The 67,796-nt window shown below is 34.4% G+C and overlaps 3 protein-coding genes and 1 non-coding gene across 10 annotated transcripts; all 4 read left to right on the forward strand.

The window, feature by feature from the left end:
• The first annotated feature begins 8,240 nt into the window (after positions 1-8,240).
• LOC148575143 (small nucleolar RNA R71) lies at positions 8,241-8,348 on the forward strand. Its single transcript, XR_015906047.1, has one exon. It is a non-coding gene; the product is annotated as a small nucleolar RNA R71 (small nucleolar RNA).
• A 13,950-nt stretch (positions 8,349-22,298) lies between these two features.
• On the forward strand, positions 22,299-40,986 carry LOC107625704 (disease resistance protein RPP2A). 7 transcript variants are annotated; one of them, XM_088503707.1, is made up of 11 exons: positions 22,299-22,837; positions 33,272-34,448; positions 34,604-35,058; positions 35,395-36,502; positions 36,734-37,009; positions 37,370-38,176; positions 38,323-38,464; positions 39,461-39,669; positions 39,899-39,997; positions 40,100-40,243; positions 40,350-40,516. In XM_088503707.1, exons 1-11 carry the CDS (start codon positions 22,389-22,391, stop codon positions 40,383-40,385), a joined length of 4,902 nt encoding a protein of 1,633 aa, XP_088359833.1. In that variant the 5' UTR covers positions 22,299-22,388; the 3' UTR covers positions 40,386-40,516. The 7 variants fall into 7 exon arrangements, 5 of the variants coding, with proteins under 5 accessions (XP_088359833.1, XP_016183884.1, XP_088359835.1 ...); XR_015904835.1 differs by lacking the exon at positions 40,350-40,516 and having other exon boundaries at positions 39,877-39,997; positions 40,100-40,236; XR_015904836.1 differs by lacking the exon at positions 40,350-40,516 and having other exon boundaries at positions 39,877-40,010; positions 40,100-40,226.
• Positions 40,987-46,370: 5,384 nt separating this feature from the next.
• LOC148575144 (uncharacterized) lies at positions 46,371-47,345 on the forward strand (the record flags this gene model as incomplete). The annotated part of the gene is made up of 2 exons (XM_088506077.1): positions 46,371-46,442; positions 46,821-47,345. Coding segments are annotated over exons 1-2 (597 nt in total), but the record flags the coding sequence as incomplete, so codon positions are not given.
• A 2-nt stretch (positions 47,346-47,347) lies between these two features.
• Positions 47,348-49,381, forward strand: LOC107627628 (protein FAR1-RELATED SEQUENCE 5-like). The gene is made up of 2 exons (XM_016330454.3): positions 47,348-49,174; positions 49,274-49,381. The coding sequence occupies exons 1-2, from the start codon at positions 47,348-47,350 to the stop codon at positions 49,379-49,381; spliced, it is 1,935 nt and encodes a 644-aa protein (XP_016185940.2).
• Positions 49,382-67,796: the final 18,415 nt, after the last annotated feature.

The following is a 67,796-nucleotide window of genomic DNA, read 5'->3' on the forward strand; positions in this document are numbered from 1 at the left end:
TATTTAATGTCTAAAGGATGAGATTCAATCCTCCAATTCCAGAAGGCTTCTGGCCACCATATGACGGTCCAACAGTCATCCCGGATCCCAGTAAGAGACGTACATCTGAAGATCATCCGAAGAGAACTAGAATTCGAACTAGTATGGACGAGGTCAATCCAAATCGACCAAAGTGGTGTGGGCTATGTAAACATCCTGGTCACACTAGGTGGAGTTGTCCTCAGAGAGGAGGTGCTGGGGTATCTGGCAGAGCCAGTGGAGTTTAGTGTTTTCGTTGTTGTGTTGCTTGTTTGGATGTAGTTTACTGTGTTTTCTTTATTTGTGTTTCTTTATTGAATTATGTTTATGGAGCTTAGTGTTTCTTTTGTATTGTCGTAGTTGTTGTATTGTTGAATGGATTGTTGTTATTAACATTATCTTATTGTCTTTTTCATAATGTTGTTAAGGTCACTTTTTCCCTTGAAATTTTAACATTCATAAAAAATTCATAATAATCTAATAACATACCATGGTAACCTAATAACATGATTAAAAAAAACCAGATAACATAATGCTTAACACAACAACACAAAATAGAGGGGTAGATAACATAATAACCTAATAACATAGCATGGTAACCTAATAACATGATAAAGAAACGGGATAACATAATGCTTAATACAACAACACAAAGTAGAAGATGTAACCCTGTGAACCAGCGGTGTGGTCGCCTAATCCTCTGTTCTCTTTGAGCGAGAGGGACCTCATCCTTGTTGCGGGTGGTTTGGAGTAGGGCTAGCAATACATACCCTACCGCGGGTACCCAACCTGTTGGGGTAGGGTAGGCTACCCGACCTGCTACAGGTAGGGTAAAGTGCGGTCCGGGTAGGCCTACGGGTAGGGTGTACCCTACCCTACCCGTACCCCCCATATATAACATGTTTAATAAAAATTATGTGCATAGTGAAGGAGGTGAGAGTTGAACCCTCAACCTCCTTCATGTGTAGCAAGTAAGCAACCACTAAGCTAGCTAATTGCTTTGCTAATATATTGCATTTGTATATTTATGAAGTTACCATAAAATAAAAATTAAACAAAAATAAAAAACATATATAATTCATGATTTAGAAATCAGAAATCCTAAGACTAAGTGGGAGGTTGGGAGCGCCGTTTCTTCCCAAAGCCATAAGCCTCAGTGTCTCACCGCAAGCCCCAACTCTCCTTGGGTACTTCCTCGTTCCTCCATTGCCGCAACTCTTTTTCCTCCTCTGTGCTCTCCTCGCAACGCCGCTGATTCGTGACCTTCTCTCCTCTCTACGCTGCTGCTCTGTGCTCTTCTTGGTATTTTTCAGCATGCTTATTCATTCTTCATGTAATATTTAGTTCTTGTAAATTTCGTGTTCATCATGTTGATTCGTTTAGTTGGTTGGACATGAAAATTGGGGCTTTACTTTGCATTTGAATCTGTGATTTTGTTTTCCTACTGATTTATCCTTTTTAGCACATTTTTGGTCTTGACTGAAAATCTTCTCAAAGTGATCTTTGACTTGTAATATTTTGGATTCTTTTTATAATTTATTTATTTATTAGGTATTTTGCTCCTTCTCTGTATTCAAAATATTAAAGTTCTAGTTCTAGGGTTCATGTTTTTTCTGTTTCTGTTGATATTTTTTTTTGGCTAGTTTGCTCCTTCAACTCTGTACGGGAAATAAAAATCTGGTTTTAATTTAAACTCTTGCATTATTATGGTCTCCTACTAACTTAGTTTAGTCATCACTCATAAGCAACAAAGGCCTTTTGCAATTGCTTTCTGTTCACATAATTTTGAAAAGATCCGAAAACAAACGTGTATAATATTAATAGATATATAGCATCTGTGCATATTAGTGTAAAAATAACAATAATTCTGATTCTTCTCTGATTTTGCTATTGAGACATTTTGGATACTGCTGAATTATTTGCTATTTGAAGAACCGTAGGCAATATCTAACTGTTGTTTTTAGTTTTTTAATCCTTTTTTAATATATTGGGGAGAAATATTGTACATATACACTTGGCAGAAGCGGAAAGCCTAGATACTTATTGATGTGATCAATGTTTTATAGGTAGGATATGCATTGCCTAGTTAAAATGGGGAAGCACGGTGTGTTTAATTTGAGTTAGGTTTAATTTAAAACCATGTTAGGTCCTTTACACAACTTGATGAAATGAGCTTTAGAGAGATGAATTTGTGTGTACTCTCATAGAATTGAAAAAGAAATTGAATGAAAAAACCATGTGATTTAGATGAAGTGATTTTGTTCTAACAGTGGATCACATACACATTTACAGTTTTACACTATACATATACGGTGACTTCTATGGTGACTTTTCTGAATGTTAATGATTTTTCAGCATGCTTGAATTTTTAATGTTAATTATTTATTTTACTGTTGTGTAGGCAATAATGGATAGTACCAACATGAAAGTAGTGGCTCAAGAACAACAAGAAGAAACTCCTGTTGAAGAAACTGCTAATTTTGTTCCAGATGAGTCTGCCTCGGGTGAAAATAGCAACAAATCTTTATTGAAAAATATTTATTGGCAATACTTTAGTAGATATAAAGAGGGAGAAGAGTGGAAGGCAAAGTGCAACCATTGTAAGTCTATTCTTGGTGCCAATCCAAGGAATGGGACTGTGAAGAAACATGTGCTCCATTATTGTAAGAGAATAAAATTAGCGAATTCAAGACAATCAATAATTGCCGAATCTCTTCAAAGACATGGAAAGAATAGTTCAGATGCTTTTATATTTGACGCATCTCACACAAGAAACTTGGAAAACCTAATTATCAAACTGCAAATGAAGATGATGATACATTTTCTGAACTAATGGAAGAATAATGTTGCAAGAACTTGGAATTAAAAGAAATATTTGAAGACATTTATCTTTGTTTATGTTATTTTAATTTTATTAATAACTTGATAATTATGTTATTTATAATTTTATGTTGGATTTGTTTAGGACTGGTGCACGAAATTGTGATCTCTGGTAATGGCTCCAAAAACTTGGTGCTCTAATCTCAATTCATAATTTGTCACAACTTCGATACAACTAACCAGCAAGTGCACTGGGTCGTCCAAGTAATACCTTACGTGAGTAAGGGTCGAATCCCACGGAGATTGTTGGTATGAAGCAAGCTATGGTCACCTTGTAAATCTCAGTCAGGCAGATAATAATTGATTATGGAGTTTTCGAAAATAATACTAATTAAACAGAAAATAGGGATAGAAACACTTATGTAATTCATTGGTGAGAATTTCAGATAAGCATGTAGAGATGCTTTCGTTTCTCTGAATCTCTGCTTTCCCGCTGCCTTCATCCAATCAATCCTACTCCTTTCCATGGCTGGCTTTTTGCAAGGGCATCACCGTTGTCAGTGGCTACATCCCCTCCTCTTGTGAAAATGGTCCAAGATGCCCTGTCACGGCACGGCTAGTCATCTGAGGTTCCTGATCATGCTGGAATAGGATTCACCCTCCTTTTGCGTCTGTCACTACGCCCAGCAATCGCGAGTTTGAAGCTCGTCACAGTCATTCAATCCCAGAGTCTTACTCGGAATACCACAGACAAGGTTTAGACTTTCCGGACTCTCATGAATACCGCCATCAATCTAGCTTATACCACGAAGATTCTGATTAAGAGATCTAAGAGATACTCATTCAATCTAAGGTAGAACGGAAGTGGTTGTCAGGCACGCGTTCATAGGGAATGATGATGATTGTCACGTTCATCACATTCAGGTTGAAGTGCGAATGAATATCTTAGAAGCGGAACAAGTTGAATTGAATAGAAAAACAGTAGTACTTTGCATTGATCTTTAAGGAACAGCAGAGCTCCACACCTTAATCTATGGAGTGCAGAAACTCTACCGTTGAAAATACATAAGTGAAGAAGGTTCAGGCATGGCCGAGAGGCCAGCCTTCAAACGTGATCTAAGATAGCATATAACTGATCAAAGATATCTAATACAATAGTAAAAAGGTCCTATTTATAATAAACTAGCTACTAGGGTTTACAGAAGTAAGTAATTGATGCATAAATCCACTTCCGGGGCCCACTTGGTGTGTGCTTGGGCTGAGCTTGAAGTCTGCACGTGGAGAGGTCATTCTTGGAGTTGAACGCCAGCTTTTGTGCCATTTTGGGCGTTGAACTCCACTTTGCAACTTGTTTCTGGCGCTGGACGCCAGAATTGGGCAGAGAGCTGGCGTTGAACACCAGTTTGCATTGTCTAAACTTGGGCAAAGTATGGACTATTATATATTTCTAGAAAGCCCTGGATGTCTAATTTCCAACTCAATTGGAAGCGCGCCATTTTGAGTTTTGTAGCTCCAGAAAATCGATTTTGAGTGCAGGGAGGTCAGAATCCAACAGCATCAGCAGTCCTTCTTCAACCTCTGAATCTGATTTTTGCTCAAGTCCCTCAATTTCAGCCAGAAAATACCTGAAATTACAGAAAAACACACAAACTCATAGTAAAGTCTAGAAATGTGAATTTAACATGAAAACTAATGAAAACATCCCTAAAAGTAACTAGATTCTACTAAAAACATACTAAAAACAATGCCAAAAAGCGTATAAATTATCCGCTCATCACAACACCAAACTTAAATTGTTGCTTGTCCCCAAGCAATTGAAAATCAAATAGGGTAAAAAGAAGAGAATATACTATGAATTCCAAACTACCAATGAAACATAGCTCCAATCAGATGAGCGGGACTTGTAGCTTTTTGCCTCTTGAATAGTTTTGGCATCTCACTTTATCCATTGAGGTTAAGAATGATTGGCATCTATAGGAACTCAGAGTTCAGATAGTGTTATTGACTCTCCTAGTTCAGTATGATGATTCTTGAACACAGCTTCTTTATGAGTCTTGGACGTGGCCCTAAGCACTTTGTTTTCCAGTATTACCACCGGATACATAAATGCCACAGACACATAATTGGGTGAACCTTTTCAGATTGTGACTCAGCTTTGCTAAAGTCCCCAATTAGAGGTGTCCAGGGTTCTTAAGCACACTCTTCTTTTGCTTTGGACCTTGACTTTAACCGCTCAGTCTCAAGTTTTCACTTGACACCTACACGCCACAAGCACATGGTTAGGGACAGCTTGGTTTAGCCGCTTAGGCCAGGATTTTATTCCTTTAGGCCCTCCTATCCACTGATGCTCAAAGCCTTGGGATCCTTTTTATTTGCCCTTGCCTTTTGGTTTTAAGGGTTATTGGCTTTTTGCTCTTGCCTCTTGGTTTTAAGAGCTTTTGGCTTTTTCTGCTTGCTTTTTCTTTCTATTTTTTTTCGCCTATTTTTTTTTCTGCAAGCTTTGTTCTTTGCTGCTTTTTCTTGCTTCAAGAATCATTTTTATGATTTTTCAGATCATCAAATAACATGTCTCCTTGTCATCATTCTTTCAAGATCCAACATATTTAACATTCTTAAACAACAACTTCAAAAGACATATGCACTGTTCAAGCATTCATTCAGAAAACAAGAAGCATTGTCACCACATTAATATAATTAAGCTAAGTTCAAGGATAAATTTGAAACTCATGTACTTCTTGTTCTTTTGAATTAAAACATTTTTCATTTAAGAGAGGTGATGGATTCATAGGACATTCATAACTTTAAGACATAGTTACTAACTACTAATGATCATGTAATGAAGACACAAACATAGATAAGCACTTTAACATAGAGAAAACGAAAAACAGAGAATGTAAGAACAAGGAATGAGTCCACCTTAGTGATGGTGGCGTTTCCTCCTTGAGGAACCAATGATGTTCTTGAGCTCTTCTATGTCTCTTCCTTGCCTTTGTGGCTTGATTCCTAGTGATTTTTGGTATTTCTATCCTCAGTTGCTTCCAATAACTATGTGGAGGGAAGTGCATCCCCTGAGGTATCTCAGGGATCTCTTGATTTGCAGCCACATGTTCTACCACTGAGCTATAGATCCTTTACATAATTGTTTTACCACACCAAACTTAGAATGTTGCTTGCCCTCGAGCAAAAGAAGAAGGAATAAATAAAGAAGAAGATGTGGAAAAAAACTAGGATTATGAGGAAAGAAGGTGGGGATCCTGTGGGGTCCACAGATCCTGAGGTGTCAAGGCATTTACATCCCTGCACCAATTTAGGCATGCAAAATGCCCTTGCACACAACTCTGGGCGTTCAGCGCCAGGTTGGTGCCCATTTTGGGCGTTCAACGCCCATTTGTTGCCTATTTTTGGCGTTGAACGCCAGAACCATGCTTGTTCTGGGCGTTCAGCGCCCAGATACTGCCCATTTTGGGCGTTCAGCGCCAGAACCATGCTCTGTTCTGGCGTTGAACGCTAGACAGATGCTTCCTCCAGGGTGTGATTTTTCTTCTGCTGTTTTTGATTCTGTTTCTAAATTTTTTGTTTATTTTGTGACTCCACATGATCATGAACCTAAGAAAACATGAAAAATAGAAATATAATTAGATAAATAAACATTGGGTTGCCTCCCAACAAGCACTTCTTTAATGTCAATAGCTTGACAGTGGGCTCTCATGGAGCCTCACAGATGTGCAGAGCTTTGTTGAGACCTCCCAACACCAAACTTAGAGTTTGGATATGGGGGGTTTGACACCAAACTTAGAGTTTGGTTGTGGCCTCCCAACACCAAACTTAGAGTTTGACTGTGGGGGCTTTGGTTGACTCTGCTTTGAGAGAAGCTTTTTCTGCTTCCTCTCCATGGATGCAGAGAGAGATCCTTGAGTTGTAAACACAAGTTTGTCCTTATTTAATTGAAGGATCAATTCTCCTCTGTCCACATCAATCACAGCTCTTGCTGTGGCTAGGAAAGGTCTTCCTAGGATGATGGATTCATCCTCTTCCTTTCCAGTATCCAGGACTATGAAATCAGCAGGGATGTAAAGGCCTTCAACCTTTACTAACACGTCCTCTACTTGTCCATAAGCCTGTTTTCTTGAATTGTCTGCCATCTCTAATGAGATTTTAGCAGCTTGCACCCCATAGATTCCCAGTTTCTCTATTACAGAGAGGGGCATGAGGTTTATTCCTGAACCAAGGTCACACAGAGCCTTAAAGATCATGGTGCCTATGGTACAAGGTATTATGAACCTTCCAGGATCCTGTCTCTTCTGAGGCAATGTCAGTTGATCCAGATCACTTAGTTCATTGGTGAACAAGGGAGGTTCATCTTCCCAAGTTTCAATACCAAATAATTTGGCATTTAGCTTCATGATTGCACCAAGGAACTTGGCAGCTTGCTCTTCAGTAACATCCTCATTCTCTTCAGAAGAGGAATACTCATCAGAGCTCATGAATGGCATAAGGAGGTTCAATGAAATCTCTATGGTCTCTAGATGAGTCTCAGATTCTTTAGGTTCCTCAGAGGGAAGCTCCTTATTGATCACTGGACGTCCCAGGAGGTCTACCTCCTTGGGATTCACGTCCTTCTTCTCTCTTGTGGGTTCGGCCATGGTAATTAATTCAATGGCCTTGCACTCTCCTTTTGGATTCTCTTCTGTATTGCTTGGGAGAGTACTAGGAGGGATTTCAGTGATCCTTTTACTCAGTTGGCCCACTTGTGCTTTCAAATTTCTAATGGAAGACCTTGTTTCATTCATGAAACTCACAGTGGCCTTAGATAGATCAGAGACTAAATTTGCTAAGCTAGATGGATTCTGCTCAGAATTCTCTGTCTGTTGCTGAGTGGATGATGGAAAAGGCTTGCTATTGCTAAACCTGTTTCTTCCACCATTATTAAAGCCTTGTTGAGGCTTTTGATCCTTCCATGAGAGATTTGGGTGATTTCTCCATGATGGATTGTAGGTGTTTCCATATGGTTCACCCATGTATTTTAACTCTGCTATTGCAGGGTTCTCAGGATCATAAGCTTCTTCTTCAGAAGATGCCTCTTGAGTACTGTTGGATGCAGCTTGCATTCCATTCAGACTCTGAGAAATCATATTGACTTGCTGAGTCAATATTTTGTTCTGAGCCAATATGGCATTCAGAGTCTCAATTTCAAGAACTCCCTTCTTCATAGGCGTCCCATTACTCACAGGATTCCTCTCAGAAGTGTACATGAACTGTTTATTAGCAACCATGTCAATGAGTTCTTGAGCCTCTGCAGGCGTTTTCTTTAGGTGAATGGATCTACCTGCAGAAGTATCCAATGACATCTTTGATAGCTCAGATAAACCATCATAGAATATATCCAGGATGGTCCATTTTGAAAGCATGTCAGAAGGACACTTTTTAGTCAGCTGCTTGTATCTTTCCCAAGCTTCATAGAGGGATTCACCTTCTTTCTGTCTGAAGGTTTGAACATCAGCTCTAAGCTTGCTCAGCTTTTGAGGAGGAAAGAACTTGGCTAAGAAAGCCGTCCAGCTTATCCCAAGAGTTCAGGCTGTCTTTGGGTTGAGAGTCCAACCATATTCTAGCTCTGTCTCTTACAGCAAAAGGGAAAAGCATGAGCCTGTAGACTTCAGGATCTACTCCATTAGTCTTAACAGTATCACAGATCTGCAAGAATTCAGTTAAGAACTGAAAAGGATCTTCAGATGGAAGTCCATGAAACTTGCAGTTCTGCTGCATCAGAGAAACTAGCTGAGGTTTTAGCTCAAAATTGTTTGCTCCAATGGTAGGAATGGAGATGCTTCTTCCATGTAAATTGGAATTAGGTACAGTAAAGTCACCAAGCATTCTCCTTGCATTATTGTTGTTGGGTTCGGCTGCCATCTCCTTTACTTGTTCGAAATTTTCAATAAGGTTGGCTCTGGATTGTTGTAATTTAGCTTCTCTTAGTTTTCTCTTCAGAGTCCTTTCAGGTTCTGGATCAGCTTCAATAAGAATGCCTTTTTCTTTGTCCCTGCTCATAAGAAAGAGAAGAGAAAAAGAAAAGAAGAGGAATCCTCTATGTCACAGTAAAGAGGTTCCTTATTGTTAGTAGAAGAAGAAAAGGAATAGGGGTGAAGAAGAATGAAGAATCCAAACACAAAGGTGATGATAGGAGCAGAGATGTGAGATGAAGAGAAGTGTTAGTAGATGAATAAATAAATAGAAGGGGATGAGAGGAGGAGAGAATTTTCGAAAATAATTTTTGAAAAAGGTTAGTAGTTTTTCGAAAATTCAAATAAAAAATAAAATAATTAGTCTAATTAAAAAGAAATTTTGAAAAAGAGGGAAGATTTTTTCGAAAATTAGAGAGAGAGAGTTAGTTAGGTAGTTTTGAAAAAGGTAAGAAACAAACAAAAAGTTAGTTAGTTAGTTGAAACAAATTTTGAAAAGATAAGAAGTTAGGAAGTTAGAAAAGATATTTTGCAATCACTTTTTTGAAAAAGGTAAGATAAGAAGATATTTTTGAAAAGATATGATAGAAATTAGTTTTTGAAAAAGATTTGATTTTTAAAATCTCAATTAATGACTTGATTCACAAGAAATCACAAGATATGATTCTAGAACTTAAAGTTTGAATCTTTCTTAACAAGTAAGTAACAATCTTGAAATTTTTGAATCAAAACATTAATTGATGATGTTATTTTCGAAAATATGATGTAAAATTAAGAAAAATATTTTTGAAAAATATTTTTTTTTGAAATTTTCGAAAATAACTAAAAAAATTGAAAAAAAAAGATTTGATTTTTGAAAAAGATTTTGAAAAAAGATAAGATTTTTTTTTTTAAATTGAAAATTTGATTTGACTCATAAAAACAACTATATTTTAAAAATTTTTGAAAAAGTCAAATCTAATTTTCGAAATTTTAAGAGAGAAAAATGGAAAGATATTTTTTTGATTTTTGAATTTTTATGATGAGAGAGAAAAACAAGAAAAATGATGCAATGCATGAAAGTTATGGATCAAAATAATGAATGTATGCAAAAATGCTATGAATGTCAAGATGAACACCAAGAACACTATGAAGATCATGATGAACATCAAGAACACATTTTTGAAAAATTTTTAATGCAAGAAAAACATACAAGACACCAAACTTAGAATTCTTTAATGCTTAGACACTAAAAATTCAAGAATGCATATGAAAAACAAGAAAAGACACAAAATATGCAAATGCAAAGATCAAACAAGAAGACTTACCAAGAACAACTTGAAGATCATGAAGAACACTATGAATGCATGAATTTTTTTCGAAAAATACAAGATGAACATACAATTGACACCAAACTTATAACATGACTCAAGACTCAAACAAGAAACACAAAAAATATTTTTTTGATTTTTATGATTTTCTAATTTTTTTTTTCTTTTAATTTTTTTCGAAAATTATTTTGAAAAAAAAAATAAGGATTCCAAAATTTTTAATATGAATTCCAGGAATCTTATGCTCTTTAGTCCAAAGCTCCAATCAAAGGGTCAGGCATGGCTTAATAGCCAGGTAAGCTCTAGCATGTAAATCAGATATGACACGCCTAACATGCCCTACAGTCGTGGCTTTACAGCCAACCAGGCTTCAACATGCTTTATGAAACACTAGAATTCATTCTTAAAAATTCTGAAGAAAAATATATTTTTGAAAATATTTTTATTTTTATTTATTTTTTTTTCGAAAACAAAGGAGAAATTTTTGAAAGATTTTTTTGAAAATTTTTTTTTCTTTTGAAAACTTTTTGAAAAGAAAATGAAAAGAAAGTTACCCAATCTGAGCAACAAGATGAACCGTCAGTTGTCCAAACTCGAACAATCCCCGGCAACGGCGCCAAAAACTTGGTGCACGAAATTGTGATCTCTGGTAATGGCTCCAAAAACTTGATGCTCTAATCTCAATTCATAATTTGTCACAACTTCGATACAACTAATCAGCAAGTGCACTAGGTCGTCCAAGTAATACCTTACGTGAGTAAGGGTCGAATCCCACGGAGATTGTTGGTATGAAGCAAGCTATGGTCACCTTGTAAATCTCAGTCAGGCAGATAATAATTGATTATGGAGTTTTCGAAAATAATACTAATTAAACAGAAAATAGGGATAGAAACACTTATGTAATTCATTGGTGAGAATTTCAGATAAGCATGTAGAGATGCTTTCGTTCCTCTGAATCTCTGCTTTCCCGCTGCCTTCATCCAATCAATCCTACTCCTTTTCATGGCTGGCATTTTGCAAGGGCATCACTGTTGTCAGTGGCTACATCCCCTCCTCTTGTGAAAATGGTCCAAGATGCCCTGTCACGGCACGGCTAGTCATCTGAGGTTCCCGATCATGCTGGAATAGGATTCACCCTCCTTTTGCGTCTGTCACTACGCCCAGCAATTGCGAGTTTGAAGCTCGTCACAGTCATTCAATCCCAGAGTCCTAGTCGGAATACCACAGACAAGGTTTAGACTTTCTGGATTCTCATGAATGCTGCCATCAATCTAGCTTATACCACGAAGATTCTGATTAAGAGATCTAAGAGATACTCATTCAATCTAAGGTAGAATGGAAGTGGTTGTCAGGCACGCGTTCATAGGGAATGATGATGATTGTCACGTTCATCACATTCAGGTTGAAGTACGAATGAATATCTTAGAAGCGGAACAAGTTGAATTGAATAGAAAAACAGTAGTACTTTGCATTGATCTTTGAGGAACAGCAGAGCTCCACACCTTAATCTATGGAGTGCAGAAACTCTACTGTTGAAAATACATAAGTGAAGAAGGTTCAGGCATGGCCGAGAGGCCAGCCCTCAAACGTGATCTAAGATAGCATATAACTGATCAAAGATATCTAATACAATAGTAAAAAGGTCCTATTTATAATAAACTAGCTACTAGGGTTTACAGAAGTAAGTAATTGATGCATAAATCCACTTCCGGAGCCCACTTGGTGTGTGCTTGGGCTGAGCTTGAAGTCTACACGTGGAGAGGTCATTCTTGGAGTTGAACGCCAGCTTTTGTGCCATTTTGGGCGTTGAACTCCACTTTGCAACTTGTTTCTGGCGCTGGACGCCAGAATTGGGTAGAGAGCTGGCGTTGAACGCCAGTTTGCATCGTCTAAACTTGAGCAAAGTATGGACTATTATATATTGCTGGAAAGCCCTAGATGTCTACTTGCCAACGCAATTAGAAGTGCGCCATATTGAGTTCTGTAGCTCCAGAAAATCCATTTTGAGTGCAGGGAGGTCAGAATCCAACAGCATCAGCAGTCTTTCTTCAACCTCTGAATCTGATTTTTGCTCAAGTCCCTCAATTTCAGCCAGAAAATACCTGAAATCACAGAAAAACACACAAACTCATAGTAAAGTCAAGAAATATGAATTTAACATGAAAACTAATGAAAACATCCCTAAAAGTAACTAGATTCTACTAAAAACATACTAAAAACAATGCCAAATAGCGTATAAATTATCCGCTCATCAAGGACTTTATTATTTTTAATTTTAATTTAAACTTAGTTTTTTATTTTATTAATATAACAATACGTATTTTTGTAATTTTATGTTGAATTTCTTTAAGATTTTATTATTTTTTATTTTAATTTGAATTTAGTTGTTTATTTTTTTATTTTATTAATATGTATGAAATTTGGAATGATTGAGTTTTATATTTATTTTAAAAAAATTGATATTTCTGCAGGTAGAGTAGGATAGGGTAGGGTTTAGAACTTTAGAATGTGGGTAGGGTATGGGTTGAGAGATTCTCAACCCGCGGGTAGAGTAGGGTAGAGTTTTATTGAGATTTTCAACCTGCGGGTAGAGTTAGGGTAGGGTCCAAACCCTACCCTACCCATTGCCAGCCTTAGTCTGGAGGGAGCTGGACGATTGCGCAGGGGGAGGGGGGAGCTGCAACTGCCGACGGAGGAGTGCCACCCAATGCAAATGTCACATCCATAGGACCTAGTAGAGGCTCGTCTAGGTCTATTGCAAGGGGTGTATGGTGTCTGGGGACATGGACTCCACGTCGGGCTATCTCATCCTCTTGGATAATGACGCTAATCTCCTTTAGGAAGCGAGATCCACCAAAATCGCTATCCAGGCCTGACCTACCTAGCAAGTCCGATAGGAGCTCACCTGGGCTCATGAATGTATGACTCTTATGAAAGCCGTCACCACTGCTCGGAACACCAACAAAAAAGTCGCCTAAAGCCCATAAAGTACCACACTAGACACCACCCTCATCCCTAGCACCTCCACCACCACCTCTATCTCGACCACCACCTCCACCACTATTTCGACCTCGACCTCTCCTGCCACCTCCACCATTTCGCAACCCCTATCACCTCTGTCAACATCGGATCCACCCCTGAAACCGCTACCACCACATCGACCTCCCTCTCCATCTTCCCACCCACCATCCTCCACCACCACTGCCTCCATCTCCCCTCCTAATACGTCGACTTCTACCTCAACGTCCACCCTTCCTCTCTCTGGACCGTGCCCGATACCTCATCGACAACCTCGACCCCTCCCCTCCATGGAATCAATCGCATCATCGAGCCACCTTCACTCACGATACGAGGCTCATGTACCAACACACCGTCTCCGCTTGACTCGACGTCGGTCAGGAGCATCTGGCACCTGATCCATCTCAGGAACCTGGCCTGGACCTCTCTGGGTCGCCTCAGTTGGGATAGGATCTTCCCTAGGGTCTCCGAGGAAGAGCTCTGGCAATAGGAACCTCCTCCTATACTCATGCCACCACTCCAAGTAAGCCTGTGATGGGCTTGGGTCTACCACCATATCAAATCGTAGCACATAGTCGGCCCGCCTGCTCCAATGTACGTGCCAACTCTGTAGAGTGTCCAAAAACCATCAGTCCATGCCTCTGCCATCCTTCAACATCAGAAAATCAATGTCGAGTGCGAGCCGTGGGTGATGCTGTATGTAGCGCTCTACCACACAGAGTCTTATACTATAGTCAGAAGACTGAGGTGGCGAGGTATTACGACCTCTAACTATAAAATCATATATATAATATAGGTGAAATGAATATATATTCGAGGAGCCTTGAAGGAAAGCTTAAACAATAAGTCGCAAAAATAAAAGCGCATCGCTCGCGTGAACGTAAACCGAGTGAAATGGAAAAGGATAAAACAAAAGTATAAAGAGTAGAATGTCAAGAGTTACAAAATACCAAATCTCTGACTCAACCTGTAAAGGTAAGGCTGGCCGGAATATAAATACATAGATATACATAGCCCAAAATATCCCAAAACAAGATAAACAACAACCTGTTTCTCCACTTCGACCTCTAAGAGGAACAAAATAAAGTTATACATACAGAAGATAATCTATCTACAGAATATAAAGCATAAGCTCAAAATACAGAGTCCCAAATATAACACTTCACTTGCAGAATGAACTCTAGACACTTACCGAGGTGTCTCTCGACCTGTATCTGAAAACAACAATATATATATGGTATGAGAACCGGAGGTTCTCAGCATGGTAACAGTGCCCACATAAATAAGATATAAGGTCCCGGGAATGCCAAAGGCAATCCTAGAACTCCGACACTCAAATTATAAAACTTAAAGATTAAGACGACAACCATAAATATGGGTAGTTATCTAAGGTTCTTAAGGTTCTAACTCAATCCTAACTTAATCCCTCAAATTACAATCCACTCACTGTCTCATAAAACTCTAGCTCTACAATTCACCTTCTACCACCTCCAGCCCTCCAAATTCACCAGTGCACAGACAAACAATACAAACAAAGGCAAACACAATTAGAGTACAAGTAATGCAAGTAGCAAGTATAATAATTAGGCATACTAATTCACATAGGCACTCAATTAATGCACAAACAAGCAAATCAAACATATGCACATGATGCATGCCTGTCCTACGGCTGATGAGTCTCATCTGTCGGTTATAAAGCCAAACTCGACATGTTTGGTAGCTAACCCTGGACAGAACACTGAACATGAAGCAAGTGGGACAACATCGCAAGCCCTTGTATCTTACCCCCGTACCTAGAGCAGGGGACAACTTCACCCTGTCTCTTACCCAGGTGGTGTTACAGTTCTCAATCCGGAGCAAGCGGTTTCACAATCCAACCCTTGCATCTTACCCGAAGTTTTGAACTCTTAATCGAAGCAAGTGGATAACACCACTGCATCTTACCCGGCAATCTTGCCTCTTACCCGGAGCAAGTGATTAATATCACTGCGTCTTACCCGGAGGCATATAACAATCAATTTCGAGTTCACTTTCATTATTATACCAATTCATTCATGGTCATTAATTCATTTTTCATACATTCTCAACATCTCTACACTTATTTAACATATACCCGGAGCGAGTGGTCATTGCCACCGCCTCTTACCCGGGCACCTCTATCTCATTCAATTCAATTCATTCAAATGCAATCACCACTTCACAATCATAGATCATTACCCCCCAACTTGCTTCATTTCCAAGTTCCTATCCCTTCCTAATTTCATCTCATCACTAAGCATCCAACTAAGGTTTAGGGGCTAAAAGAGTAAAAACAGTGATTTAGAAGTTTGAAATTAAGCTTTGAAACACAAAAATCCATGTTTGCTGCTACAGGGGCCACACGTACGCGTGCGTCACACGTACGTGTGGGCCATGCGTACGCGTGGGAGTGCGTTTGGCCCATCATGCGTACGCATACATATGCCCGCGTGCGCATAAATGCCAGGCAGAGACGACTCTTCGCGTATGGAGGGATTCGTGTACGCATACAGTGCAGATCAGGAAAAAAATGGCTAAGTCTACAGAATTTCAGTCTTACATACCAAACTTCCGATGCACATAACTTCCTCGTTTTAAAACATTTTTCATCCGTTTCAAACAGCGTAAACTTCACGGACCCAATTTTCATATGAAATAAGTTTAAAATAATTTGGGAGTCCGGAAGCCGAGTTATGGCTCGCCGAAGATCGGCCAAAAATCAACTTTTCACAAAATTTTTACAAGATTTCAAAACCTCAATTTTCACAACACTTCAATTCCATCCCTTTTTAAACTTACCAAACCACATCAACCCAAGCCCCAAAATTACTCAATACACCAATTTTTCAAGTATGGCCACTTCCACACAATAAGTCATTCTTAACAACAATGTAATCCATACCAACAACTTACATATACATATAAGACAACACATACCAAATGACAATCACTTAGCCAATCCACACTCAACTCAACACAATATACTACAAAATACATCACAATTACCATATCCAAGTCCAATATACACCATCAATATCATTATCATAACATCATCATTATCATTGTTCAACACATACTCAAGGTTAGTTCTCAACATTCACATCTTCCAATCCTAACAATCATAATCATGCAACACAATCCAAATTTGCTTCCTTCACTCATTCAACAATTCGCATTTATTATCCACTTTAAAATCATTGATTATCAATCTTTTATTAGGATTACTAACTTGTTATCATACATACATGCTTCAACCTATCTTATGGTCATGTAGCCTATGTTTTCACGAGACATTACATATTATTTATGAGAAACCAAAACTATACTTTGGATGATTCCTCCTTAAGCTCAAAACCACCAAAATTCATGCTTCAAGGACTCCAATCCACATCCAATGATTCCAGCCACCAAAGGTCCAATAATCAAGCTCCCAACATCATCAATGTACTCCAAATCAATAATACTCAATCTAATCCCACAACATATCACTATAATCAACATTCAAACTTACCAATTCACTAATCAACATAAGGTTCAAGGTTTTTACCTTCACCCACTGATCCTTGAGCAATACCCACAAGGAATCAAGGCTAGTGAGCCCCTAAAATATGAAAATCATCAAGGAATTGAGTTCTTCAAATTCTAAACCCGAATTTTTCACACCAGCAGAAATGGGAATAAGCAAACATGAGTTACTTATAGTTTTGTTTAGATAGAATTGAAGAGCTCGATGAGCCCGACGCGTGGCCACAAACAGCTCGTCAATCGGAACTCCGGATCAAAAGTTACGGTCCAAAGAAGGAGGAGATGAATAGTATTTAAGGGTTTCACCTCCCTCTCTTCATTTGCAGCGTGATTCTCATAATGGAGGAGTGTTGGTGGCTGAAATGTTAATATTTGGGTTTATGTGGGCCCAGTTCAATCGGTTTGGTCCGTTTGGCCCAATCTTGGGCCAAATCCTTTAAAATTAGTGTCAAAATTCATATTTTAATTATTTCTTCTATTTTAAACTATAAAATTTAATTTTTTAATTTTTTAAATAATAATTAATTTATTGGCTAATTATTTATAAATTTGCGGATTTTACACTGTACTCCACCAAGCTGTGGTAGCACCCTATCCACCTGATGTCACTCTATGACGGCAAAGTAGATCAATGTTGTCATAGATATCCATAGCGCCATATGTCGGGGCTCCAAGATCTCGAGATGGACTACCTGAACAATGATAGAGGGAGATCGTCGGTTAGAAATTTTTCCAAAATAATTTCGTTGAAGTGTAGATCCAAACCAATAATCAACCATCAATCAAAGTTTAATTTGTTTGTCAGAAGTGCAAAAAATAGAGAGTATTTAAACCTCGAGTCGTCTCTCAAGAAATTGCAGGAAAGTGTGCATATTATTGGTTATGAGATTTTTTTTGGGTTTTTGGAATGATGAACGAGAAAGTAAAACTAACAATTAAGTAAATCAAATGCTAAAAGGCACTCATGGCAAGGATTAAAAGTCAAGACTTCCTATCTAGATCATTGACCACAACATGGTAATTGCAAAAGGTTAATTCCACTTAGTTTTCCTCTAACATGGAGGGTGAAGTCAAGTGGACATAATTGATCCTAAAACCAACTAACATTCCTAAATTACCAATCAAACTGGACATCAATGATATCAAAGAACCTAAGTCCTCAATCACAAGCCAAGAGTATAAAAATCTATTCTAAAACACAACCAAGCATTTTATCAAACACTTGGAAGACATAAAAGAAAAGCATAGTAAATTAGTAAGAAATATAAAATCTACAACTACCCAATGTAAGAAAACAATAATAACAACTCAATTAAACATTAATAAACATGAAAATATAAAATTGCATTGAAGGAAATTAAAATCAACAAAATTTCATAAACATAAAATAGATCAAGTAAAGGAAAGAACAATAAAACTAAGAAGAAAAAATGTAGTAACAAGAGATTGCAAAGAAATTAAATCAAAGCAACAATTAAACCATAATCCTAAGATGTAATGAACTAAACCTAACCTAATTCTAGAGAGAAGAGAGAGCTTCTCTCTCTAGAATATAACCTAAGGTATATTCTACACTACTCCTAATTGCTCTCCCCTTGTTCTTTCTTGAATTTGGCTTCAAATACTTCAGAAATGAGTTGGATTTAGGCTTGAGTGAGCTCAGAAATCGCCCCCAGTGTGTTCTTTAAGTTGGTCATGTGATACTTGTCACGTGTATGCGTGGGTCACACGTACATGTCGCTTGACGAAATCTCTGGCACCGTTTGGTTATTGTCCATGTTCATAAGAGACATGGACACGATGGTACATGTTCACCTTTTATTTGTTGAGACACAATTTTTTTAAGACACGGTTACACACAGTTACCCACAAAAGACATGTATTTTATGTCTTTCTAAAATGTTGAGACACAGATTTTTGGCTTGAGACACAGATTGAATTATAGTTTTAGACAATTCTATCCTTATTAATTTTTGAAAATTCCATAATTATCCTATACTATTAACACCCTCTCTCTTCTTTTCTTATCTCTTTTTTTCTCTTCCCTCTTTCTATTCTTCCTTCATCTTCTTCTACCCCTTCATCTTCTTCTTCATGCTCCAGATGGCAGATTGAATCGTCATCATCATCTTTTTCTCTTCTTTCTTCTGTTCTTCCTTCTTCTTCTACCCATTATCTTCTTCTTCACGCCCTAGAGGGTAGATCTGATCTTTGTGTCGATGCCTCCGTTGCTTCATCTCCAGATCTGTATGCACTCTCCTATCTGCTTCTTCCCTGTGCTTCCACCTTCGTGTTTTTCAGATTGCGCCGCCTTTAGATCTGCCTCTTCTCCAGCCGTGATGACAATGAATTTGAATGATGGAAAGAAGTCACAAAATGAGAATTTTGAATGATGATGGATGAAGCATTGTTCGAATTAAACATTTTCTCTCAAAAATTTTAATTTTTTTATTTAAGAAAAAAACTTGTTTAAAAAAAAATCTGAGTTTGTTTTTTGAAGGGAAGCATGACTTGAGTATTTGGGATGTGCCACCACTTTTTCTTAAAAATTTATATTTCATAATAATGGTAATGGAATACAAGAAAGTCCAATTGGACATTAGAACTCTTCTCTTCTCTGCCTCCTTCTCATCTTCTTTTCATTTTTGATTTTCTGTCCAATTTTTTTTAATTATTGAATTGATTATGAATTAGAGACATTGATGATAGTAATTTGGATTGTAGAAAAATCAATGGTGGTGGTGGAAAGCAATGATGACAGTGGTGGAAGTGATGTAGCGGTGGATACAGTATAAGGACAAAAATGATATTTGATTTAGATAAGTGTGTCTTGTACACTATGACCAAACATAATAAAAAAATTTGTGTATTTTGTGTCTATGTATCTCTGTGTTTTTATGTCTCTGTCTTTATGTCTAAAAGACACTAACCAAACACTGCCTCTGGTCATGCGTACGCGTGGGTCATGCGTATGCGGAACTGGGCAGATTACCAAATCCTTATTTCTTCATGAATTCTCCACTTTGCGTGCTTTTTCTTCACTTCTTTGATCCAATCCTTGCCTCCTAAGCCTGAAATCACTAAACAAACACATCAAGGCATCGAGTGGAATCAAAGTAAATTAAATTTAGCAAATTAAGGGCCTAAAAAGCATGCTTTTACTCTTAAGCATAATTTAGGAGGAATTCACAAAATCATACTATTTCAATGAATAAATGTAAGAGAAGTCAATAAAATTCACCCAATTAAAGCAAATAAATACCATGAAATGTGGATTCGTCAAACAACATCCGGTGCGCTATATGGCATCGACGTGAACTGGTAAACAGTGAAGAGTATTGCAAGTCAATTTACGACTAGTTAGTACTTTAAAGAAACACCGACAATGCATGCATGAAAGGGAAGACGCTTACATCTCGTGGCTAGAGTAAATCTATTATGAGCCTCTACTACGCGACTCTAAACCCCTTCTCGCTCAATGTTGGCTGATAATCGGACCACCCGACACCCAATACATGTTATGGACAACGACAATTTTCTATAATATACGTTATTGAATAACATAATGAATAAATAGTGAGTACCTCGTCACTAACGGCCAATGAAAGGCATCAAACCCATCCGGCCTGAAATCCAGGAATCGCCAAAAGATCCATGACTGGAAGAGCTATAATGGACCGGCCAACTTAACTACGTTCCTGTTGATGACACAACACAAGCATCAGTATCACTACGATAGAGCGGCGGATCCCCAGCTGTATCCATCCATGTCCTCTAATCTCGCTACGTATGGAAGCCACTGGATATGCATGCGTATACCGGACTTGTCATCGAAGAGCTACATGGATAATAGGATCATGATGTACACCCTCGCGTACGTCCTAACTGTCTCCTTGTCTGCATCGTGAGGAAGGTGACTGAATGTCTCCTGCATCCAAGTGCACTTCACCGTGAACTTGTCGATGCAATTCGTCGGAGGCAACATACCCAACAACTCCTGGAACCAATCCCATGCAAGTCGTCCGCCCTCAATGAACCGTTGGAAATCCATTAGGCATCTGCTGATGTAATGTCCATCAATGGGAAGCCCTAAATTGTACGCAACATCCTGAAACGTAATCGTGCACTCTCCAAATGACATATGAAAAGTGTGAGTCTCGAGCCACCACCACTCCACAAATGCACTGACCAGCAGCTCATCCAACCCACACTAATAGTCGTTGAGTCTCGCGAGGTGGGCTAAGCCGGTCATGTGTAGGTATGGTATGATCTTGTCATCCATGGGCATACCATGCTGCCTCCTCATGCTAGTAATACATCGATATGGCTGCATTACGATGAAAAAAAATTCTTTTAGAGCCATCACAAGTTGCATTAATTAAATTATTAATTTAATAAAATTAAACAACATTAAATAATTTGATAAAGTAAACTATGTTAATTCAAGTAAAATAAACTGAATTAAACAATTAAAAAATTCAACCAACCTAAACTAAATAAATTTTTAACGACTTAGATTTGTAACTAAATTACTAGGCCTTTAATCTAAAGCTTAGAAATTACATTAAATCTAAAAAAATAAACTAATTTACATCCTTACCTTATTTCTACTGCCTATTTAACCTAATATTAGAAACCTACCTAAACTCCTCAAAAACTACTAATCTACTTAATTATTACTCTAATTAAGCATTGCTAATCAATATATAACTAATGTAACTATCATTTGTAGTTTAATCACAATAGCATATATAACAAATTTCTAAGTCACTTAACATCACAAACTATTATTGATATTCAATTTTAGAAATTAATCTCTTCGTGATTGAACCAGTAATGTGGGTGACACCGTCTAACCTATAGATATGGTTGGGATCGTTTTTCATTTTCACAGTTTTAATTCCAGCGTTTTTTTGGCACAAATATTCTCTAGATTTGGTTTTTTGGTGATTGGAATGTAATTTGAAGTAAATGGATTCAAACTTCTTATATAGGCGTAGAAGGACTAAATCGAAGCTAATGAATTCGATTTACTACTAATTTTCTTTTAAGGTAAATCGAACCTAGTTCATTCCATTTACTAGTGTTAAATTGAAATCCATTGAATTCAAATTATTAGGGACAAAATCCATGGTTACAATTTTAAACCATTGACTTCGATTTACAATGGATGGAGCCAAAATAATAATAAATCAAACTTGCTCCATTCGATTTATATCAACTTATGGTAGTTTAAATTTGATTAATTTGATTTACTACTAAAACGTTTAAATCGACCTTGTTTATTTCAATTTATATAAAAATGTCTCAAGACATACACATAATGTTATTCATTTTAAAAAATTCATATAATTTTATGATTGAATTCATTTATTTAAGTGATTTGCTTTAATTTACCTCATCACATGATACACAAATCTCATTTTAATTTAACTAAATTATTTTTTTAATGATTCTCAATTAATAATTTTACTCATAAGTGAGTTCCCACCCGGCCACCTTATGTTATAATCATGATACATTTGCTGGTTTCTATTGTCGTGTTGTAAAACGTGGCAATTTCTTATTATGAAAGGTGATGGATGATTGGGAGATTCAATAATATATAAGTGATGACCAAAACTCACTGTTCTTCTCTCCATAGCATTCTACCTGCTCTGCAAAAGTCCACGCTCAACAAATGCCAAATCCCCTCATTCTCACTCTCACCTAACCACCAAGCATGTCGTCAACGGCGTCATCTTCTTCACAAAAGAAAGAACCCGGACTCATGAAATTCACTACTTCCTCCTATCGAAACTGGACCTATGACGTGTACGTGAGCTTCGACCGTACCACCAACAAATTCGTCTCGGATCTCTATGCAAGGCTCAGCGCTGCAGGGGTTCGCGTCTTCAAGGACGAAATGGAGCCCCGAAGCGGAGACCAGATCCTGTTCAATGCAATCGAAGATTCTAGAATCTCGATCGTGGTTTTCTCCAGAAGCTATGGGGATTCGAAGTGGTGGTTGAAGGAATTGGAGAAGATAATGGAGTGTCGGAGCAGCAAGGGTCAGAAGGTTGTGCCTGTGTTCTACGGTGTTGATCCGTCGGAAGCTGGGGCGGCGTTCGCATACGGGGAACCGCTCAGGGAAGCTGCTTGCCTTCCGGGTTTTGTTACATATATCAGCAGGTACTTTTAAGTTTTAAAGCTGTTTGATTTGAAGAGAAAATAATGCTGAACTGAAAATCTTACATGCTTTTGAGCCTATTCAACATTCAAATTTCGTTGAGTTACCGTCTTCATCTGATAAATTATAAATACATTATGAGAAAGTATTGGAAATTTGTTACTTGGTTAACATTAGTTAAGTTCTTTGTTAAATCTAAAATTTTTTATTCTTGAAAAATTTAGAATTTAAAATTTATAATAGTAGAATATAAGATAAAAAATTTATAATCTTCTTAAATTAGTGTGGTTATAACTTATATGTCTTTGTCAACATTGATGTTTCATGGTTTTGAGAGAAAAGCGTGTGTTATTATTTTTGGAGTTAGTATTAAATTTGTGTTATAATTAAATGTGTTTTACGAAGATATAAATATGTGTGGAAAAATGTAGTAACAATGAGATAAATGAAAGGCCCAAAAAAAAAAAATATATATATATATATATATATATATATATATATATATATATATATATATATATATTTTTTTTTTTTCTTAGTTTTTTGTGTTTAAAACATTGATGAGTGATGACAAAAGTATATTACTCGATTTATCTTTAATTTCTTCCTTAAATAAGTTTATGTTTTTTAGATCGGTTTTTATTAGTTCAAATAAAGGTGAGTTCGTGTAAAAGGAAGATTTCTTTTATATCTATATATTTGTGTTGTTAAAAAGATAGTAAGACAAGTGTATAAAGAGAGAGTGTGATTAAAAATAAATTCTGTCTATGGTAACTGACATACTTCATGTTGACATCAATGTCACGTTAAGGTGGTATATAGAATAAGTTGGTTAATTGTATTTATTATGATTAATTATTAAAAATGATATTGGACCTGGTTGTAGTTGTATTTTTTGTTTAAACTATTATGAGAAAGTAAAAATAAATTTTGATTATGAACTAACCTATTGTTCTCAATATTTTTTTTGTCCTATATTTGAGCATGTATTTTTGTGAATTGTTAAACTTACAAAATGGCTATATGTACTCATCAAAGTAACTCCATTAAACTCACATAAAATTCAGACTCTTTTTTTTTATGAAAAATTAAACTTAACTCCCAAACATTTATTAATAACTACATATTTTAATATGTGTATATAATTATATATTCATATATAAATATATATTTAATTATTTATATATAAATAAATTAAATTATGTATATACATTAACATATATAAATTAATATCTTTTTCAAAGTATATATTACTAATTAAAATTTTTATTATTAAGTAATTATATTCTAACTGTATTTTTAGTAAGTTTCAACAATTATTTCAAAAAAATATTTAAATTAGTAATTTAAATACTAAACACATATAGTCTAAACGATAAACATTCATTTATAAATATTTAGTTAAATCTAACATCGTACACCCTAAGTGTTAAATCATACCTTTTAAATTCTAATCCATAAATTTTATAAATCTTAAATCTTAGACCTAAATTCTAAATTGTAAACCATAAATTTTAAACTCTTAAGTTTTTAACCTTAAATTCTAAAACTTGTAGTTAAAACCAAATTGTGACCCTAGAAGTAATACTTCAAAAAAGTCTGATTACTTTCATGTATTTTCATATGGAAAAATATTGTTTATACCATTAGTTATATTTATATAATAAAAAAAAGTTTAGGAATCAGTACTTAACCAATAAAAAAAAAAGTAAGTAATTCAACACCATTAGATGTAATCTCACACTATTAAAAATATTAATAATAATTAATTAATAATTACAAATCACAAAATCTACTACCCTTAGCACTCCTCCGTAACGAAACTATTTGAAAAATATCTATAATGAAACTATTTGAAAAATATATATTTTCAAAACACGAAAAAATGCCCAACAGTAAATATATATTTTCAAAAAATGCCTTAAAGATTGAATTTTGATGTGATTTTTTGTAAGTAAAATTATAAAAATGAGATATTATTATCCTTATAATTTGATCATTTTTTTAAGTATATAATTTTTTTGTTAACAATCAATAATATTTTTAAAAAAATCACAAGAAAATATATACTTAGCAAAAAAGTCACCAAATTTTAAGAATAATAATATCTCATTTTTCTAATCATGATTCCAAAAAATCGCATCTAAATTCAATCTCTTAAACATTTTTTTAAAATACATATTTACTGTTGGACATTTTTATTGCGTTTTTAAATTATTTAAAGACATTTTTGTTGATAGTAAAACTCAAGTACATTTTTATCAGGATTTGAATAATTTGGAGACCTTTTTGGTGGTTAACTATGATACATATGATATGTTTTCATAGTATATTATTTTTATATGTACCAATGTTATTAACGTGACACAATGACATTTAATAATAATAATAATAATAATAATAATAATAATAATAATAATAATAATAATAATACCCTAATATTTTTTCTTTTCAAAAAGCTATAAAAGAAGTTGAATGAATTTTAACTATTGATTGAGTATATATAAGAAAGATGCCTAGTTGATTAATATGTCAATGAAATATATTTATATACCTCATTAAAATATGATGATATCAATTTTTTGATATACCAATTTGGCAATTATGACATGTAATTTAAATACAATATATCAAATAGTTTCATTATAAAGGAGTGCTAAGGACATTAAATTTTGTAATTTGTAATTATTAATTAATTATTATTAATATTTTTAATAGTATGAAATTATATTCAATGATATTGAATTATTTACCTTTTTTATTGGTTAAGTGCTGACTCCCTAAATTTTTTCTTTATTATATAGATATAATTAATGGTATAAACAATATTTTTTCATATGAAAATACATGAAACTAAATTTGTTCAAAGTATTATTTGCAGAGTCACAATTTGACTTTAACTACAAGATTTAGAATTTAAGGTTAAAAATTTAGGAGTTTAAAATGTATGGTTTACAATTTAGAATTTAAATTTAAAGATTAAGATTTATGGATTAGGATTTAAAAAGTATGATTTAAGATTTAAGATGTACGGTGTAAGATTTAACGTTAAATATTTATAAATGAATATTTACCGTTTAGGCTATATGTGTTTAGTATTTAAAGTACTAATTTAAATAATTTTTTTAAAAAATAATTGTTGAAACTTATTAAAAATACGATTAGAATATAATTATCTAATAATAAAAATTTTAATTAGTAATATATAATTTGAAAAAGATATTAATTTATTTATATACGCTAATATGTATACATAATTTAATTTATTTATATATAAATAATTAAATATATATTTATATATGGATATATAATTATATATACATATTAAAATAAGTAGTTATTAATAAATATTTGGGAGTTAAGTTTAATTTTTCATATGTGAATAAAAGAAATTAATTCATAAAAAAAGAGAGTCTGAATTCTATGCAAGTAAGTTTAGTGGAGTTACTTTAACAAATATATATAGTCTTTTTGCAAGCTTAACAATTCACAAAACATACTCAAGATTCGATAGGACAAAAAAATGTTGGGATCAATAGGTTAGTTCATAATCAAAATTTATTATTATTTTCTCAAAATAATTTAAACAAAAAACACAACTACAACTAGGCCGAATATCATTTTTAATAATTAATCATAACAAACACAATTAACTAACTTATTTTATATACCACCATCACGTAATATTGATGTAACATATAAAATATGTTAATTAACATGAGAGAAATTATCTTTAATCACATTCTCTCTGTACACTTATCTCACAGTTCTTTTAACAACACAAATATATAGATATAGAAGAAATCTTTCTTCTACACCATAGAACTTACCTCAAATAAAATAAGTTTTGGTCTCTATAATTTTCCTTTTTAGCTTCATCTTCGTAAAATTTCTTTGTATGTTTAGTAGAATTTATAAGTTTTCTTTTCTGTGTCTCTTTTCTTGTTACTTTGTCAGTTTGTCCCATTAATTGTAGATGTGACACATTAATATTGTTTGCTACAACAACAATATTTGAATTTATTATATTAATATTTAACTTGACATATCAGTATCAAAAGAAAAAAAAAAACAAATTAATCACAAAAATTAAAATATACTATTTTTAAATTTTAGTGGATCAAAATAAAAGAAATTATAAAGACCAAAATCAAAAACGAAAATAAATATTTTATAACGATAAAAAATTATTTATGTTTTTTTCTCCTCTTTCCTGAAAAAGTTATTGTTTTGACGGTAATTTAATGAGAAAATTTTAAGGTTACTAAACTCCTAAGCTTGTATATGTAAATTTATATGCACTAACTAATCATTATAATACCTATTAAAAATAAACACAAACATTCATAATTGATTCTAATCTAATTTAATTGACACTTCACAGCTAATTGACCGAATATAATATTAAGTTATTAACATCTTCCTCAAACTGGAGCATGCACATAATATGCTTCAAATTTGTTACAAATGTAGTTAATACGATAATTTTTGAGAGACTCTGTGAAAATATCAATCAATTGTTCACCTAAATTAACAAACTCAGTAATAATTTTTTTAGATATAATTTTCTATCTTGTGAAATAACAATTCACTTTTATGTTTGTGTTTGTTTTTAAAAACGGGACAAAATAAAATATTAAAAATAAGACATAAAAAATAAAAATACAAAATTTTATATTTTTGTATTCTGTTTGGTAAAAAATTAGAATAAATTATAAAAATTCAATTTATTCTCATTTTTTTATTAAAAAATTTGAGAAAAAAATAGAATAATAAAAATATAATTATAAAAAATTAACAAAAATAATAAAAAAAATAAAAAATAAGTTGTACCCTTTATTAGTATCTATGTGTCTTTTCTATTAGGATAGATACAAAATACACTAATTCAATATTTCTGGACATAATATCTCTGTCCATATCATCTGTCAAACATAATTTTATGTCTTTTTATATTCCTGTCTCAATGTCCCGTCTCTATAAATAAATACAGCCTATTTATTTAGTTCTTTCATAAAATATTTGGATTAGAGACAATGTGAATTGCATGATTATCACAATATAAACTTTTTTTTTTAATAAAAAAAGCTCAACATACTAGAGTGGATCGGAGTGGAGTAAGAGCAATCCAGACACAACAAAACAAACCTGAACACAAAGATTAACAATCTTCTGTCATCTCCGACATAGCCATCAACGACCAAAAGAATCAATACCAGACTATTTTTTGTAGTTCGAAAACGTCATTCCTTGTATGATCTCAACACCTGCTTTTTTATTGTTGAACACTTTGTCATTGCGCTCCAACCAGATGTTCCAAATCACTGTAAAGAACTCAATTAGCCACACCTTCTGCTCCTCTTTTCTTCTAGGCATGCCAGTCTAACTCTCAAACAGATCTTTAATGGTTCTAAGAACAGTCCAAACTCTACCAAAACACCTCAACTAAGCGCACCACACCTGTCATGTAAACCCACATAAAAGAAATAAATGGCGAACAGATTTCATCTCCTTTTTACAAAGTACACACAGATTGTCACTCTGAAAAATAACGCCTAATCTATTCAACCTCTCTTTAGTATTAACCCTACCAACTAGAACAAACCATCCAAAAAGCTCATTTCTCTGAGGTACCACTCCTCTCCAAATTGAACTTGTGAAATTATAGCTCGTAATCTCGTCAGAAAGAGTCTCCGATTATAACACCTGCATAAAAGAGTTAGTAGAAAAAACACATTTATTATCAAACTTCCAAACAACAGTATCCTCTCTACTAGTTGATAACTTCACTGGCCTTAACCTCTCATGAAGTTGATGAACAAGTTCCAACTTCCATTGAACAACTCTCTCCTTCACTGAAAATTCCATATCTACTCTAACCCATCCCAAAACTCACATTCCCCTATCACAGATCTTTTTGTTGGTTTGAAATAGAGAAGAGTCTTGAAAAATTTGCTTTTAGAGGACCACCTTGAACCCAGTTATCTTCCCAAAAGAGTGTTCTTCTTCCATTCTCTACTTCCATTACCAGCCCACTAATCATTTTTTCCTTCACCTGTTGTTCTTTTATACTCAACTGACAGATGTCTTTCCAGGACCCCTTTTACTGGTAAAGTCTAATTTTCTATCATTGCATTAGGGTTCAAATTGTTACAAGAACACACAATTTTCTTCCACAACGGGCAATCCTCCTTTGAAAACCGTCACCACCACTTAAACAAGAGCATTGTGTTCCTCAGTACTGCGTCCCTGACCCCCCAAACCCCTAGCCTTTTTTGGTGCCTAAACCACCTCCCACTTAACTAGAGGTATACCATAGTTTCCGTCCTCCTTACACCACATAAACCTCCTTTGTAAAGAAATTAACTTGTTGGCGACCGCTTTCAGCATCTTGTACAGACTAAAGTAATAGATCGGTAGACTATTCAACACCGATTTGATGAGGACTAGCTAACCTGCTTTGTTTAGAACCTTCGCTTTCCATAAGTTGAGTTTCTCTTCCACCTTATTTATGATCGGTTTCCAAGTCTTCACTAGGCGCGAATTTGCTCCTAAAGAGATTTCGAGGTACCTAACAGATAAGACAGCTTGCTTGCACTCCAGTAGGCCAAACACATGATCCACCCATTTCTTGCTCACAATTCACCAAGATCAGATTCGACTTATCATAATTGATGCTCAGACCAGATATCAACTCAAAACACCGCAACAACCTCTAGTTCACAATTGTCTCAGTCTCCAGAGGACAAAACAAGATAGTATCATCTGCGAATTTGAGATGTGAGAATTTGATATGATCTCTCTCGACTAGTAGTCGAGCAATGCGCCCATTCCTTACGGCTTCCTCCAACATCCTATGCAAAACATCGACCACAAGCACAAATAGAAGAGGAGAAAGAGGATCACCTTGTCTTAGACCCCTCTCCATGTTGAACAGCTTGGATGGTGACCCATTAACTAGGACTGACATAGTGGTCGTACTGACACACTCCTTCATCCAATTCTTCCATTTTTGGCCAAAGCCCATCTTCTGAAGTACAAGGTCCACAAAATTTCATCTGACTCTATCATATGCTTTTTGAAAATTCAGATTGATAATAGCCGCCTTCTTTGGTTAACTATCTCGAACTTCAACTTTAAAAAAAACTATTTGACCTATTTATAACTCACAAGCCACTAATGCCATAGCGTGATACTCAGCTTCTGCACCTGATCGGACACAACACTTTGTTTCTAATTTTTCTGAGATATAAAGTTTCCACCAAAAAAGACACAATACCAAAAGTAGATCGTCTATCAACAGGAGAATATGTCCAATCGGCATCACAATAGTTAATAATCTGGGTATTTTCTTTATCTCTGTATAGTAATCTTTGGCCTAGAAATTTTTTTGATAGATTTTACAATTCGCATTACATCATCCAATTAATCGGTGCAAGGAAATTGCATAAACAGACTCACTATACTGACATGATATGAAATATCTGATCTGGTAATAGTGAGGTAATTAAATTTTTCTACAAGTCTGTGATATCTTCCAATATCAGAAAAATGTTTCCTTGCTTAGGTAGCAATTTGATATTAGATTCCATTGGATTGTCACAGGTTTACAATTCAACGAACTTGTTTCTTCCGAAATATCAAGAGCATATTTTCATTGCGATATAGCAACACCATTTTTAAATTGAGCTACCTCAATACCAAGAAAGTATTTGAGTTTACCTAAATTCTTAGTTTAGAAGTGATGAAATAGATGTTTTTTTAACTTTGTTATCCCTTCATGATTATTGCCAATAATGACTATATCATCAACACAAACAACCAGATAGATGCACTGTCCAAGTGAGTTGTATTGATAGAACACTGGGTAGACAGATTTGCTTTTTTTCATGCCAAATCCTTGAACAATAGAGCTGAATTTGCTAATTAAACCAAACTCGTGGAGATTGTTTTAACCCATAGAGAGGACATTTTAACTTGCAAATCAATTGTGACTTTCCCTGAGCAACAAATTCAAGTGGTTGCTTCATGTATACTTTCTCGTCAAGGTCTCCATGAAAAAAAAAAACATTCTTTATATCTAATTGAAAGAATGGCCAATGACAAATTGTTGCAATACAAAGGAATGTGTGGACAGAAACAATCTTTGCTACCGGAAAAAATAGTTTTCTTGATAACCCTTCCCATATGTTTTGACTGTAAACTTTGACAACCAAATGAGTCTTAAAACGATCAACTGAACCATCACGTCCAACCTTAACAGCATACACTCATCGGGACCCAACCACTAATTTCCCTGGAGGAAGACGAACCAACTCCCATGTACCACTATATTATAGAGCATTCATTTCATCAATCATAGATGATCTCCATATTGGATGAGAGAGTGCCTCACTAACACACTTAGGCATAGTTGTAAGAACCGGATCAGTAAATTGGACTCTTAACCAGTCCGGTCCAGTTCCAGAACTAGTTAAGGACAAGAACCGGTAAAAACTAGTTAAAGCTGGTGAAAACTAGTCCAACCAAACCGCTCAAGAAAAAATTCTAAAATTGATAAAAACGTGGTTTGAATTTGGATCTTCCTTGTGACTGCATGCTCCCATTGCTACTAAGCTATGTTGTTACTTATTATTTTATATGCTAATTATTAATTATAAAGTAAAAACGTACAATAATTTTTTTAGATATTATTTTAATTTTATACTCACTTATATTTAAATTAATTATATTTTTTATTATTCATAATTATTAATATAAATGTTATTAAACATGTATAAATAAAAAATATCAAATATTTTTACTAATTATAATATAATATTTGTTAATATTATTTTTCAATAAATACATATAGTATATAATAATATAATAAATATAAACTATTCATTAGTTATTAAAATAAAAATAGTTACTTAATATAAAAATAAAATTAAAAAGAATTATTATGAAAAAATAGTAAAATTTTATATACTTATTCAATAATAACTAGATTATAACTTGTTGATTATAATTTGTTGAAATTTGATTGTTTTCAAAATATTAGTGAAGATAGGTATTTTAAATTTTAATTTTAGGTTTTTGATTATTTTATATTTTTTATTTATGTAGAATTAGTACTTCTATCAGTTCAACTAATGACTCATCAGTTGAACCAATAAACCAGTAAATCAGTAGCTTGATCGGTTTGATCCCCGGTTGAGTTCTTATAGAAGATAATGTGGAAACAAAAGCATAGTATGGTGGGAAAAATCGATGAAAGCTCAAGAAATTATAAATTGGATGAAGATTTCGAGTAGAGATAATCTCTAGCCTGTTGTTCTGTATCTTTCTTTTTTCCTTTAGAAACAATAAAGATGTTAACCAAAAAGGGATTTGGCATAGTGGTTGAGGAGGGGAATGGATTTCTCAATTCTTTTCTTTCTCAATTATTGTTGTAAAATGTGATCTCTCATCACACACTCTTTAAGTGGGACCAAGAAAAAATCTGTGAGATAATATGTTAAATGGTAAAAGATATCTTGACAAAACAATTGATAGTAAAAAAATTGAGTGGATCCATTCCAGTTGAGGAGGCATTTTATAGTCTCAAGAAGAACTTTGATTGATTCTTGGAGGGTATGTTAGTTGAGAAGTCAAGCTTGATTAGGCCCATAGAGATCATGCAACTTCTCTAATAACCAAGGAGGGAGATACCTTAGAAAACCCAAAAAGAAGGTACAATAGTAAGAACAAATTTTGTCACATATATAGTCCAGATAATTGTAAGGGAACTAAAGTATGTCTAAAATGAGTGTAGAGATGCTGCTACATTGCGTGATTAGTATTGGACATGATCCAGATCACATAGTTGGAGAATAGCAGAAACATCATTATGCAAAGATCGTGACATATGAGCCATCCAATTTGGCCTCTTTGTGGAAGACAGGGCAGCAGTATTAGGCAAGCAAGTGATAGTATGTGACGATCGATCCTGCATCAATGACTAGGGTAGGCAGCAGGGTGGCCCGTGACAAGGACTCCAGTGAAGCTGCACTAACTGGGAATGAAATGTTGAAGCTGGTGGCTGTGGGATTTATAAGATAGAGGCTGATTTTAGTGTAAGAAAAGTTCTGATCTGTAAACACAAAGAAAGAAAAGCAATATTAGACAAAGGCTTCCTCCCTCACCCAATGTAACTTGTTAGCCCAATAGATAATTGTCATATGCTAATTTGCTTAATTTACAATTGCATTCCCATCTAATCGTATCTATCATAATAAATGTAGCTGTATTTGTGCATAAGCTAAAATATGAAAATATCTAAACACATCATTTGTATCATTTTCTTGTATCGTTTGTCCTGCTTGACCTTGTTGTTTGGTATGTAATGGTACACCGTTATACTTCCTTTCAAGCAGAATGTACAAGTTTTGTGTCATTGTTTATGTATATTGCAGGGAGAGAGATGAAGCCTTAGACAATATTGTTGAACATATCACTGCCTTTTTAGATGGTAAGGATCACTGGTTCACTCTGCCGAATGTAGAGAAATTGCAACCTCGGGTGCAGGATTTAATTCAAGTTCAACTGTTGAATTATGATAAAGTTTTAATACTTGGGATATGGGGAATGGCAGGCATTGGTAAAACAACCATTGCCATGGCTCTTTATAATCAAATCTGTTACAGATTCCAGAGGAGGATGTTTGTTGACAATATCAGCGAGAGATGTGAGCAGCATAGTATAGTTTCTTTACAGGAAGAGCTTTTTTCTTGTATCTGCAAAACAACAGAAGAAACAAAAGAAGAAGCAACGAAAGAAGCAAAGGAAAAAGCAACAAAAGAAACAACAGAGGAAACAACAAAAGCAGCAGTGGAAGAAGCAACAGAAGAAGCAACGGAAGAAGAAAGGGAAGAAACTACTGCAGAAAAAGCAAAGATTCATGACATTGAATCAGGAAAGCTTTTATTAAAGAAAAATCTCAGCAATAAAAAAACGCTTCTTGTTCTAGACGATGTGACTGAACGAGACCATTTAGAGGCATTGTGCGGAAGTCGCGAGTGGTTTGGTCCTGGAAGCACAATAATCATCACCACTAGGGATAGGAGTATGCTCAAGGACGCTGATGATATATATACAGTGAAAGGAATGGATTATGATGAATCTATTGAGCTATTTTGTTGGCACGCATTCAAGAATAAGGAAATTCCTGCAGAAGAGTATCGTGAACTTGCAGAATCTATAGTTGAGTACTGTGGGGGAGTACCACTTTTTCTTGAAGTAGCTGGATCCCATTTATATGGAAAGATGATAGAGGAGTGGGAGCCTGCATTGGAAGAACTTGAGGAAAATCCTCCTTATAAATTGCAGAGGTTTCGACAAGTGAGCTTTGATAGTTTAAGAGATGACTCGCTGAAGAAGATATTTCTTGATATAGTTTGTTTCTTTGTTGGTATGAACCGGAACCATGTTGTGAAAATATTGAATGGCACTGGACGTAATGGAGAAAAGGCCTTAAGTGCCCTTGAAGATAAATGTTTAGTAACTGTTGATGGCAACCAGCTTCAAATGCATACCTTGATAGAAGAAATTGGAAGAGAAATTGTTGATGAGGAATCACGTCTTACTCCCAAGGTGCGCAGCAGGTTATGGTTTTGTGAGGATATGTTTATTGTATCTTCTAAACTTCGATAGCTAGTTGGATTGTAAATTGTGCTTCTTTGATCCTAACCTGTAAAATTCTTTTGAGCACAAGTTGATCATATATTTTGAATTTTTTTTATTCCCAGCTAAGTACTTATGATGTATTCTTGAGTTTCCGAGGAAAAGATACTCGTGCAAAATTCACCTCACATCTCCATGCGGCTCTCGAAAATGCTGGATTTTATGTTTTCAAGGATGATGTTCAACTTCCAAGGGGAGAATGGATATCAATCTCACTACTGGAAGCAGTGAAAGACTCCAGAATGTCTATTATTGTGCTGTCTACAAATTATGCTGGTTCAAAATGGTGTCTGGAAGAGTTAGAGAATATAATGCAGCTTCAAAGAACCACAGCTCACGCAGTCGTGCCAATATTCTACGGTGTAGATCCCTCGGAAGTACGTCACCAAAGTGGTGTATTTGGACAAAAATTTAATGATCTTTTAAGAAGTCACCCAGTGGAGGAAGACAAGGAGAAAAGTTGGAGGACATCACTCCGTCAAGTTGGTAGCCTTTCAGGAATTGTTGTGGTAAATTCCAGGTAATTTAATCTGTGATACGTTTTCCTTTTGTTTGAATTCGTTAATAAATTTTATCTCTATGAAGAATCATTTCTTATTTGTTTAATGTGGTAATGGTGCCATGGTATTTCATTCAAAAGAATAGCCTTAGTTTCATTTGTTTATATTCAAGCCTTCAGGACAATTTCAGTTGCTCTGCAGAAATTTCTATATATAATTGAAAGGCAAAAGCTATGTTTTCATTCCCAATCTTTAAAACGTATTTAATGTTGTTTCATAAGTTTTTTTCCTTCAGTCTCATCCATTATGTTCTAAAAGATGACACTTCTTAGTTATCTTTGGTTCATGTAATATAGGAATGAGAATGAGGATATCAAGAAGGTTGTTGAAGATGTTACTCATTTGCTTGACAAGACAGAATTGTTTGTTGCAGACTATCCGGTGGGAGTAACATCTCGTGTGCAAAATGTGATCAATCTATTGATGGAACAACAATCAAAAGATGTTTTACTTCTTGGGATATGTGGCATGGGAGGACTTGGTAAAACAACCATTGCCAAAGCACTTTATAATCAACTTAGTCGCAAATTTGATTGTAAGTGCTTCCTACTAAACATCAGGGAAGTTTGGGAGCAAGATAATGGTCAAGTTTCTTTACAAGATCGTCTCCTTTCTGATATTTACAAAACAACAAAGATACCGATACGTAGCACTGAATCAGGAAAACTTGAATTGAAGAATCGACTTTGCCACAAAAGGGTACTTCTTGTTCTTGATGATATAGATAAAGTGGAGCAAATGAATGCATTGTGTGGAAGTCATGAATGGTTTGGTTCCGGAAGCTGTATAATCATCACAACAAGAGATGAGCATCTGGTTAAAATGCGTGGCGTTGAACCTATAATTTATAGATTGGATGAAATGGATGATAGTGAAGCTATTGAGCTTTTTAGTTGGCATGCATTCAAGCAAGCATATCCAGACACAAATTTTTCTGTCCTTACTAAAGATGTAGTTGCATATTCTTCTGGACTGCCACTTGCTCTTGAAGTTCTTGGGTCCTATTTGTGTGATAGGGAAATCGAAGTGTGGAAGAATGCTTTGGAGAAACTAAAAAGGATTCCCAATCATAAAATACAGGAGAAGCTGAGAATAAGTTTTGATAGTCTTAGTGATGATACTGAGAAAGAGATATTTCTTGATATAGCATGCTTTTTCATTGGGATGGACCGAAGTGATGTTATTCAGATATTAAATGATTGCGGACTTTTCGCTGAAATTGGAATCAGTGTCCTTAGAGAGCGAAGCCTTGTAACTGTTGACAGCACAAACAAGCTTGGAATGCATAATTTGCTAAGGGACATGGGAAGAGAAATAATTCGCGAGGAATCACCAGATGAACCTGAGAAGCGTAGTAGATTATGGCTTCATGAGGAAGTCCTTCATGTATTAACAGAATACAAGGTATGGATTATGCTTTGATTTATGATAATATTTTGATGGATCTGTTGTTAGCATTCATGTGTCTTCTAGATTATTCCAATAAATATGAAAGTTAGTCTGCTATAGCAATGGTTTTATATCAATTTTGGATTTCAAGCATCATAATAAAAGAGAGTAATATTATGGACTTTTAGCTACCTAGTATCAGAAGTATAAGTTTCTTGTATGTTTTGTGTCTTCGTTATATTTCAGGGAACTACAACTATCACAGGACTGGCTTTGAAGTCACCAAGGACGAATCCAATTTCATTGAGCACAAAGGCATTTGAAGAGATGAATAAACTCAGATTGCTTCAGCTCGAAAAAGTACAACTTGATGGAGATTTCAAATATATTTCTAGAGATCTTAGATGGATGAGTTGGCATGGATTTCCTTTGAGTCACATTCCTAAAAACTGCTGTCAGAAAGGTTTAGTAGCCATTGAGTTGGAATATGGCAATCTCAAAATAGCATGGAAGCAGGCTCAGGTATAAAGCCTGTATTGATTTTTGTCTTTCATGAGTTCTCTTCACTCACATTGTTTTTTCATGCAATAAATTTAAATTCAGGGTATGTTTTATTTAGGGGTAAAAATGGGGTGGATATTTTCTTTCATGAGTTCCCTTTTTCTGTTGAGTAATGCTAGAGAATCAACACTATAACAACCAATTTCAGCAAACATTATAGCAGATTGTCAAACAAGTCCAATATAAATCCCACTAAAGATGAGCTTTTTTTAGTTGGATTTCTGAATGTTTCTTCTAATTGAGTTTCGGATGTTCTTGTTTTTAAGAGTTTCAGATATTTTAATTTTCTATTGTATGTCTTGTGCTTATCTTTCCTCACAGTTGTTGAATAAGCTGAAAATTCTGAATCTCAGTCATTCTCATCAATTGAGAGAAACTCCAGACTTTTCATACTTACCTAACCTTGAAAAGCTAATACTTGAAGATTGTTCGAGTTTGTCTTCGGTTTCCCATACCATTGGACATCTCAATCAACTTCTTCTGATAAATCTGAAAGATTGTAAAAGCCTTCGTAGCCTTCCGCGAAGCATCTATAAGTTAAAGTCACTCAAAACTCTCATTCTTTCTGGATGCTTAATGATTGACAAGTTGGAAGAGGACATGGAACAGATGGAATCTTTGACAACCTTGAAGGCAGAAGACACTGCTATAACACAAGTTCCAAATGCACTAGTAAGAATGAAAAATATTGGTTATATATCTTTGTGTGGCTTTGAAGGATCGGTTCGGGATGTTCTTCCATCTATCATTTGGTCATGGACCTATCCAACAAATAACGTGTCATCTCTGTTTCAAAATACTCTCCATCATCTATCATCTATGATCAGCAAACTTCCAAAGCGTAGTAGTCTTTTGTTGGAATCCGGTCTGCAACTTGAGATACCTGAAGATGTGGTCTTGAAAACCTTAGATGCTACAAATTGCAAGATAACTAATCTTGATGAAAATGCTTCCGTCGATGATATCACAGAAGATGAGAATGTGACTGTTTTGGATTCTGATGATATGGAGACTGATATGAATGAAAATGTTTCTGATTTTGAAGATATGGCAGTTGACAGAAATGCTGTTGTTTCTGATATGCTAACAGATAAAAGCATTGATATCATTTCCAATGGAGGTGAAAGTGTAAGTGATAGTAGTCTTATGTAATTTACATATAATTTCTCTTGATCGTTCATAAGATAAAGATTGAAGTGAAAGTAAGGCATTTTTTACATTTGAACTTAATAATTTTCCTTGTGTTCCTCTTTCACCCTGTTTTTTGGGTATAGAGAATTAGCAGATTCTCCAGACTTCGTTCTCTTGTTCATGTTGTTCTAAAGGCACGACTATTTTGGTTTGGTTTTATTGCTATCCTAATTTGGATCACATGCAGTTATTCTGAAAATCAAGAATGTTCAACCTCATTTCAAGGTCAGAAGTTGTCTCTGCTGCTTTGTCAACACATTTATACACTTAATAATTCACTATTTGACATCCAATTTAGCTTTCCCAGTTAAGCATCGAGACTTTCAATTCTAAGTTTTGCTTTTTAGTTTTCAATATATTGATTTGTGATAGAGTATGAAAGCAAGAAAGAAAGTTTAAACGGTTTCCTCCATTTTAAATCATTGTAGCTTAATTGAATTAGGACATAACAAAATTTAATGCATTAGTATTAGGGGTGTGCATGACCCGGTCTGGCCCGAAGACCCGGCCCGATCTCGAACACTTTAGAGGCTAATTTGGTTTGATTTTACCGGGTCTAGGGTCGGGTAAGGGTCTTAAAGATAGACCTGGTCATTATTTCGGGTTGGGGTCGGGCCATGGCTCGAGTCACCCGAACTCAGCCCGGTGGCCCGGTCATCAAACATAATTAATATTTTGTGTTATTAGTGATGAATGATAGTTATTCTTATGTGGAATTTAAGTATTGTAAACCTTAATATTTTGTGTTATTAGTTATTATAAGACTATAAGTTAATGTTTTATGTTTAAAATACAAAAGATTTTAGATTAATGCATAATATTGTGTTATTTGTATTGATTTAAATATTTGGTGTTATTAAACAATATTAGTATTGATTATGGTTATGCTTCAATTTTAGAGAAGAGTTGGTTCTTGTTATATTTTTCTAAATGAATTTTATCATGTCAAATAATGGTTGGAGTCTTGGAAATTTGGATATTTTCACATGCTAGTTTATAATAAGGTATCAAAGTAATGTAATGTTAATGGCCCGGTTTTCACCCGGTATAATTGTGGCCCGAAAATGTATAAGTTTTATCGGATCTAGGGTTGGGTTCGGGTCTAACAAATAGTCCCAGTATATATTTCGGGCCGGATCTAGGTCACATCAAACCCAGTTTCACTCGACCCATGCACACCCCTTAGTATTACCACTAACATTTCCGCTCTTTTCTTTGCAGTATGTCAGCACACACCCACTTTTAAGGAAGCAGAGGTAATTCCCAATAAGCAAGTAGTGAAGTTGTTAGAGGAGGAAAGTAAAAGAAAGAGTAAACTCTCATATAGTCAAAGAGTTGTGGAGCCTCCGCCGGAAAGTAAAAACATCGAAGCATCGGCAACCATCAAGAACTCCAGGCCAAAGTCTAAAGGAGATATGCCTTTAGTTAAGGTATTAATACTATCTTCAATTGGAAATTGTAGTCCATCTCATACAAATATTTCAATTGAGATAGTAAGAGTTCTTATAGTTCTGTAAAAAAAAAGAGTTCTTATAGTTTCTTTTGAAAGGATTTTGGATTCAATTGATTAAATTGGCTTAATTTATATTTTAATACATCTCTTTTTTTTTTTTTTCCGGAACATGATCAATCTAAAGGGTTTCCTTTTACTTCTTGTAGACATATCCACCTGCAATTGCTTCATTGTCTAACTCTCAAGAGATGTCAGACAATTCAGAGTATGATAGCAATACTCAAAATCAAGATGAACTGCTTCAGGCAAACCATTTTTGTAAAATCTTTCAAATTGCAATTTAAATCCATATAAATGTATGACACATCTATTTTGATTACCATATTCTAACAATTTACCTTGTGCAGACTCTTTTTGCTTCAAATCCTAAAGATGATGAACTTGCATTGATTGCTGATCCTACATCACTAATCACCACTCAAGAAGACAATGATTTGCTTGCAGAACTAGAACAAATCTTGTCAGAGAGCTATGTCTTGTCCGCGAATAAGGTCACTTCTGCTACTTCTGTTTCTGAACTTCAAAGTCTTCCATTGATTGCAGTCATTCAAAAAGTACAACTACTTTTGGATAATGAACTAGAAGCTTTGGTAGCAGATAATGACATTAGAAAACAGCTTCTTGACTACTTAGCTCATCTGGTTCAAATGAAGTCACAAGTCCCTACAAATATTCAGAAGTTGGTCAAGGAGATTAAGGAATTTTATGAAGGTTTTCTTGGTAACTTTCCACCTATTCAAGAAGTCTTGGACAATCATCAAAGGTTAATTGACACTAAGAATAGACTTGAGGAGGAGCTGGAAATAGCTAAGGCAAAGCAGGCTCATTTTTCGTCTTCAATTTCTAAAGGGAAAGTGAGGATCAATGAGATGTCAAAAGAGATCAATGAGTTGGAGGTGAAACTTAAAGCCTTATATGACAAGAGAGACAAATTAAAATCCACTGTGAAACTTTGTGAGGTTGAAACTATGAACATCAATAGGAAAGCTGTCACTTGGGTGAAAGAAACTGAAGAGGTTGTGAGCACTCTTAAGGCTTCAGAGTCTTCCTTCAAAAATGCTGAATCTTCAAAACATAATTATGAGAGGAAGCTAAGTGAATTGAAGCGAGCTCTTGGCAAAAATAAACATTAGAATATTCTTCATTTTGTAATTATTCCCTCAGAAAAGCTCTACATCCAAGTCATTTATCTAACCAAGTCCAACCAGTTTGTTATAATGTGTTTCTCGTTCAAGCGCTGCTGCTTCTTCTTCGTACTTCTTTTTCTTCTTCTTCTTCTTCTCTTACATCGCTGCTGCTACTGCCTCTTCTTATTCTCCTCATTTTTTCCCATCTTTTTCTTTTGTTATCATTGTCGTTGTCATTGCCTCCTCCTCTTCTTCCTCCTTCCTTTCTCATTTGAATTTATTCTCTTCCTTCCTTTTTCTCCCCCTCCATCAACATCATCGTCGTCGTCGTTATCATCATCGCTACTGACTACCTCTTCTTATTCTCCTCCTTTTTCTTCATTTTTCTCTTTCGTCATCGTCATTCTCATCGTCGTCACCACCACCACCACCTCCTCCTTTTTCTCCAATTTTCTTTTTCATTTGAATTTATTCTCCAATCTTCCTTTTCCTTCTCCTCCTCCTCCATCATCATCATCATTATCGTCATCATTGTCGTTTTTTTCTTATACGCAAATTACAATGTTTTTTTTTCTCCTTCATTCTCTTTCAAATTTTTGCATATGTAAGATTTCAATCCAATAAATGTGCATTCAAGTCTAATTGAGAAGCAATGCTTTTAAAAAAAACAAGAGCAGAAATAAAGAAAAAGAAAGAAGAATAAGAAGCAAAAAATGCAGCATTAAAAAAGAGATTTATATGTTTTTATAATAATATTTTGGTGTCAAAATTAAAAAATTTCAGTATTTTTTGTTTTTGGCAAGAATTCAATCCAATAAATGTGAATCTATATTCACTAGAATGAGACCCGCGATGCGTGGGACGGTAAATTAATGATAGTATATAATAAATATTAAAAATTGTTATGTTTTGTAGAATTAAATTAAATAGGTATAAACTAAAAATAAATTTAAATGGTATTTTATTTAAAAAAATTGTACTACAAAGTATTTGGATGTTGGAATTGTGCAAGCTGACAATTATATTTGGTGGTTTGATTTTTGCATTTGGTTGAATTGATGGACTGTCTTTTTATGTGGCACTCGTTCTCCTTTTTCTTTATTGGTTGTTGTTAAAGTTGTTGCTTTCTTCTTTCTGTAGTAGGTTCTTATGAAGGCATATTCCTTATGAATTGTTGAGTTGTATGCACTTTCTTTTGTGTTGTTTGCTCCATCTTTGCATGTATGTTCTTCTTCTGAAGATGTGTGTTGAATTTGTATCGTTTTCTTTCTCCTCAACCTCTTGATGGGTATGTGATCTTCATCTGATGATATTAGTATTGGCGAAGTTGGTTCCTATAATCAATGAATAATTTAAGTTAGAAATAAAAATGATGTTTTAAATAAGTGATTTTTTTAGTATTACCTATTTTATTTGTTGTAATGGGTGTTGCGGTTCAGTGTTTTTAGTTGGAACAAATGTTTTAGTAACAGTGTATTGTTGAGAACCTTCTTTGAGATTAAAGTCATTTAGTTTGACTTCAAAAATAAGTGTGAAGTTGCACAAGTTTTTCAATTGGGGTGGTGCTTCAATATCATTACTTTTCTGGAGTGTGATTAGATTTGAAGTAGTTGTGTTCAACAATTTTTTTGCTTCGCCATCAAATAATACAAAAGTTGTTGTAGCACTTTGATCTGAAACCTTTAATTGAATTCTGAACCTAAAATAAGTATTGGGTTAGTAACTAATAATTTGCTAGATGGGATTATGAAAAGTATATAGAGTTACAATATTGTGGTGTTTAATTACATGTGCCAAAAATGTAGTTGTCTCTTTTTTTATATGTTTTCTTATGACACTTTTAACATTCCACACAGTTCCATCCAAATTTGTCATCAATTCCGTTTATAGTTGCTAAAATTGGAAAGATCTTTTCCTATTTCAATATTTAATTTATGTTATCATTAGGTATATGGTATTTGAGTAAGAATGAATGTATGATGCATGTTGTGAGGTTTTTGTGTCATACCTGATCATCAGATTCCAATTGCATGGCCATTAGATCTTGAATAGTTATTCGATTTTTAATCATTCTGCTATGAATATTTGTGTTGGCATTGTCTTGGCTTGGAATCTCCATTACTTCTTCATGTTGATCAGTCCTGTTTAGAATTTTTTTTATATTTGTTAAATTGAATAATTAAAGAAATGAATTAATTTTTGAGAGAGTTATTAATTATGAAATACCCATAAATCAGCTGTGCGAATTCTTCCGTTTGTGGATTGATGTAGATTTTTGTACTTGAAGTTGTGCTAACCGAATAATCACCTAAAATATTATAATATAATAGGTTATATAAAACAAGATTGTGTTGTATTGTCTCAATTAATGTATTATATAAAATATAATTCTTTGAACTAAAAAAATAATAAATTTAATTTTTTTGAAAAAGATCGTACTTTTGTATTCACTAACCAATATTGATGTGAGTGCAACAATTTTTTAGTCCTTGATTTGTGTTGTAATTTCTTTATTTATCTGACTTGAGAGATTTCTCCACAACGTGACTTTCAACACGATGTCCCTAAAATTAATAGTATTTTGTTAATAACTATATATCTAAATAAAAAATGAATTGGTTGTATATTTTTTTACTCTTTAAGTATCAATTCCATTCTTCGTATTTTTGTGGATTTTCCTTTAACATCTACTTGTTCTTCTTCTCCTAGTGCATGCAGTTTTCCAATGACATCTACAATAAAAAAATAATTATAGAATTTTTTTGAATAAATTATGTTTAATAAGAATAATTGAAATAGTATAAAGTGAAATTACCTGTTAAAATTTGTCTTTGACCCACTTTGTCAGATAATGTCTCAAGTGATGCAAATTCAAAATAGTGGTGGGGAATGTTCAAAACTGGATCTTGATTTCTTTCACAACAGTTGTGATTAAAAAATTTGCTTTCATTGTACCTTTAATTGGTCTATACAAATAATTTGCATCTTTTATTTTCAAATTTTTTATATTATAGACTTTTTCTTCTTGTAACAAATATTTGAATTTGTTCATCATATTTTTCTTCACAATTAGGGGTGACAACACTACCCGAACCCGCGGGTACCCACCCCGCCCCTACCCGCTCGGGGCGGGTAATTACCCGCCCCCGCACCGGGGCGGGTTTTAACGGGGCGGGTTCTTCTGCGGGGCGGGGCGGGGTCGGGTTTAGGTTAAACCCGCCCCTACCCGCCCCGGTATATATAATATATATATATATAAATATATATATTTTTAATATATAATATATGTAACATATATAAAATAATTAGTAAAATGATTAATAATATTATATCATATATAAATTTTTACTTTAATTTATGTTATGTATGTAAATGGTGGTTATATAATTTTTAAAATTTTATTTTATTTGTTGGATTTAATAATTATAGGGGGCGGGTAGGGGCGGGGCGGGTACCCGCAGGGGCGGGTTAGGGTTTAACATTTTACTACCCGCGGGTAGGGCGGGGCGGGTTTCATGCGGGTTTTATGTCAGGCGGGGCGGGGTCGGGTAGAGCAAAAACCCGCCCCTACCCGCCCCGTTGCCACCCCTATTCACAATTACATGAAGAGCTGTTTCCTGTAGTGTTAGTAAATCATTGTTAACAAGTAGTTAAAGAAATTATTGCGTTCATTTTTTTGAAAATATTAGAAAAGGAATAATGAATAGCATATTGAAAGAAGTTTAACTTTAACGATATTAAAATACAATTATATATAAAGTATTATAAAATAATATAAAAAGTATAAAAAACAAAAATAATTAAAGTATTTTTTCGTAAATTTAATTTAAAAATACAATAAATCTGTTTGTTTTGTACTTTTTCATCTAATATAATCATTTCTAAGCAAAGTGGCTCCTCTTCATTTTTGGGTGTTAATGTTTCCCATAGACGAACCACGTGAACTTTGATAAACCAATTGTCTGTTTGTTTGGTGATATTGTCCAATGAATGATGCTCCATTGAGTAACTTTGAGATGTTGTGTAGTTTGGAAAGAAATTTCTTATGCTAAATTTGATGTTATCTGAAACAAAAGTAATTAGAGACTTATATAAGTAGTTCAAATATTATAGAATTTGAATATTTATAACGTAAAATTTATTATGATTAATAATATTATTATGATATTTGTTATATGAATATTTATTACATTTAATGATTTAATTTATAGAAATTAATAAATTAATTATTAGTGTTATAAATTTATTGTATTGTTTATAACGGTAAAATGTAATAAATATAAGGATATGGATTCAATATCTTTATAATTTACAAATTTGATTTCGAAATTTTTAATCTAAAAAGGCTTGGTTGAAAAATATTTGTATATTATATGAACTTAATCAAAAACTTCTAGACTATTTGCAAATGTTTAAACTTTAGGAAGTTTTAGAATACTTCACCTACAAGAATGAAATACACCTAATGTTTGGTGTGATTATATGATACCTTTTTGCACTATAGAGATCCAAAGTTGAGACCTACGTTCGCTGAAATAATGACAGCGCTGAATATATTTATTACTTATAGTTTATACTTTTTTTATTACTTGTATATACTATTTAATATATTGTCATTATTACGTATATTTTTTATTTAGGTATGTATTTTTTAAAAAAGAAAAAAGAAAAAATGTAAGCAAAATAAGAGAATTATACATACACATATTTATACTAATATTTCTTTTCCAATTTTACCACATTAATAATTGATATTGTCACATTTAAATATATATATATTTCTATAGCCGTTAGTGAAGTAATATGCAATAATAATGATATAAATTTTTAATGATTTAATTTATAGAAATTAATAAATTAATTATTGGTGTTATAAATTTATTGTATTGTTTATAACGGTAAGATATAATAAATATAGGAATATAAATTCAATATCTTTATAAGTTACAAATTTGATTTCGAAATTTTTAATCTAAAAAGGCTTGGTTGAAAAATATTTGTATATTATATAGACTTAATAAAAAACTTCTAGACTAATATTAATAAAAAATATTAGTCCTTTAACATTTTTCTTTGAACAATTAATATATACTAACCTACCGAAAACGCCGAAAAGTTTATTAGCAGTAATTCAAAATTAATATTCTAATTACTTAATTAACTTTATGAATAATTAAGAATCAATTTATCCATAGTTAAGAGTCAAGATGACAATATCGTGTTGTACCTTAGGGTGGCATTTACGTTGATCCCTCCTAATCCCTCCTAATATTTGTCTAACACAATTATATATATATATATATATATATATTTGCAAAAACACCCTTAATCAATTATTATAACATTAGTACTATATTTTTTATTTATTACAAGAATAACCCAATATTAATCATTTACCATCATATCCTTATTTCTTTATTGGACCAATTAAAATTATATTAATGACTAATTTAACAAAACACTAGAAAATCTGAAACATCTTAGGGTTCATATGGAGCACGCATCTGATAATGGAGGCAGCAAAGGTAGTTTCGACAATGGCACAAGAGAAGTGCGACCACCGGTAAATTCTCTCTATTGCATGAATATTGTATTTTATCACATAGTTTCTTCTTCCTTCCACATTAATGGTTCCCTGTTCATTTTTTCATAAATTTAAATCCGTTTCTTGTACATAGTTGACGATATTTCCTGCTTGGCCATTGATGTTTTTTCTTCCTTTTGTTTGTTTAATCAATATTGAATTTGATAGCATAAGGGAGATTGTTTTCTACATTTTCAACGCTTTCTTCTATTTTACTTATTTTAGAATTTAATAAGTTAAAAAAAATATAGAACCAGAACAGTGCTATTATTTTCATGTTAGTGGTCTCTGCACTTTGATTTATTAGAATACTATTTGTTTTATGTTTTTCCGGTTGCAAATAAAATTTCTAAGTAGAATCTTGAAGTGGATGATAAAATGGAAGAAAGAGTATTTTTTGATGAGATGATAGAAGAGTCATATGATACAGAGGAATTTCAAGGAATGTATCAAGATGAAATTGAGCAGGAAGCTGTGAATTCTGAGGATTTAGGGGAGCAAGAATTTCAAGCAATGTTTGATGGGAACGATTTTTCACATGAGGTGGATGAATTATATCGAATAGAAGATATTAAAAATATTGCCATGGTTGATTTTCTGAACATAGGTGCTCATGAGATGGAATGTTTTCATTTTCCTAATCTTCAGATAGCAGTTGATTTCTATAACCATTATGCGAAATCTGTTGGTTTTGGTGCTAGAAAAAGTAAGACTTGGAAAAATAGCAAAGGAGAATATGTGAAGCAATTGTTTGTGTGCTCTCGTGAGGGATTTAGACCAGAAAAATATTATAATATGGAAAACAGAAAAAGGGAACCAAAATCTGAGACTCGTTGTGGTTGCCTGGCTAGGTTTGTAGTTCATTTTGTGGCTTACACTGGAAGATGGCATGTGACTTTGTTGAATCGCACAATCATGATTGCCTTGATCCTAGGTTAGTTGGTTTCCTTCCTACACATAGAAAAATGGCAGAAGCTGATGCTAGTCAAATGAACAACATGAAGGATGCAGGCATTAGCACACCCCATATATATGCTATGTTAGCTAATCAAGCAGGTGGTTATGAAAATGTTAATTATAGCTTAAGGGATATGTATAATGAGATTGCTAGGCGAAGGCGTCATGTCCTGGGTGATGCTAGAGAGGCATTGCGATACCTCAAAAACCAGAAAGCTGAAGATACAAACCTCTATTATGAGCACATAGTTAATGCTAAAGGGGTATTGCGAGCTTTATTTTGGTGTGATGGAAGAAGCCAATTAGATTATGAAGTATTTGGAGATGTGCTTGCCTTTGATGCGACATACAAGAAGAACAAGTACTTGTGTCCGGTAGTAGTGTTTTCCGGTGTGAATCGTCACAACCAAACAGTGGTATTTGGAAGTGCTCTAGTTACCGATGAGAGTAAGGAGGTCTACGTGTGGTTATTACATCAATTATTGGCAGCTATGAGGGGAAAAGCACCTGTATCTGTGATTACAGATGGTGCTCCATCAATGAGGTTTGCAATTGAGATGGTATTTCCAAATGCCCATCATAGATTATGTGCTTGGCACCTCATTCGGAATGCCACAAGTAATATTGGAAACCCAAAATTTACATCTATGTTTAAGAAGGGTATGCTAGGAGATTATGAAATTAGTGTGTTTGAGCAGAAGTGGTTTGGAATGGTTGAGGAGTTTGGTGTAGCTGAAAAGAATTGGATTATTGACATGTACGAGAAAAGGCATATGTGGGCCACTGCACATATTCGAGGCAAGTTTTTTGTAGGATTTAGGACAACTTCTCGATGCGAAGGTTTGCACTCTATTATTGCAAAATATGTTAAATCTCAATACAATTTGGTTGATTTCATAAAGCATTTTAAGCGGTGTCTTACCTACCTAAGATATAAGGAGGTTGAAGCTGACTATGTTTCCATATCTGGTCTTCCGGTACTTAAAACAACATTAGAACATCTGGAAAGGTCTGCATCAAATTTCTATACACGAGAGATATTTTTTATATTTCGAGGCATGCTTGTTAGGGCTGCAAGAATGAAGGTTGTGCAAGATGTGGCATTTGATTCATTTGTACTTTATACAATATCTAAATATGGAAGTCTAAATAGTTCATGGGAGGTGTCTGTAGATAATGAAAGGACGAAATTTAATTGTTCATGCTTAAGGATGGATTCTTTTGGAATTCCGTGTGAGCATATAGTTTGTGTGCTGGTGTTTCTTAACATCCTTGAGCTACCAAAGTCTCTTGTGTTGACAAGATGGTCGAAGAATGCCAAGACAAGCACTTTCGATTCAAGTGGCGTTACTTGGGAGTCTATAATATTGAGTCAATATGGATGCTTGATGGATTGGTGTCGGCAGTTGTCCTATGTCACTAGTCGAAGGCAGGAGAGATTCCACCTTGTTCGAGATACTGTTATGAGCCTAATCGAAGATTTCAAGATTGAAGATGAACAAGAAAAGCAAGTTGGTGCTGAAGCTGATGATTCAGATGGTATTTTTCCTAAGAATCCACAAAATTGTAGGTCTAAGTGTCGTCTTGGTGAGAAGGTAAAACGAAAACCACAACAATGTAGTATTTGTCGCATGGAAGGGCACAATAAAAAATCTTGTCCATTGGCAAAGGACATTCAGCAGCAGACCAATGCAACTTCTTGTGGTATAAATAGGAACCATGTTGAGGAAGGTTTAGATGCAGATGCAGAAATGGTAATACTTGCTTTAATGATTTGCGTACCACAACATATTAATTATATAATTTTCATTAATAAGAGTGGAAATTGATCAATATTTTATTTGATATTGTAGGGATTTTGGGCATCTGATCTTGAAGAAGATTATGAAGAACAAGAGTTTTGGGCAGGAGATTCTGATGCAAGTGCCGACATGGAACTTAGTGAAGAGTTCTCGATGTAGTATTATATAAATTATTATTATGTGATATTTGAATAAAACTTGAGTAATTGAACTTTGTGTATGAATTTTCATGATGAACTTGGTGTTATTTGCTTAATTGCTATGAAAAAAGTGAGATTTGAGACAAGATTGGTATATTTACAATAATGAGTACATTTTGAGTTACGGCTTACAAGAGACGGTTTTGTGATCCTGTAATTGTAAGATGCAGAACTCAGCAAGAAGAGTCTTATTATGATTAGTTAAAGCATGAAAGATTGTAAAAGAATTGCAGTTGGGTTAATTGTGAAGAAGGTTCAATACGGTTTGAGGACCCTTCAGAAAGGTTGTTGCGCTTTTGTATACTGACATTACTCTCTGTTCTTCTTAGCTTTTGTATGAATTTTATTGAGGAATATGTGCATGAAAGCATATAGCTTATATTTAATGTATGGTTGCAGTAACAGTTAGACCAAGATTTCGGGGGAATATAAGCTTGATGCATGAAAGGCATCCTTTCTATGGCATGATAGTGTGGTTATGTATTTGCTGAGACATGTGTTTGAACCTGGAATAAAAAAAAATCATGTGTGAATCTTTAACTAATCATTTTCAATTTGGAATGGCAAAGAACACATGATGAATATAGGTGAGCATAACGTTACAACAAACTCACACACATGTAAACTCACACACATGTTCCAACAAACTCCTAAAATAAAAATAGCAAAATATTATTGATCTTTGTATTTATTATGAATATAATAATGTAACAAAGTTTTCAGACCAGACAAACTTTCTCCTTTAAAATAATAATTCAACAAATAAATTATAAATGTCACTAATCTCGTTCACAATTGAGGATTAAAGCAAATTTTGAAAATAATAACTGAATATGAAAAAATGTTGCTCTCCATGCTGTTCACGCTAAAGCGTAGCCCTGAACTCATTGCTCTTCTTCTGAAACTCGTATTTGTGGTCATTGAACACCCCCAACAAAAGATCTACCACAATGGATGTACGGATATATTGCTCATTTAGCTGCAAATATGGATTAATTAGTTAAATAATATGCTCAGCATGCATATAATTAATCAATATGTCTTTGGCTAACTTACAATGCCCAACACTGTGGGATTAAACTTCCCTCTCATAGACAACCATTGAAGAACCCAGAGACCAGAGTCGCGACTAAAAGTTCAGTGGCAATATTAAATAGTTAGTGTCAATAAAAGATCGCTTTAATTAAAGATGAATATAAAAGATTCATTGCAATTATGTGTACCTTTGAGGACATTTGGGCACCCCCCTAGCCTCTTTCACATCAAAGTTCATGAAATCTTTTCTTTCAGGAATGTCACCTTTTAGGTAATGACCAGAAGTTACCATATCTGATAATTTTAAAGCCTGAAAATTATATTCATGACAAGACTGTTAAGGTTCATGTATTATTTTACATGTGTATAAAGAAATGGATTAATGACACCTCACCAAGGATTTCATAATTTCTTGTCTTGGCTCAACTTGATCGTCATTTAGATTAGAATCAAACTGATATAATTTTCCATCCAATAAGCTAATGACCATAAGATACCAGTGGTCACCTTCTTCCTTAATTGGCACATAAATCTACAGCGGATAGTTAAGTGTGGGTCATTTCACATTAAACTCGTAAATTTAGATTTAATGAGGTTTTGCATAAATTAATCCATTAAAGAATTCACATGCACTCACAAATTTAAGATCCGGTGCGACAGGCATAAAGCGATATATATAGGTAGCAATCATTTTATCCAGTGAATGTCCCATAAAATGTTCCACCTAAAAGGATTAAAGAGATCTCATTCTAATGAATTACGCATAATTCAAAGAAAAGTGATATAAGTTAACATGATATTTACCGCAAAAGATGGCGGAAGCATCCAAAAAGTCTTATTTGCTTGGTCCCATGTGGCCTTCATTACCACAAGCTTGATTATCTACAAATGAGAGTAAAGCAATTTATGGCTGAAGACAAATATTCATAGCCAAAAACAAAAAAAATACATGCAAAAAACAACTTGTGTAGCCGTGTAGGTACCTTGTCCGAGATTGGTCTTCCGGGAGCTAGACAAGTAAGTTCTTCCCTAGTTACTATCGTGTCATCCACATTAATCATGGTCTCACTGAAATTCAGATGTTTCATATAAGATAGTTCAACAACACTAATCCTACAAGTGTGAGCTGAAAAAGGGGAACTCACCTTGGATCTTCAATGCTTGCACAAAATGCATATGCTAATCCTTCAAGTTGAACAGACTTTAGCTGCATTTTAGCACATGGTCTGAATTTGCACCTAAAAGCCTAAAAAAAAGAGACTTCTCCATTTTAGGGTTTATTAAGTCAAAGTGGCATATTATGACCATTCAAAACCAGTAATCAATGATTGTCACCTTAATCATTGCATTATAGTAACGTTATTTCTCCATTTGGTTAGAGTTAGAGCCTTGTGGCAATGACCTCTCACCTTGGAGGCAAGGCACACCAGCAGATTGAGCAGGAAGTCGACGTGGAACAGAAAATAATGTGGCATCCCCTATCTTTGTCATCTTAGCAACTCGCATATTAGGAGAAGGGGAGGTGAGCAATTTTCCTCGAGTCAATGAGGATTCAACCTGTGAAATAACCATTAGAATATGAAATCCATCCAATTTTTAGGTAAAAATAATCCAATGAGGTTTGAGGTTAAGCTGGCAAGTAAAAAATAGTTGAAGACAAAGTTTCAATAACCAAGGTTCCATTACCTTAGTCGGCAATGTCCTGCAGTAATTGCTGGCAAGGAAAGCTGTAGACTTAGCCTTGGTTCTAAGTTGAGGGTTGACAATGCACTTTCCTTTAATGCTGTCAAGTCGTGAAGATTGTGATGCCCGAGACAACCCCGATTCATGCTTATTTGATATAGTGGCATCATCTTCGGCATCAGAGATATCAATGGTGACATCATTGTCGAGTTGTGCGGGGCTGCATCTCAACCTCTTTCTCAATGGTGGATCAGCGACTGGTGTCATCATTGGGTTCCTGTCTACACTTTGCTGAGTAAAATCAACGTTGCTGACTGAATCTTTGGGAGGTAGGTTTGTGTTGTACTCATCATGGTATTTGCACTTATCTTCATTATGGTACAGCTTAAACTCCATCACCTTGAGTGATCTCTCTATGTTTCCAGAAGCCTTGGTTAGTTCTTCCATAGACTTCTTTAGCTCTCCTAGCTCCTTCATATCTCTCCTCAAGTCCTGTAAATAAACAGCACCAAGGTCTACGTTAATGGCTAATCAAGTCGGAAGTAGAGACTTATTTAAATGATTTTATTCCTTTGGATTATTGGATTAATATAATCTAATGGCTAACATACTTCAATTGCACGAAATAACTCATCTATAGAAACATTCTGCAGTTGCGGCGATGTCGGGTCTTGCGTAGGGGTTGCACTTGTTGCAACAAATTCCACACCATTTATACGCATAAAAGGGTCAGCTTCAAACCTGCAACCAAATATTAGAAACATTTACTATCACGTAAATATTGAAATTGATGAAAAGTAAATTTATTTACTTGGAATTTGAGACCGAATCAGGTGCAACTGCAGTGACATTCTCTGCAGTGGCCATTGAAATTATAAAACGTACTGCCGACAAGGTTAGGTTGGTTGACAACAAATAGGGTTTACAACTGGCTAGCCGTATGGATTTTATAAAGGAACAATTACAGGAAACAAATCGAGTGAAATTAATTGAGATATCCCGAGATTTTATTACATTTAATTCAGAAAACATTTAATTCAATATCAAATACAGAAACTTGCTATCACATTAATGAGCATTCAATTTTTTAAAATACCTGGACGTTACTCTAATTGTTAAATTTTATACTTTAGTTTTCAAATTTTAATATGTCCAATTTCAAAATTCAAATTTAGAAAACTGAAAAGAAAAAAGGGTGGTCACGGAAGTTACAGTATAAATTCAACTCACATATATAAAAAAAAATTTACTTTAATCTCAAGTATAAATTCAACGGTTGTGGCAGCGTTTTCCAAGGTAGGAGAAGAGCAACAGAAGGCAGCGAAGAAGCTCGAGAGAATCTGAAGAGGCTTGAAGTTGGACTTGAGGAAAAATGCTTCTTTGGAGGTGATAACATTGGCTTTGCGGACATTGCTATGGCTGACTTCCATACTGGATTGGAATAGCTGGGGAAGTTGTGGCCATCAACCTTATTGATGCAAAGTCAATGCCTAAGCTTAACTCATGGTTCCATGCTTTTATTGACATTCCAATTATCAAAGAACTCATGCCTCCTCGGCATAAATTGCTCCATTTCACACCAAGGCATCACATATATAAAAATTTTTTTACTTTAATCTCAAGTATAAATTCAACACAACACACTAAATTTATGAATATTGTAACTTCTTTTTTCTACTTTAATCTCAAGTATAAATTCAACTCACATATGTAAAAAATATTTTACTCTACTATAAAATATAAAACTACTTTAACACATTTATTCTAATAAGTTTGGCTAACTCATAAGTTTAATTTAATGGAACTACCTCCGTGAGCTCCTTTGAGCTAAACTCATTAATAGTTTAAGAAATTGGATCCATATATTAGTAAGTGAAATTTGAATAAATACTGATTTAACCGGTTGGCTCATAACTTGACTTAATGTATATATGCATGTGTATTACTTATTTGAGCTAATATATGTTATCTTCATTATATTTGAGCCATTTCTTATGTTTAAACCAACTCTATATTTTTTATAAGCTAAATTTTAAAACAATAAGGGATATTTCTAGGACTTTTCATGAAGACATAAATTAACTATTAAAATCAACCCAGTTACCATATAAGAAAACACCCTTCACTCATAAATAAGGAGATTTGATTCTTCTCATTAATGAACTCTTTAGAAAGAACTCTGACAGTTTTCTTATTATACAAGCACATGTTATATTTATCACAACTATCTCCAGAGGCATTCAAATTTTTAATACAAATTTTCTCACTCAATTCTAGTAAAACCAATTTTAGTAAAATCACTTTTTCTTTATTGTTGTCCTAACCATAGTGCTAACATTATTTTCTGTGGTATGAACATATTTTGAGCTATAAATAGTCTTCCTAGGATTCTATTTGCTTGATTTTTTCCATTAGTTTCACAATCATTTTCTCCGTAAGCATACAAACAATATCTATGAGTGAATACAAGCTATTCGATGCATAAAATAGGACAATATATGCCATACTTGACATTAAATTGAGTAAAAATTGACATCATACATATTTACCCTGTTAAATAAGTTCAATTATTATCATTAAGTAACTCTTTTTAAAGAGATATGAGTATTTTTCATGAATGTATTTTTAACACCAATTAGTTATTAAGAAAAATTCATCAACAATCCTTCATCCACTCCCTCCAATTAACAAAGTTCAATTATGTCCTGCTCAACCATAAGTTTCAACAACATTAAGAAAAATGCAAGATTATTTACTGACCTTTTTTGTTCTATGGCTAGATTTATTCTATTAGCTTATAGTTGGTCTCATGCATGTCTTTTCATTGATCTTTTGTGCGGCACACCATCAATTTCAGATTTCTAAGCATCTTATGAACCCAAACAGCCACAGCTATAGATCTGTTGATGAAGAAGGTTAAAAAATTAAAGAAATTACAATAAAATATTTTTTTATGTTATTCTAAAAAATATAAAAATAAAAACGTTGTAAGAAAAAAAGAAAAAAAAATTAAAACCTTATTTGGGGAAGTAAGGAACGACTCTGATGCTTGACAAATGGTTGGAAGTCGTGGGTCTCCTTTGAGGCTATTCTCTTCAGCAAACACTTTTTTCCCTTTTTTTTCCATGTTTCTTCTTTTTTTGGGTCTCTGTATATGTATGTGAGGCACCTTCGATGAAAAATACCTCCTCCTCGAAAAACACCACACGACGTCGATGACCATACAGACGAGAAGAACAACACAAATTTTAGTGGCGGGGTGATGACAAACCCCATTTGTAGGGTTTATCTTGTATTGATTTTTGGGGATTTTATCACCTTTTACCCATATTTATTCAAGAAATAGCATGGTTTTGTATATTCTCCTTTAATTGTGCTTGAATGTGAAAACATGCTTTTTAGGACTCAAAATAGCTAAATTTAATTCACCTTGATTCTATTAGATGCCTTGATATGTTTGTTAAGTGATTTAAGGTTTAGGAGGCAAAGATTGGATCAAGGGAATGAAGAAAGAAAGCATGAAAAGTTGGAGAACTCATGAAGAAATGGAAGAACCGGAAAGCTGTCAAGCCGACCTCTTCGCACTTAATCGACCATAACTTGAGCTACAAAGGTCCAAATGATGCGGTTCCAGTTGGGTTGGAAAGCTAACATCCGGGGCTTCGAAACGATATAAGATTTTCCATAGTTGCTACACGTATGGTGGCGCGCACGCGCAAAGTACGCGCACGCGCCGTTGCTGCCACCTAGTTCACTTAAAGCAAAACGTGGCCAACGAATTCTAAAGCCTTGTGGGCCCAATCCAACTCATTTCTGATGCTATTTAACCCATGGAGTGAAGAGGAAAACATGTGTTAGTTACCAATTAGTTTAGTTTAGCTTTGTAGTTAGTTTCTAGAGAGAGAAGCTCTCTCTTCTCTCTAGGATTAGGATTAGATTAGTTCATAGATCTAGATCTATTTCTTCTTCTTCTCTCTTCTAATTTTCGTTCTTCTCCTCTATTGCACTTGTAGGATTCTTCTTCTAATGTAATTCCTTTGTTTGTAGTTTGTGAATTCTCTTTTGTAGATCTACATTTCTCCTTCAATGCAATTGGTAAGTTCTTTGTTGTTTCATGATTGATTTAGTTTTCTATTGTGGACCTCTTGCCTTTGTAGTTAGATCTCTCTTTAATTCTTGCAAATTTATGTGTTCACTTGTATTGCACTCTATGTTTTTGATGAAATGTCTCTTATAGCTATTAGTTAGATTTTGTTCCTCTTGGCCTAGGTAGAGTAATTAGTGACACTTGAGTTATCTAATTCCTTTGTTGATTGATAATTGGAGAGATTGCTAATTGGTTTGGAGTGCACTAAAGCTAGTCTTTCCTTGGGAGTTGGCTAGGACTTGTGGCTCAAGCCAATTCATCCACTTGACTTTCCTTTCTTTAGTAAGGGTTAACTAAGTGGTAGCAATGAACAAATTCTCATCACAATTGAGAAGGATAACTAGGATAGGACTTCTAGTTCTCATATCTTGCCAAGAGCTTTGTTAGTTGTTAGTTTATTTTCTTTGCCATTTATATTTCTTGTCCAAAAGCTTAAAAACCCCAAATATAATTCACAACCAATAACAAGACACTTCATTACAATTCCTAGGGAGAACGACCCGAGGTCCAATACTTCGGTTTATAAATTTAGGGGTTTGTTTTAGTGACAAACAACTTTTTGTATGAAAGGATTAGTGATTGGTTTAGAAACTATACTTGCAACGGGAATTTATTTGTGAATTCTAAACCGTCAAAAATCTCATTCATCAGGTGAGCAGGGGTGCGGAATAATGTCGATCCAGGATCTGACACTTGCATGTGTTCATGGGTAGTCTCGATCCAGACCCTGGTAGTTGCTGTTAGTGCCGGGGTTCATTGCAGTGGTGAAGAAGGGTTCATTACAATGGTGAATAAGTAGAAGAAGAAGAAAATCAGAAGAGGAAGAGACCCCATTTGCAAAACAAATAATAAGAGGAAGACAAATCCAGACCCTGGTAGTTGCTGTTAGTGCCGGGGTTCATTACAGTGGTAAAGAAGGGTTCATTACAATGGTGAATAAGAAGAAGAAGAAAATCAGAAGCGGAAGAGACCCCATCTGCAAAACAAATAATAAGAGGAAGACAAATTCAGACCCTGGTAGTTGCTGTTAGTGCCGGGGTTCATTGCAGTGGTGAAGAAGGGTTCATTGCAATGGTAAAGAAGAAGAAGAAGAAGAAAATCAGAAGAAGAAGAGACCCATCTGCAAAAAAAATAATAAGGGAAAGATGAAAAGGTTTATTTGTAAAAACATTAAATATTAGGGAGTATTTAATAAAATTAAATATATAAATTTATATTTAATCTACACCATTAGATATAATATTAAAATGATCTAACAGTTTAAATTAAAAATTAGACTAAAGGACTAACGTTAGTCCTAAAGATGGTTGGGACCAACAAATCAGCCCCCGTACCTTAGAATGGTCTTTTTAAGGAACGTATTCATTTGACAAATACTAAATTTTATTATGACGAGGATGGATAAAGATGATGGATGTCCATTTATGAGGGCACATTTTTTCTATGTTGAAAGAAATAAATGAAGTTTGAAATGTAAATTTTGCGTGCCTATAAATACATGTACTGAGGCAAAGAGGGGATACACACACAAAAGCAATAAATAATTCTCTCTCTCTCTTTACGTTGTAATACTTCTTTCTCTCTCTTTATATTTCTTTATTTTATATTTGTTACCTCTTCTTTATTTATCTATTTAGTTATTTTATAACACGCTATCAGCACGAAACTCTAACGAAATTATTAGGAAGACTTCAGGTAACAAATTTTTATTATGTCAAATCTCTTTCATCTTGAATATAATACTTTTGATATATCTGAAAATAATTATTTACCATGGATATTATATGCTAAAATCCATCTTGATTCAATGGATCTTGGAGATACCATTGAGGATGAAAATAATATATCCCAGAAGGATAAAAGCCAAAGCCATGATTTTTCTTCGTCGTCATCTTGACGTAGGATTGAAAAATAAATATCCCACATTAAAAGATCATGCATATCTGTGAAAAGACCTTGAAGAAAGGTACAATTATCAAAAGACGGTGATACTTCCTCAAGCCCGATATGTTAGAGAAAATTTTTTCGACCTTCCATGTCTTGAATGTGCTCCTGCAGCAGCAGTATCGAGAAACAGAATTTAAAAATATTCTGAGTTAATTTCTTACTTTCTTGTTGCTGAACGCAACAATGAGTTACTCTTAAAGAATCATGAAGCGTGCCAAGTTAGTGCCGTCCCATTTTCTGAAGTAAATGTGGCAAATTATTACCCCAAAAGAGGTAAATGACAAGGTTTTAGTAGCGAGAAAAGTTATGGAAGGAAAAGGAATTATGTTCACAAAGGATCTCACCAGAAGTGGAATAAAGAAAGAAATAATGGGCAAAGTAAATCAATTGAGGATAAATGCTTCCGTTGTGGTGGAAAGGGCCATTGGTCACGTACTTGTCATACCCCAAGGCACCTAGTTGATCTTTATCAAGCATCCTTGAAAAAGGATGACAAAGGAAAGGAAACAATTTTTGTTTCAAATAATGAAAATTCCACCACTCATTATGATGTATCTAATTTCTTTAAGGATTCTAAAGGAAATATTGGCTATTTGATCAATGATGGAATAGTTTGATATGTGTATGTGTTTGTTAAGTATTCATGTGAATAATTTTATTGTGCATGTACTTTTACTCATTTTATTATTATTATTATTATTATTATTATTATTATTATTATTATTATTATTATTATTATTATTATTATTATTATTATTATTATTTTGAAGAAAAATGGCAAGGACATATTCTAAAGATATTTGCCTTGCGGATAGTGCAAGTTTGCACACTATTCTTAAAAGTAATATATATTTTACCCATCTTGTGCCAAAAGAAGAAAACGTTAATACTATTATTGGCTCAGGCAATGTGATAGAAGGCTCCAGAAGAGCTATAATTTTGTTTTCTGGAGGAACAAAATTTATAATAAATAATGCACTATTGTCTACCAAGTCTCGAAGAAACTTGTTGAGCTTTAAAGATATTCGCCGAAATGGATATCATATTGAGACTATGAATAAGGGAAATCATGAGTATTTATGTATCACAACTCATGATTTAAATAAAAAGATTATATTAGAAAAGTTACCCTCACTTTCATCTGGATTGTATTATTCCAAGATTAGTGCAATTGAATCACATGCCATTGTAAACCAGAAGCTTACTAGCCCAAATGAATTCATAACTTGGCATGATAGATTGGGTCATTCGGGAACAACCATGATGAGGAGAATTATTGAAAACTCTCATGGACATTCACTAAAGAACTAGAAGATTCTTAAAACTAGTGAATTTTGTTGTGCTGCATGTTCTCAAGGGAAGTTAATTTTAAGGCCATCACTAGTAAAGGTTGGATTTGAGTCCCCTGAATTCCTAGAAAGGATTCAAGGTGATATATGTGGACCTATTCATCCACCATGTGGATCTTTTAGATATTTTATGGTCCTAATAGACACATCTTTTTCGAGATGGTCACATGTGTGCTTATTGTCTTCTCGCAACCTGGCGTTTACGAGATTACTGGCTCAAATTATTCGATTAAAAGCACAATTTCCAGAAAATCCAATCAAAGCAATTCGTCTTGATAATGCTGGTGAATTTACTTCCCGAGCCTTTGATGCTTATTGTATGGCTAATGGAATAAGTGTTGAACATCCAGTAGCTTATGTTCACACACAAAATGGGTTAGCAGAATCACTTATTAAACGCCTCCAATTAATTGCTAGACCCTTGCTTATGAGAACAAATCTCCCAACCTCGGTTTGAGAGCATGCTATTTTACATGCCGCAGCACTTATTCGTTTGAGGTCAACGAGTTACCATCAGTTCTCTCCTATGCAATTAGCTTTTGGCCAGCAGCCAAATGTTTCCCATTTAAGAATATTCGGGTGTGCGATATATGTTCCCATTGCACCACCTAATCGTACCAAAATGGGACCCCAAAGAAAATTGGGGATATATATTGGATATGATTCTCCCTCTATAGTGAGGTATCTTAAGATACAAACTGGAGATGTATCTAAAGCCTGGTTTTCGGATTGTCATTTTGATGAATCAAAATTTCCAACATTAGGGAGAGAGAATAAGCTTCCTGAAAAGGAACTTAATTAGAATGCATCATCCTTGATGCATTTAGATCCTCGATCAGGGCAATGTGAACTAGAAGTTCAAAAGATTATATATTTGCAAAGAATAGCAAATGAATTGCCTGATACATTTTCCGATACAAAGAGGATAACCAAATCTTATATACCAGTGAAAAATGTCCCAATTCAAATTGATGTCCCAATAGGACAAGTAGCCACTGAAGCAAATTCACGCAAGAAGCGTGGCAGGGCGGAAAATGCCCCAATTCGAATTGATGTCCTAGTAGGACAAATAGCCATTGAAGCAAATACATGCCAGGAGCGTGGCAGGCTTGTCGGTTCCAAAGATAAAAATCCTCGAAAGAGAAAAGAGGTAAAAACTATTCCTGTTGAAAAAGACATAGTAAAGACACCTGCATTTGTCCAAAATTCTGATATAATTTTAACGCCAGAAGACGTTCAAGTACCTGAAAATTGTGAAAATGACAAGATCTCGATAAATTATGTCTTTACAGGAGAGAAATGGGACCGAAATAAGACAATTGTCAATGAAATATTTGCATATAATGTGACATTAAATATCATGTATGAAAGTAAGGATCTTGAGCCAAGATCAGTCGAAGAATGTCGACAAAGAAATGATTGGCCAAAATGAGAAGAAGCCATGAAGGCTGAATTAGACTCACTTGCAAAACGTGAAGTCTTTGGACCTGTAGTCCGTACACCTGAAGATGTAAAACCTGTTGGATACCGATGCGTATTTGTGAGAAAACGAAATGAGAAAAATGAAGTTGTGCGCTATAAAGCCCAACTTGTGGCACAAGGTTTTTCACAAAGGCCCGGTATAGATTATGAAGAAACATATTCCCCTGTAGTGGATGCGATAACATTGCGTTATTTGATCAGTTTATCTGCATATGCATTTAATGGATGTGGTAACAGCCTACTTATACGGCTCATTAGATCGGGATATCTATATGAAAGTCCCTGAAGGACTAAAGATATCTAAACCATCCAATGAATATTCGCAAGGGTTATACTCAGTCAAATTGCAAAGATCTTTATATGGTCTAAAACAATCTGGATGTATGTGGTATAATCGTCTTACTGAGTATCTGGCCAAAAATGGATTTAAAAATGATGATATCTGTCCATGTGTTTTGATAAAGAAAACCGCATCTGGATTCATTATAATTGCTGTGTACATTGATGATTTAAATATCATTGGGACTTCTGAAGAGATTCCAACAATTATAAAAACTCTAAAAGAAGAGTTTGAGATGAAAGATCTTGGAAAGACTAAATTTTGTCTCGGCCTGCAGATCGAGCATACAAAAAATGGGATCTTTATTCATCAAGCGACATACACAGAGAAGATCTTGAAAAGATTTTATATGGATAAGTCACATCCTTTAAATACCCCAATGATCGTAAGATCTTTGGATATGGAAAAAGATCAATTCCGTCCTAAAGAAGAGAATGAAGATATCCTTGGTCCTGAAGTACCATATCTTAGTGCCATTGGAGCGCTAATGTATCTTGCCAATAATACGCGACCTGACATATCATTCGCGGTGAATTACTAGCAAGATATAGTTCATCTCCAACCAGAAGACATTGGAGTGGAATCAAACAGATCTTTCGATATCTTCATGGAACGGTTGATATGGGATTGTTTTATCCCTATGGATCCAAGTCACAACTAGTTGGCTATGCAGATGCCGGATACTTGTCTGATCCACATAAAGGGAGATCTCAAATAGGATACCTGTTCACATATAGTGGTACAGCTATATCATGGAGGTCCACGAAACAGACGATAGCAGCGACCTCCTCTAATCATGCTGAAATACTAGCAATACATGAAGCAAGTCGTGAGTGTTTTTGGCTCAGGAGTGTGATCCAATATATTCTGTCATCATGTGGACTGATTAATCAGAAAATAGCTCCAACTGTCCTGTTTGAAGATAATACAGCATGTATTGCTCAACTTAAAGGCGGATATATCAAAGGTGATAGAACAAAGCATATTTCTCCCAAATTCTTCTTCACTAATGATCTTCAAAATCAAGGGACAATTGATGTCCAACAGATCCGCTCAAGTGACAATCTGGCATATTTATTTACAAAGTCACTCCCAAAATCCTCCTTTGAAAGATTGGTACATGAGATTGGGATGCGCCGATTTCGAGACATCAACTGATGTCGACAAGAGGGGGAGACTGTACTCTTTTTTCCTTGGTTAGGTTTTTTTTCCTATTGGATTTTTCTTGACAAGGTTTTTAATGAGGCAGTCCTCATCACTAAAGGATATTGTACTCTTTTTCCTTCACTAAGGTTTTTTCCCACTGGGTTTTTCTTTAGTAAGGTTTTAACGAGGCAATAATCCTAAATGGTCATCCAAGGAGGAGTGTTGTGACGAGGATGGATAAGGATGATGGATGCCCATTTATGAGGGCACATTTTCCCTATGTTAAAAGAAATAAATGAAGTTTGAAATGTAAACTTTGTGTGCCTATAAATACATGTACTGAGGCAAAGAGGGGATACACACACAAAAACAATAAACAATTCTCTCTCTCTTTACGCTGCAATACTTCTTTCTCTCTCTTTATATTTCTTTATTTTATATTTTTTACCTCTTCTTTATTTATCTATTTAGTTATTTTATAACAAATTTTAGCAAAAGAAAAAATGACTTCATAAAATTTTGCATTTAGAATAGAAGCCGGTGCATCTTTTTTCTGCCCATTTTTTCTTATCCCACTTTTAAAGCAACTTATTAATTAATAATATTGTTTTTATCAGTAATCATGAATAATACCAACTATTCCTAATAAAATACATAAATTAGCAAGTTGAATTAGATATTATCATATTATTAAATGTGATCGGTCCTTGGTGGATCAAATTGAATGCCAATGTCTTAATACTGAAGATGACCAAGCATTCCACCCAATATGATATTGTCACATTTAAATATATATTTCTATAGCCGTTAGTGAAGTAATATGCAATAATAATGATATAAATTTATTTATTAACTAATAAATTATTATAAACTTTAAAATGCAACTTTGACCTATTTTAATTGTTATATGTGATTAAGAATATTACATAAATTTCAAAGACTAATTTTAAGTGGTTTAAATTATGATTTATAAATTATGTGATTAAGAATTTTGTAAAAAAAAAAAAACTGTAGCATAATATATAAATAATTTTAGAAGTATACAAAACTAAGAGAAAAAAATATCCTTAAATTCAACCCATATTTATATGTGCAATGTCTAAAAAGAAGTATTGAGATTCAATTTTTGGATCAGTTAGAGTATTGTAGAAGTCGACCTTATTCCGAAGCGTGTTATACCTGTAGATACAACTATTTTCACAGAAAATATGTATGAGGAATTTTAAAAGAAAGAAATATAAACATTACTCCAAACGTAAGAGATGACTAACTTTATAAAAGATATATTCTCATGAGTTTGTTGAAATGCCATTGATATGAAATCAAGTACTGCAAGCATTAACGACTGGTAAAGAATAAGTTTATGAATAAAAAAGATAAAAAATAGGTTAAGTATATTAATATTTCTTATATAAAATTACCTCAATGTTGTATAAATTGTGGAAAGGCTACTACAAAATTTTCTTGTACACAATATTTAAGATTGTGTTGTCTGTTGGTTGGTCTTCGTTAGTGGTGAGAATATGTAATACCCTACCATCCAGAGCTTTACACCTAGGATGTAAAACGAGGTGGCGAGGTATTACAACCTCTAAAATTAAAATTCATACATATAATAGCAGAAAGAATATAATAGATTAGGAGTCTTGAAAAATGGGTAAAACAAAATTGCGAAATGAAAAGCGCCACGCTCCGGAAACGGTACAACTTGCATGTGAAGAAAACTATAACTATCAAACGTAAGATAACAAAAGTAGGAATAGAAAGTCAAAGGTACAAAATAACAAGCTCCTAACTCAGCACGCAAAGTCAAGGCTGGTCGAAGAATATTTAAATATATATACATATCCAAAATCCAAATGTACATAAACAAAATCCTGCCTCTCCATAAACCTCTAAGAGAGTAAAAAAGAATAAGTTATGCGGAGAGAAATCTAAGTACATACATATATATCACCGTGTAACAAAATAACCCAGTAACCATTTTGCTTCAGGAGCTCAAATGCCTAACAAGACGCCTCTCGACCTGTATCTGAAAAACAACAACATAGTATGGAATGAGAACCGGAGGTTCTCACTATGGTAAAGGTGCCACACACATAATAGATAAGGTCCTGGGAATGCCAGAGGTAATCCTAGAACACCAACACTAAGATTAGAGAGCTTACAGTATTAAACAAAAGCCATAAAAGGTGGTTTTCTAGGAGTATCTAAACCTAACTTAACTTAATCTTAAATCTAAGTCTCATACTGCCATTCCTCCATACCTCCAACTCCATCATGCATTTCACAGACAAATAAACAAATAGGGGCAAGCACAAGAAGGTTACAAATACTGCAGGTAACACATATACATTTAACATGGCAAGTACATTTAGGTACACCCAATTAAAGCACAAGCAAGTAATTCAAGAAATATGCATATGACGCATGCCTGTCTTATGGCTGATGAGGCTCATCTGTCGGTTATCCAGCCAATCCGACAAGTTCGAAAACCTTAGACTGTCCCTCGACGTGCATCCCCAAGAGTCTATGTATAGCTTTTTCTCAAATAATCAATATTGCTCAATGGGGGCTACATTCCCGGAAATTTATAGTGCCTGGTCACACTTACATCTTAGGGTCAACAGAGTATCGAGCTTTTAACCTGGTACACGTGGTGGCAAGCCACGGTACTTTACCAAGGGAATCTCGTATCTCAGATCATTTAATCATCCAAGCCAAGTATCATACATAATTATTCATTTGAATATCCAGCCAGGTATCATTTATGATTATTGGTAACATTTCATAATCAACCCATCGTTTCTCAACTCTACTTCACCTTCAAGTTATTCCCACCTCCTAACTTCATCTGACTTATCAGGTTTAATACAGTTATTTGTGACCATAGGAATGAAAATAGAGGTTTAGAGGTTTGAAATGTAGTTTAAAACATTAAAAATCATGTTTGCTGAAATAGGGTCCACGCGTGCGTGTGGCTCACGCGTACGCTTGGAAATGCACAAATGCAGCTCGGGCGCGCGCGTCCCCTTGTCACGCGTACCCGTAGATGGATACCTCATGTCACGCGTACGTGTGGATCACGCGTACGCGTGGGCATGCTTGCTGGTCCATCACGCGTACGCATAGAGCTACTCGCGTCGCACAAACAAAGTTTACATTCCACGCGTAGCGTGGACGTACGTCTTTTTTAAAAACAGCATCAGATCACCAGAGAGCTTCAAACCTTGCAAATTTTCAGCAGCATAACCACATATTTGTCATCCAAACTTCCGACGGGCATAACGCAATCGTTTTAAATCGTTTTCCTTCCGTTCTTCGAACGCCATAAATATCACGAATCCTATTTTCATTTTAAAACAAATTAAGAACAAATTGAAGGTCCGGAAGTCAAATTATATCTCGCCAAAATTCGGCCAAAACCAACTTTTACAAAAATATTCAAACCTCAATTTTCAATTAAAACTCCATTTCATTCCTTGTTACATATGCCAAATCTAACACCATATACCAATAACAAAACTCAACACAACTTTACACCATTTATCAACTGCCAATATATATATATATATATATATATATATATATATATATATATATATATATATATATATCAACAAAACCATCAAGCCTTCAATTAATATGCATGTAACCTATAAAATCATCAACTTAGCCATATCTCATTACTCATTTCTCATTGGAATGTCCACATAATAATAATCTCTACTATACAATCAAACCACATCATAGACATCAAGTATACTAAGCATTGTACCATTCCGTGCAATCTAGCTTATCCTATGGTTATCTAACCTAAGTTTTCACGGAACATTATATATTAAATGCAAGAAACCTAAACCATACCTTGGCCGATTTTTCACGTAACGACCAAAGTAATTTATTCAAAATCAAGGCAGCCCCTCAAAATTCAACAAACTCTAAGCTCAGCTTCCTCCAAGTTCTAATATTCACGATTTCAAGCTCCAATTATTTATTTTCAACCTAATACACATTTATAACACTTATATATCCAATTTAATACTCAAAACTCAAATTAAATGAAATTAAAATAGAATTATTGTATCCTCACCTTACCCAAGCTTCACATAAGCAAGAGTGAATATTTTTCTCAAGCTAATTGGATCCTAAAACATCAGAAATCAAAGAAATTCAACTTCCTACTCAATAGTTCAAGAATTGGGGAAGAGGAGGCTGAGGATGAAATAACAAGTTACCTATGAAATTTTTCCAGTAGAAACGTAGAGCTCGACGCGATGAACGCGTGGCCACGAACGGTGCGACAATTGGAGCTCGGACGGAGGAGCTACGGCGAATTGAAATTTGCCGCAAGGGTCTCAGCGTTTCTCTTCTCCCTGTACGCAGCCTTCAGCGCTTTGCTGAAAATGAAGAAGAGGATGTGGGTTCATTTTAAAAGGCTGGCCCGGTTGAGCCCACAGCCCGATTTAGGCCCGGTTCAACCGGTTCGACCCGTTCGGTCCAATCTTGGACCGTTTTCTTCGAAATTGGTGTCAAAATTCTCGTTTTGATGAGCTCTATCCTAATTTGATATAATATTTGTGTTTCTAATCTTCTTTATTAAAAACTAATTTATTGACTAATTATCTACTAATTTATCGGGGTTTACATCCTACCCACCTAACAAAGAATTTTGCCCTCAAAATTCAAATTCAGTCACCTAAAAAGAGATGTGGGTAGTCCTTTCGCATATCTGATTCGAGTTTCCAAGTGTGTTCCTCGATACTAGCTTGACTCGAAGCTGTTTTAACCAATGATACTTCCTTCCCGCGTAATCGTTTAACACTGGTGTCATTAATTCTCACCGGAATTATTAGAAGTATTAGATCTTCTCTCACTTGGTTCGGTTCCGGTTCCAGAATATGACTTGCGCCAGGAGTATATCTCCGAAGTTGTGATACATGAAACACGTCATGCAAATTCGAAAGATATGACAATAAGGCAATCCTATAAGCTATTGGCCTAATTCTTTTCAGGATCTCAAGCGGTCCAATATAATGGGGATTCAGTTTCTTAGTCTTAATAGCTCTTCTCACTCCAGTGGTTGGTGTAACTTTCAGAAAGACATGTTCCCTTTCTTCAAATCCCAAAGGCTTTCGCCTTTAGTCAGCATAGCTCTTTTGATGGCTTTGGGCTATGAGCATTCGACTACGAATCTTCTTTATCTGTTCAGTAGTTTCAGGTATCATCTCAGGCCCTAACAAAC

The sequence above is a fragment of the Arachis ipaensis genome, chromosome B2, assembly GCF_059453495.1.
Source record: "Arachis ipaensis isolate K30076 ecotype BB chromosome B2, ASM5945349v1, whole genome shotgun sequence".
NCBI lineage: Eukaryota > Viridiplantae > Streptophyta > Magnoliopsida > Fabales > Fabaceae > Arachis > Arachis ipaensis.

Coding starts and splice junctions, on each gene's coding strand:
- LOC107627628 (XM_016330454.3), top strand. CDS start 47,348: ATGGCATGTGACTTTGTTGAATCGCACAATCATGATTGCCTTGATCCT. Junction 49,175..49,273: donor TAGATGCAGATGCAGAAATG/GTAATACTTGCT, acceptor TTGATATTGTAG/GGATTTTGGGCATCTGATCT.
- LOC107625704 (XM_016328398.3), top strand. CDS start 22,389: ATGTCGTCAACGGCGTCATCTTCTTCACAAAAGAAAGAACCCGGACTC. Junction 36,503..36,733: donor ATGTATTAACAGAATACAAG/GTATGGATTATG, acceptor GTTATATTTCAG/GGAACTACAACTATCACAGG. Junction 37,010..37,369: donor TAGCATGGAAGCAGGCTCAG/GTATAAAGCCTG, acceptor CTTTCCTCACAG/TTGTTGAATAAGCTGAAAAT.